At 36.5% G+C, this 62,412-nt stretch overlaps 1 protein-coding gene and 1 non-coding gene across 2 annotated transcripts; one reads left to right on the top strand and one right to left on the bottom strand.

The window, feature by feature from the left end:
• Positions 1 to 17,376: 17,376 nt before the first annotated feature.
• On the top strand, positions 17,377 to 17,448 carry TRNAD-GUC (transfer RNA aspartic acid (anticodon GUC)). The gene has a single exon. It is a non-coding gene; the product is annotated as a tRNA-Asp (tRNA).
• A 15,200-nt stretch (positions 17,449 to 32,648) lies between these two features.
• Positions 32,649 to 58,341, bottom strand: LOC131050074 (glycosyltransferase BC10). Its single transcript, XM_057984209.2, has 2 exons — positions 57,868 to 58,341; positions 32,649 to 33,311 (listed from the first exon to the last, which is right to left on the bottom strand). Exons 1-2 carry the CDS (start codon positions 58,285 to 58,287, stop codon positions 32,658 to 32,660), a joined length of 1,074 nt encoding a protein of 357 aa, XP_057840192.2. The 5' UTR covers positions 58,288 to 58,341; the 3' UTR covers positions 32,649 to 32,657.
• Positions 58,342 to 62,412: the final 4,071 nt, after the last annotated feature.

The raw sequence follows: 62,412 nt of genomic DNA on the forward strand, positions 1-62,412 counted from the left end.
CAAGTGCTCAAAATGCTCAAAGTTGTCAATATTCCGCATCACGTTTCTCCGTTCTCGTTAATCATAAGAATGATCCATCTAATCCTACGGGGTCGTGTTATGGCACTCTAAAAAAGCCTCTCTCGGTTTGGGTAGACTCAGATCCAGTTGCTCATGGTGACTCTTTCTCGGTCGCAACAAAAAGCGACAGATGAGTTCAATGAAAAGTTGCACAATGCCCCATCTTTCAATCCGCTCGTCGCGGCACCAAACCGTCAGCTCGTACGCGTCGGGGTGGCCAGGTTTACACTAGGAATGCCTTCTTTTTGCTCTCCAACTCGCCCGATCGTTGTGGGCCACACCCTAACAGCCAAATCGCCTAAGTGCTCAAATTGCTCAAAGTTGTCAATATTTGGCACCGCGTTTCTCTGTGCCCGTTAATTATAAGAATGATTTGTTTGATCCTACGAGGTCGTGTTGTGGCACCGAACCATCAGCTCGTACACGTCGGTGTGGCTTGTGTCTTGGATTACAAACACATATTTAGGTTCAAAGCTTAAGTAATAATAAACTTTGTGCAATTATTCATGTAATCATTTGTACTGCAATTATGGATAACCATGATAAATGATTGCATTAACCAAAAAGCTACAAATCCATGCAACATTGTATACCGTTAAAACTATCAAATATATCCAATACAAACAAATCGGCTTGCCAAAAGCCATATGGACTTAGAATTTCACATATTCATAAAACAAAACATATGTTCAAAATTGCTATAAAGGCATACAACATGATATCCAATAAAGTCAAATAGGGGCTTGCCAAAAGCCATATGGACATAGAATGTCACATATTCGTAATACAAAACATATGTTCGAATTTGCCATATAGGCATACAACATGGTATCCAATAAAGTCAAATAGGAGCTTGCCAAAAGCCATATGGCGATAGAATGTCACATATTCGTAATACAAAACATATGTTCAAAATTGCCATATAGGCATACAACATAGGACCCTATTCTATTCCTTTCCCTCTAGGGGAAGGAAACAGATCATGAGATATCTTTTCCTGTCGAGGGGATGGAGATGTATATGATGCAGGTTTCTTTTGAGTAGGTCCACTCAACCTCCTCTCCAGACTTTTTTGTAACTCCACCTAATACAATGAAAAGAATGATGTTAGCATATACAAAAATTGAATTTTAGAATGACATATAATAGAATAGTCACTTACTGCATACAAATAATCATGATGTTCATCCACAACAGGTGCACGTTCATGATCTGGAGTGACAAGCCCCTTTTGTAAGCATCACAATATAAATTAAACTAAATACAAGTGTCGTTAAAATTTTCAATACTATATTATTAAGATAGCAAATGTAATGCTAAATTTACTAAATTTACAAATATGTCTCATACTTCTGTTAAAGCAGTTGAATTTGCTACTGTTGCAGCAACACTGCGCTCCATTGACGCACAGACAGAAGGAGGAGTCTCTAAATTCAACATCTGAAAATTAAACAAAGTATATTGATTAATCACCAAAACTATCTATATTATTTAATAACAACATTAAAGATAAATTGTTTACCTGGGTGAAAGATTGTCGATGAAATACACTATGAGGTGTTGATGTTGAAGCTCTACCATCAAACTATTTGACATCCAAAATGAGTAATTAGAAAATCATTCACATAAGGTTGAACTATCTACATATAATAATTATATTTTTTCACTCGTTGTTTACCTGTGAAGTCAACGAAGTAGTGAAAAAGGGTGCTGCAGGAATGTTGCTAGTATTGTAAACACTTTGACCCTGATTTTTTATCATAATAATTTACTAATTTAGATATATTCTCAAATTTACAGATAAGATTTAATAAAAAGAATGAAATGAACTTGTAATGAAATTCACCTAGGTATCAATGCCAAATGTTTCGTTCAGCAAGGACTCTATCATGACAATGTTCTCTGTAGAAAACTCCGCTCGTGCACGTGCATTCTCATAACTATTAGGATCATAAGTGCAAAGAGAACCACAAGATCGACAAAAATGAGCTAGAACTCAATGCCTAGAAGAATCAACATCATCACTTGCATCACCCTCTACTAGAGGAACTAGCATACTGTATAAGGGTCTGAGTGAGTGAGCTAATCGAGTCTAGAGTTTCGACCTCAATACTCGCCTTCACAACTTAAGGAATAATAACATGCTCCACCATAGGTCTGGCAAAGGGTCTTGGTGGGAGATTTGTATCACACTATGCACCCTCTCTATCATGCGAGGAACCCCCACCTCTACCTTGGAAATCTAGAAAATCAAAATAGTTTGGGATCTCATTAAGGACAAACTCACAGTACAGTTTTCTCAAAAAGTATTGGGGTACCTCATGATTATTGCATGGGGGCTGATCAAATACCATCCACCACCTATCCCAAAAATTGTTCTTAATCCCTTCATGATGACACCAATGAATAGGGAATCTCTTATATCCAGGGTGTAAAGGTTGATTCGTTCGGGGGTCCGTAAAAAGAGCACACAAGTCAAATTTATTAATTTTATTTTTCTTCACTGCTGCATATGATAATTTGTCAGCATAAAATTGCTTTTGTTCTTCCTTCTTACGGGACCAAAAATTTATTTGCCCACTCACAGATTGTATGTGAGATACAATAGATTGCAAAGAACTGGCAAGGTTTGTCCTATGGGAGTTTGTTCCAGTGGGATCTTTTAGCCTTGTGATTAAACCTTCAAGCTCTTTTTGGCTATTTTCTATTTGACCTAATAGGTTTTCTTGTGTACCTATGGGGTGTCTAGGGATTGTAGGAGGTTCTTGATGTGCTTCTTCTTCAATATGGTCTTCATGAGGAGCTGATTGATGTGCTTCTTCTTCAATATGGTCTTCATGAGGAGGTGATTGAGTGTTTTCAATATTTTCTTGTCTAATCTCATTTTCTGATAATGAAAATAAATTTAAATCAATAAACCTAGTTTAATCTTCAAATTAATAAAAAAAATGACAGTAAGAAAATAAAAATACATACCTCTTCGAGCTCTTTGATGGCATGGTGGCATTTTGATGAGAGATGGACAACTTAGTGCCCAATTTCAAGCTTTTACAAAGGGCAAGCGCAAGAAAATAGCACCCAAAAATGCCAAAACGCAGGTTTGGAATGTAGAAATGCGGAGCAAGGTTTTTTTGTTGTTTACAATGCACATACGCCTTATAAGGTGCACGCCTTATAAGGCGTGTGCACTATAGGGCGCACGCCTTATAGGCTTGGTGTGCCAAGCCTAACACCAAGCCTATAGGGTGCGTGCCCTATAGTGCGTGCACCTTATGGGCTTTTTAAAATTTTTTTTAAGTGTGGCACCTTTTTGGTACCACAACTTCGTGCATATACCCCCCAGCAGTAGCTGCTATAGACTCCATAGATACTGTAAAAAACACACCACCAATGCAGACCATATCATCATCCCAAGAGAAAACAAACTATTTAGATAAGGAGGGATTAAAACCCTTCATGCCCTCAACATAGGAGACAAGATATCCCCTCTCTATCATAGTCCAAAGTACCTCATTCTACTTAAAATTGTAACAATTATCTAGCTCAACATGTAGAATATCTTCCCCCCATGGTAGGCCAACTCTAAAAAAAAAACAGTGACAATGATCGGGAAAGGGTAAAACAAAACTAAATTAGGAAAAGGATAGACAATAGTAGTTTTTGGAAAGGTGGTCCTTTTTCCAAATATAATAGACCATCTCCCCGTTATGTAATGATTATAGGAAATGACAAAAAAAGCCATAATTAATATGGCAATCCTTAGATCTTTACACTGCATTGGAGCTTATGTCATCCTGGACTGCTGCACGAACCTCCTGATTTAGCTTGTGCAAAGTAATCCACATTTGCAAGGACTTAGTGAAGGGACCAAAATTGGCTAGCCTACTAGCAGATTTATTCCCCTCTTTTAGAGCATGGGTGAGTCTGAAGTGTTCAAAAGTTGAAAGGATGCACCCACATTTCTCAATGAGGTCTTTCACTGTCCATCTTGGGGTAGCTTCAACACGCACTATCATAATTACATGTTACATCATATTTGTTATTAAGAAATTAGTAATAATAGAGAACTTATAAACTTACCTTTCCATTCAACTAACTCATATCTAGATTAGTTAATAAGATCTACCCAAAGTAAGGAGAAGGCTTTTCTATGAAACAAAATAAGAACTATCATTAAAGAGGAGCTTTATTAGACCTTTCATGCTTCACATAATTGATGTTGCCTTTATAGATCCGCATAAAAATACGAACATTGATTTATTGTTCTCACATGTTATATATTCTTAAAGTACCTCAAAGTCATCTTGAAACTTAGATCTTTCTAAATTATATATTCATTAACCAAAAATGTGTCACTAGAAAATCTAGATGACAAAAACATATAATAATATATATCTTAATTTACAATTTTACTAATATACAATTCTTTAATAAAACAAAATATCTAACATTCATTCATAATATATGTAGACACCTAAAATTGTCATGTCTAATTAAATAAATATCTTTGTTTATTTAATTAATTCATTTATCCTCTTCTAGCCTTATTTCTCCTTTAAATAAATACATTTATTTATTTAAATTATCATTTTCCTAAATTAAATAAATATCTTATTTATTTAATTGATCCCACTTAATCTATTAATTAAATAAATCTTTATTTATTTAATTAATTCATTAACCTTTTCTACCCATGACACATGTCATTCATCTCTTAATTCCTACACTACCTACCCTCTCATTATTTTATTATTTCCTTTATCTACCCTCTAATCCTAGCTGACCTTTTATCTTTTACACCTCTCAATCTTATCCCTCCATTTCTTATAGTCTTCTATATAAGGAGATGCTTCCTTCATTATCAACCCCCTGATGACTATCTGACTACTCTACGCTTTCAAAACTTTCATATGTGATCTAGCCTACTTACAACCACATTTATGTTCTTTGTTGAGCTCTTGTGCACACATAAAATCTGAGAGCAAATACATCAAGCAAGATCAATGGAAATAGGAAGAATGGAGATCCAAACCCTAGTGGACATGTGATGGTATTATCTTTGTGATTTCATTTGATTTGCATTGTCTTAGGTAATCTTCATATGTTATGGTGGATCTTTGTTGTTGTTAGGCTAGGGTTTTTGTGGTTGAATTCATTTAGTCTTTCAATATTATTGTTGTTTTATCCATTTTCACCATAAACATTTTGGCATGCCCCGTGAACATGGATTTTTGTTAGATCTGTGGTTTTTGCAGGTTTTTATAACTCTATATTATTGTTTTGTAAAACAATTTGGAGAATAACCTTGTGCAACTATTGTTTTGGACACAAAATCAAGATCTTGGAGAGATTTGATCCGATCTCACAAACGGATTGAAATTTTTGCACAGATTTTTGTTGGCAGTTTTAAAACAGTATCAAGAGATCTCAATAAAAAATTAAGAATTTTTGGAGCACATTTTCATTTTTTATGAATTTTTTATGATTTTTCATAAAAAAATAATTTTGAGAGAAAATGAGCGATTTTTTTGGATTTTCTTACATTTTTGGAAACCTCTCATAATTATACACATGATCTGTTCTTTGTGATTTTAATTTTGATGTAAAATATTTCGTTAAAAAATCAGATTTTTAAAAATTAAGGTTTTTCATTATTTTGATCAGATCTCACAAACGGCTTCGAATTGTGGCATCAAATTTTTTTGCAAGTCAATAACATAATCAAAGGTGCTCAGTAAATATTTCAGATTTTTTGGAGCATATTTGAAGTTTCTATGGATTTTTTATGTATTTTCATAGAAAATTAATTTTGAGAGAATTTACCAAATTTTTCGGATTTGCTTACATTTTTGGAAATCTATCAGAATTATATACAGGATCTATTGTTTGTGATTTTAAATTTGATGCAAAATCATTCCTTAAAAATCAGATCTTTGAAAATTAGGGTTTTACATTATTTTGCTCATATCTCACAAACTGCTTGGATTTGTTGCAGACATTTTTTTATGCAGGTTTGGAAGACCATCAGGAGTGTCCAGTAAAAATTTCATATTTTTTGGATCAATTTTGCATTTTATATGATTTTTTTATGATTTTTCATTAAAAAAAAATTTTTTGGAGCAAATTAGCAAATTTTTGGGATTTTCTTACATATCTGAAAATTTCTTGAAATTTTACAGGTGATCTTTTTTTATGATGAATCAGATCTTTGAATTGGTCAAAAAAACACATTGTTGAAGGCCCCTATTTCACAAAGTCTTTTTTGGATCTAAAATCTACCTAACTTGTGTGCTTGCAGGACGGGGTAATCATTTGAAACAACTCAAAATACTAACAAATATTTGTTGCAGGACCTTGGCAAGGGTTTTTTTTTATCTTCATTTGTGTGCCTTGTTTTCATAGACTAGCAAACACTTCAATTGGTGCACTAAAATTGAACTAGTGTCTTTTGTGTCTTGAGCAATAGGTTCTTTTTGTTTAATCTCTAGAGGGTCTGTCTCCCCGTGTGGTCATTAGGACTACTAGTGAGAAGAGAATGATCCAAGTGGTAGCAAGGAAAATCCATCCTCTTCCTAACCACTATAAACAACTATATCCATGGTGAAAGCTATGGGTAACGTGTGTTGATTAGTTCATACCGACACTATGTCTCCCCATAAACCCATTTGATCAAATTTATTTGATTATTTGTAAGGCATAACCCCTATCGACTGGGAGCCTTCTGTATTTATAGAGCTGAAAGTGCCACATGTATGGCCACATGAGTGGATGCCCTTACTAGCACCCTTTTGTTTTAGAAGCCAAAATCCTTCTAGTTGTTGGGGCAGGAGGTCAAACCTCTAGAGCGACCCACACACATACGGTTCTTAGTAGAGATACAAAGTTCGCTACGAGGATTTTTCGTGGGGACTGATGCTTGGCTGCCCTGAGAAGTGAGTGCCGAGGGTGGAGCTAGTGGGGTCAAGCATCTAAGTATCCGCTCTGAATAGCGTAGCCTCGGGGGAAACCCCATGTGGGATCAACAACTATTGTCCTGGCCAACCATAAGAATTGTGCTTGTCTTATTTTGAACTATCAAACATTCAAGATCAAACATCAAAACATTGTGTCTTTTGTGTCTTCAAGTGTATGCAAAACATTTTTACATCAAACAACACAATTTTTTTTGAGTCATTTTGAGTCTAAACACTTGCAAACATTGAGTCTTCATCAACATTGTGTCCTCTTGTCACGGAAAAAATAGTCAAAAATTCAGATTTGGTCACAACAAACTACTTCACAAATTGGAAAAATTTACAATCCAACAAACAAGAGCAATCAGTTTCAGAATTCTTGAGCTTCCTAAGCTCTCTTCAGGTTTTCATCTAGAATTCAACCTGTCTTTGGGTCTCACAAAGTCCATTATTGCTTTACACCTTGCATTACATTCACATTTGTCTAAACTTGAGTCAAAAGGTCACTTGCTTGTCCTCGTCATACTTTGTCAACACATTACATACAACAACATTTTGCTAAGTGGTCCCTCATCAAGGTCTATCACCTTTGGGTCTCATTTGGTCTTACTTAGAGTCAAGGTCAACTTACCTCATCAAGAGAAACTATAATCTCTTTGGAAGCCACACCTACTCTACTACATACATACTTGGTCTTACACTTTGGACATTGCAAGTACACCTCAGATTCATTTACATTCCATCCAACTCTTGGTCTTTCATATCTTTCCATTTTCATCTAGTATCACACATCTTGGTCAATACCTAGTTCATGGCTGAAACTCGTTCCCAAAAATTTAGGAGAGAAGCTAAAGAGGCTCAAGAGTCCGCAAACATGAGTGCCTATGAGTATGACAATGATGTCTTTTTCAATTCTGATCATACTACATTACCTGACATGGATGCCTATAAAAACATTCCAAATGTTGAGTACATGGACACTACAAACAACAATGATACACACAATGACAATATGGACAATATTTCAGTACATTCAGCAGAAGTGGAAGACTCCATTATGGATCCCCATTTCAATCGATTGGTTGAGGAAATAATGAGGAGAGATAGACAATATTTCTTACAAGTGATGACACAAAGTGGAGACAAGATATCTCATGATTTTGACATGTCTCAAATAATGGAAAATCGACCTTTGCAACAACATCACCTCAACATGGATCAAAAGAGGCCTAATAGTGGAGGCAATAGAGGACCACATTTTGTGCCTGAATCACCATCATCTTTGTTTCAAAAACTAGAGGTCCCATACACACATGGTCAAGCATATGATACTCACCTTCGCAGACCATTGTGGAAGTCTTATGCAGAAAAATATACTCAATCACATAAAAATGCTAAGGATCAACCACCAAAGTATTTGGATATCCAAAGGCATGCTCAAAATTTGGACACAAGGAAACCCCACGTCAAATTTGGGGGCAACACATTAGAACAAACTCATGACATGCCTATAGAGTATGGTATACATGGACAAAACAGATATTCCGTTCCTCATCGTGATGTTATACCAAGTGGTCCTTATACACAACATCATTATAGACCTCCTCCATATGAACATGTGTATGATCAATATCATCCATATATGCAACATGCTCCTCCTCCACCCAGTGGTTCAGGCATAGGGTATGGTCCAAGAAGTAGGTCTCCACCTGAGAATAATTTGGAACAACAAATTAAGGACTTACAAAAGAAAATGGATGACATAACTACACCGAAGCCAACTTACACAATGAGAGACATATGTCCCTATCCATTTGACAAAAACATTCCAATGCCTCCCTTTCCTACACACTTTGTGCCACCTAAGTTTGATAAGTACAAAGGAAAAGGGGATCCTAAGGCACATATAAGACAGTTTTTCACAACTTGCATTGAGGTAGCAGCAGAAGAGACATATTTGATGAGATTATTCCCACGGAGCTTAGGTGATCAAGCTATGGAATGGTTATCCCAACTCCCACCTGGAATTAAGTCTTGAGGTGATCTAGCAGAGGCATTTATCCAACATTTCTCATACAACATAGAGACAGACATATCAGTCACTACTTTGTGCAACACCAAGCAAAAGGATGGAGAATCTTTTTCAGCATTTTTACAAAGATGGAGAAATCTAGCCAGTAGATGCTCTTGTGAAATTCCACAAAAACAAATGGTAGAGATGTTCACCTAATATGTTAGTAAAGACACTGGTTATGATCTAAGAAAAGATTGTTTGTCCACCTTCAAGGATGCCATTGAAAAAGGCTTAGCAATAGAGAAGGTCCTAATTGAGCAAGGCATCATCAAAATATTCAAAGAAAACAAAGAGGACTATAAAGGAAAAGACAAGCCAAGATTTTTGGAATAAAAACAAGAACACAGTTAATGATGGTGTTGCGGATGCCAATACAGTACGACCTAAAATCATTTTTTTCTAGATCAAGCCCTACAAACAATTAGGTGAATACTCAAACAACTTCAAAGTCACGAAGGAAGTATACCCCATTGGGAGAACCACCAGAATCAGTTTTCAAAAAGCTAGTGGCAAACAAAATAATAACAATTCTAGATTTGCCTCCATATGAGCCAAAGGTTAAACCAAATTGGTGGACTGATGATGAATATTGTGAATTTCATAAGAGCAAAGGTCATAAAATAGGAAATTGTCACTGACTGAAGAACATCATACAAGATCTCATTGATAGAGGTGACATTGAGATTGAAGGACACTCATCCAATCAAGAACATGAAATGTTTAAGGAACCATTCCCAAAACATGACAAGGGAAAAGATAAAGCCACAAATGAGAAAACCAACTATACCAGAGCATCATATAACTATGATTCAACTGTTAATCACATTTCAATAGACAATTATGTCTCTACCATTATCATTAAGGACAAAACACCTGAGAATTCTACCCAAAGACCTAAGATTGTCCTAAAAGGCATTGGATCTTCTTCCGAACCAACCTCTGAATGTAATGTCATAACTCATTGAGGTAAATTCACCTTGCAAGGTGATCCAGCTAAAAACACTACTTCCTCATCAACCAAACCTGAGTATGACCTTGTAGAATAGTTAGGGAAGACACTCGTGCTTATCTCAATCCTTGAGCTCTTACGCATATCCCCTGCACATAAAGCCATTCTTGACAAAACTTTGAGAGACACTTCCGTCCCTACTAATCTAAATGTGGACCAGTTTCAAGCCATGGTGGGATACCTTTCCATTCCACATTCTCTTACATTCACCAAAGATGACAATGCCTCTGTAAGCCAACCACATAATGCACCTAAAACACATTGAAGCCTTCCTACACAAACATCGAATAAAATGAGTCCTGATAGATGGAGGAGTTGGTCTCAATATATGTAGTTTGAACACAATAATACAATTGGGATATTCAGATAAAGATGTGAATGCTACAAACAAAATTACCATCAAGGCATATGATGACGAAGAGCGCTCATCCAAGGGCACAATCACCTTACCTCTCAGAGTTGGGCCAATTATAAAAGATGTGGTTTGTCAAGTCCTAGACCTGGATCTCACATACAACATATTGCTAGGACGTCCATGGATTCATGAGATGAGTGCAATCCCATCTACATATCATCGATGTATCAAGTTTCCACATAATGGAGTTGAAGTGACCGTCAAAGAGGATCCAAATCCATTCATATATTGCAACAATTTGCGACCTCGATCAGAAATAAAAATCCCAGTCAATCGAGAAGCTATTCCTTCATTAGCATATGTGGATCCAGAATAATTGAAAGCTTCTACATCAAAACAAGCAGAGATTAAAGAAAAGTTCAAGTTTAAAGACATGGGATGTGGTGAGTATATCTTTCATGTTGATCAACTCCCACTATCTCCTAACACATTTTGTCGACAAGAACAACCTACAAGCAATTTGCAATGCCAAGGAATTGGGTGTGAACCACCTAGTGTTGTGGCTACTAAGTCTGAATGCAAATCTCCTCTAGTGGTGCAAGCATCTCTTGATATCAATAATCCTAAGAGTGGTTCCAGTGAAGAATCTATTGAGTGTATCGCCAACCCTCTTGAGAACTCACATAGCCTTACTATTTCATCCACTCCTTCCATTTCCACTCTTTTTCTACACTTGGATCAACAAGAATTAAAAAAGCCCTTACTCATTGGGGATAAAAAATCAAGCTTTGAAAAGAAAAATCTAAAAGTAAAAAATAAAGAAAAGTCCTTTAGTCCAAATCAAAACCAAAAGCTATTGGACTTTGCAAAAATCAAAGTCAAGGATAAAAATCTTATGAAAGAAACAGAACAAGAGTTGATCTCCCCTAATATCAAAATAACTGGGGGCAAAAGTTCTACAATTTTAAGTCAAAAAACATACTTGTTGATCCGAAGTCTCCATCATGCTATCCTACTTTCACTTCTTTTCACAATCATAAGCCTTCATAACTCATCCACTTGTTCCACACATCCTTTCCGTTCTGGCGATACATCATGGACCTTTAATGGAGCTTCCTCAAAGGACTTTGTTATCAGGGATGCCCAAACTTCTTTAGGTGACAAGCATACGGGCCTGTGTAGTCCACACACTAGTAATTCTATCTCATTTCCTTTATCAAGAAAGACAGTCACTCAAGCTACACATCATTCAGTCAAGGAATGTTACAGTTATAATCATAAGGTACATTTGAGGTGGGTGCCTTGGTTCTTATAGAAATTCCTAAAAACAACAAGACAGAGAGAAGGGCAAGTTCGAACCAAATTGGCTTGGTCCTTACATCATTACAACAAACTATGGATCCGGTGCATATCAACTCTCAACCACAGAGGGCGAACCTTTGGAGGATCATATTAAAAACATGCACCTTCGCAGGTTTTACACATAGCTCTTTAGAGTATCCTAATTCAAAAATACAAAAAAAAAATAAAAATGATCAAAAATACAAAAAAATCATAAAAAAATAAAAAATCGTTACTTGGTGAAAACCTGGCAAACAGGCGCCTTGTGACACAAAAAAATTGGAAAAAAAAAAAAAGCATCTCATCCAAAGGTGAAAACCACTTCGGTGGCGCCCTGGGAAAGTACCATGGTGAAAACCGGGTCACCGACGCTATGTGTAGAGACATTTCTCCTCCCTCCTTCAGGATTCAACCTCATCCTTTCACTTTGCACACACTCACAACCTATCTATCCATAATAAACATACCCATTCCCATCATGGCTTGTCATTGATCTACCTAAGATTGGTTAGCCATCCATAATAATCCCTCCTTTTCACCCCTTTCCATCCATAATAAATCAGCTCCTATCTGTGGCTAAGGCAAATCCTACGTCTAGTGATGGGTGTGGAACCGAGAAAATCACACATTTCGAGGAGTACAGTTTCTTCCAGTTTTCTTCAGTCTATCCGCGCACAACCCACAATAAAGAAGCACTTGCATCGTCAATCCACAATAAAGTTTTGTCTTCTCCGCAATAAAGTGTCAGTTTCATGGATTCAGTCAGTTTCAGAGGAGACACAATAGCAACAATGGGCTTCAACAAATCAAATCTTTCAACAGACTTAGACAACATTATGGTTCAGTGCTATCTACCCTTTTGTGAAAGTGAACATCGTGACCACAATCAAATAAGACTTATACAAGTGACAAGAGACACTAAACTTGAGGACTACAGTGGATTTTGGTGTTGAGTCTTGGTTTTCTTTTGATTTTATCTTTTGGTGACATGTCTTTTAGCTTTTCCGGGATATCTCTGACTAGAGATTTTGTCTCCAGGATGTCTTTGACTAGAAAGGCGAGGATGGGGTATCATCACCTATTTTTTCTTTTGTTGTCTATGGATTGTCTCTTAGTAATGCTATGACTTGTCCAAGGATATGAGGACACTGTGAGTCTAGTATGAACTGGGGCATTCCTTGTTTGCAACTGTCTTATCTCCATGCAAACAGGTACAATGACTTTCTAGGTCGAACATATGCCTGGATTGTCATAACCTACTTGCCATAATAAAGCTCAATGATGATAACACACAAAAAGCTCTTTCACTTCCATATCTTCTATCTTCCATCCCCTTTCTTGGTTGACTTCCATCATCCTTCTTAAGTCCGTGTAGCCTGCTATCACACGTCTGAGTATAATGACACGCCAAAAATATTTGCATTTCATGTAGTTGCACCTACATTATCACATATTAAGCATTTCATACATACATATAAACATCACAATTGCATCACATCCTGCACACAATATATATTAGAACATTTTACATTTCATCATGTAAATAATCATTTGCATTTCATACATTCACATTGGCATAACACATAAAACATAAAAGAACAAAAATATTGCATTGTATCATGTACATATTTGCATCCATATCATAACCATCACATCGAAACATACATCATGAAACATCTCATCACATAGGTACACATGCATATAGCTGCCACAAAGATGACTCATCTCATATATATATATATATATATAAAATTATAAGTGTCATGGTACAATGATGTCAAAATCATATGGCTACAAAATCACCCAAAGGTGTCTACATCATCATACAAAATGGTACAAAACTGATACATAGGGAGCCCTCTAAGGCTATGATGAACTCCCTCCCTCAGAGCCGGCTGGCCCCGACGAAGTCTGAGCCTTGAAAGGACCCACCCTAGGATAATCTTTCCTGCCCCCTCTATCTGGTGGTGGAGGACTCATAACCCTACCGCTAGACGTTTGTCTCCTATCTCTCCCCCTAGAGGTCATCGTAGTTCGTGATGGTCTCTGGAAGCTCCTATCTCGTTTCTCTAGTGGCACTGCTCCATAGTAAAGGTCTCTCTAGTAGGCTATCTCCTCCCCCATCCCACAGCCAATCCTTGTGTCACCATGTTCGGACATAGGAAGTCACTGATCACTCTTGCCAATACCGTCGGTAGCGCCAATCCTGTTCATGTCATAGTATCCCAGGCTACATGTCTATCCCTCGTCTCGAGTCCTGGATCCTGAAACACTCGTCTCAGTGCATCCCTATCTCTATCTCGATTGTAAGGAACCAACTCCCCATCAATCGGTATCCTTAGAATCCTGTAAACATCCTCTAAGGTGACTGTCATCTCACCCATTGACAAATGAAAACTACAAGTCTCTGAGTGCCATCTCTCAGCCAATGCAATCAGCAACCCCATGTTCGTCTGAAACTCAAGCACATACAAAATATGTCACAGGCCCATAGCCTGAACTGCTGCTCTCTCCTCGACTATTAGCTCTGCTCGCAAACTCTGAGTTGATGAGAATCTCTCTCATGACTCTAGCATAGATAGGTCCTCCTGCAGTCAAGAAAATCAAATGTGTCAATCATAGTGGCATTCCCTGCTCATCATAAAATGTTATTTTTTATCCTAGTGCTTATGGTACTCTATCCTAGTGGCACTCCTTGTTCATCACAAAGTGTTGTCGTTTATCATAGTGGCACTCCCTGTTTATCACAAAGTGTTGTTGTTTATCATAGTGGTACTCCATGTTCATCACAAAGTACTGCGTTTTTTTTTTGCACTCCCTGTTCATCACAAAGTGTTGCTCTTTTTAGTACTCCTTGTTCATCACAAAGTACTATGTCTTGGTAGTCCCTGTTCATCACAAAGTGCCTTGATCTATCCTATCCTAGGGCCTCTGCTTGAGTGTATCCTCTTGAGTAGTTTCCTAATTGGCAACGTATGTTCTATCACAAAATTGTCAATCCTAGCCCTATCTGCTATTCTAGTCTTCCCTAGAGGACTTGCTTGAATGTATCCTCTCAGCAGCTTATCTAATCGATAGCGTATGTTTATTACATAACTGTCTATTCGACCTTGAAGACATAAACGCACCTAGCCTACGCAGACGTGCCTTGACGTTTTTACCCCGCTTGACATTTTTTTCTAGACATACCTAGAGCGCATTTATTGCACTACCTAGCATGCATTTATGACAATAATTAATGCACTAAAGTACAAGGAGGTTTTGTAGTACTTACCGGCTCTCCTGCATCAGCTGGCCTCTGATATCGGCGAACGCGATCAAATTTGTGCACCAATGTCATCACTGCTGACTGCTCTCTACTCTCTCTGCACTCTGATCTCTTGGATGTGTGGATGACAATAAGGATGTTTTCCCTCGTAGTCTATCTTATAGACTTTCCTAGCCCTAGTCTCCCGAGTTAGTCTTCTTTATCCTGTGACTTTGTCACTCTATCTTGTCTTGTCAGTCATTTCTAGCCTTTCTTTCTTATCGAGAGATTGTCTGTGATCTTTTCAGACATTTTCATCCAATCTCTCGAGGGGGCATATCATTCCCATCTTGGGGCAACTTTGTATCAGTTTATCTAATCTTCTTTGAAACAACGCAACAAGCTGCATTGTCTCAAAGAGGGGCAAAATGTAGACACCTAAAATTGTCATGTCTAATTAAATAAATATCTTTATTTATTTAATTATTTTAAGCCTAATTCTTCTATTAATTAAATAAATCTTTATTTATTTAATTTATTTATTTATCCTCTTCTAGCCTTATTTCTCATTTAAATAAATACATTTATTTATTTAAATTATCCTTTTCCTAAATTAAATAAATATCTTATTTATTTAATTGATCTCACTTCTTCTATTAATTAAATAAATCTTTATTTATTTAATTAATTCATTAACCTTTTCTACCCATGACACATGTCATTCATCTTTTAATTCCTACAATACCTACCCTCTCATTATTTTATTATTTCCTTTACCTACCCTCTAATCCTAGCCGACCATTTATCTTTTACACCTCTCAATCTTATCCCTCCATTTCTTATAGAGTCTTCTATATAAGGAGATGCTTCCTTCATTATCAACCCCCCGATGACTATCCGACTACTTTACGCTTTCGAATTTTCATATGCAATCTAGCCTACTTACAACCACATTTCCGTTCTTTGTTGAACTCTTGTGCACACATAAAATCTAAGAGCAAATATATCAAGCAAGATCAATGGAGATAGGAAGAATGGAGATCCAAACCCTAGTGGACATGTGATGGTATAATCTTTGTAATTTCATTTGATTTTGCATTGCCTTAGGTAATCTTCATATGTTATGGTGGACCTTTGTTGTTGTTAGGCTAGGGTTTTTGTGGTTATGGTGGATCTTCATATGTATTTTTGATAATTTTTTTAATTTTTTTTGTATTTTTGAATTAGGATACTCTGAAGAGCTATGTGTAAAACCTGCGAAGGTGCATGTTTTTTATAAGATCCTTGACTTTGATTTTTGCAGAGTCCAATAGCTTTTGATTTTGATTTGGACTAAAAGACTTTTCTTTATTTTTTACTTTTAGATTTTTCTTTTCAAAGCTTGATTTTTTATCCCCAATGAGTAAGGGCTTTTGTAATTCTTGTTGATCCAAGTGTAGAAAAAGAGTGGAAATGGAAGGAGTGGATGAAATAGTAAGGCTATGTGAGTTCTCAAGAGGGTTGGTGATACACTCAATAGATTCTTCACTGGAACCACTCTTAGGATTATTGATATCAAGAGATGCTTGCACCACTAGAGGAGAGTTGCATTCAGACTTAGTAGCCACAACACTAGGTGGTTCACACCCAATTCCTTGGCATTGCAAATTGCTTGTAGGTTGTTCTTGTAGACAAAATATGTTAGGAGATAGTGGGAGTTGATCAACATGAAAGATATACTCACCACATCTCATGTCTTTAAACTTGAACTATTCTTTGATCTCTACTTGTTTTGATGTAGAAGCTTTCAATGATTCAAAGTCATCTTGAAACTTAGATCTTTCTAAATTATATATTCATTAACCAAAAATATGTCATTAGAAAATCTAGATGACAAAAACATATAATAATATATACCTTAATTTACAATTTTACTAATATACAATTCTTTAATAAAACAAAATATCTAACATTCATTCATAATATATCCATAATGTGTAATCTAATTGTAAGGTTAAATGACAACATCTAGCTTGATTAGCATGTACTTCACAACGAATGAAACAATTAATCATGATTTAATATAATACCATTTAAGATCATGTTGCTAAATAATAGTAGTAAATATCACCTTACCCTATATAAACCTTTATATTCATGATATATTAATGATGGGGCTGAAAGAGAATGGTGCAAATACATCACCCGTTGTGTTTAAAATTGTAGTCTTCTTCAGCATAAGACAAGTGCACAATAAATGGCAATTTGTGCACACATTCAAACTGCTAGTTAACAGCAATCAAAAAGAGTCCGTTTATTAAATGTAAAATTAATGTGAAATTTTCAAATTATGTGGTTGTCGTTGTAGTATAGTTGTGAGTATTCCCGCCTGTCACGCGGGTGACCCGGGTTCGATCCCCGGCAACGGCGTTAAATTTCCCTGCTTGGCATCTACAGCCTTTTATGTATACGCATAAAGATTACACATTCAGAGCAGTCAACAGGCTGGCAATAAAATAATAAATCTTATTTATCAGGTCACATGTTGCTGTTTAGATTATTTTCAAGTTGAGAGAAGCCAGCAAAACATTCTGACAAACAACTTTGAGGGACACCATATCATCTCATTTCCAAATCAAATCAAAATAATCGAAAATTCCCGCCAATCTGCGCTTTGATCTCCTTGTGGTCGATTTTCATTGTATGCGTCTGAAATTCCACGCCGATTGTTGCTTTCCAATTTGGATAGAACTCATTTCTGCTGTACCTTGCTAGCAATTTCGAATTCCCCAACTGCTGAGTCGCCCGTCAATACTATTTTCAAAGGTAACTTTCACTTCGATCATAATCGTAGGCTATTTCGACATTCAAATCAAAGGCAGGAGAGGATAAGCAACAGGAGATTCAAAGGGACATAACAGTAACTAAAAACTTTCATTTAAACGCCATAGTTCAACTAGTCAGAACAGAGAAGCACAAAAGCAAAGGCAGTTTAAGCTGACTGCTATATTTGAATCAAGCTTAAGAATACTTCTACATAGAAATAAGATTAACCATTTAATTTAATGGATAACAAGAAACGAAAATCGTAGCAGGAATTCAGGCACAAATTTTGGCTTCAATTGTGAACCAGGGTATGGACATCCATCAAAGCTTAATAGAAGGGGGAATTTTGTTTGATACTGCAATTGGAATGGCTCTGGTAGACGTATCCAAAATTTGGAAGCATAGACAAGGCCCGTCAACTGTTTAACAGGATGCCTCAAAGAGATGTGTTCTCATTGACTGCAATGATTGCAGGATATGCACATAATGGATTTGCTGAAAAAGCTTTAGAGAATTTCAAGCAAATGAAATTGGCAGGTAAAGTCAACTTCCACTATCTTTGTCAGCGTCTTCCCTGCCTATGCCCAAATGGGATCCTTGGCACAGGGCATGGACATCCACCAAAGCATAAAGAATAGAAGAATTTTGTGCTGTAGTTGCAGCAGCCCTGATAAAGATGTACTCAAAATGTGAAAGTATTATTAAGGCACGTGAACAGTTTGACAAAATGCCTCAAAGAAATTCCCGTCCTATAAGACTTCAAAATCATACAACTTTGAGTCAGATCTAGCCTTCATATGAACATTGGGACTGTTGATTTGGGACAAGTATTCATCCTTTGTTTTCCTTTTTTATTAGGTTGATACACCGCCAACTCTGATAAGAGATAAGGACAGAGATTAAAAGATTGCCTTTGACATTCTGTTTCTTGGTGCGGTGGTTGGTAGCTCCAAATCCATAAATGGGTTTACTCCCCATTTTATTTCCTCATAGACATTTAAACTTCCAGTACCCAACTTAAGTTTCATACCGTTACAGACTAAGAGCGTTGTTTTCTGCATTTTCCCTGGTTGCAAACTTTTCCAATAATACTGAGTCCCTGATTTGGGAGTCCTTCAAAGACTGCAACTTGATTTGGTTGTGCCTACAACGCTTCATTTTCAAATCCTTGCTATAAGGTTTATTCATTATCCATCAAAATTCTTTGTTTTCTGCACTCTGCCTGCTTGCAAATTTTGGAAAATCCTAAGTTCTTGATTTGGTGTACCCTTGTAAAGCTTCAATTGCAATCCCCCCTCTTTGATTTCTTATGGTTATCATATTGCATCAATAGAACATTGCTCTCTGCACTTTGCCTGCTTACAGATCTTCAGTAACACCAAGTTTTTGATGTGACGTCCTTAGAAAAACTTCTTTCAATTCAGGATCCTTATTGAATTTAGGCCTGTGATGTTTCAGCTGTGACAATTTTTAAGCATGTTGGGCTCTAATGTTTGGTGGCTCAGCATCTGTTAAATTTAATTGAGGAGTTGTTTTGAAGATCTCAAACAGTTTGGAGCTTGTTTTTGCATATACAAGCATTTACATCGAAGATCAAGTTCCATTCTGAGGTAGTTGTGAAGTGGGAGGGACGAGTATTTGCAAATGCCCTGGTAGACATGCTAGACATGCTTGCAAAATGTCAGATATTGTAGTTGCAAATGCCCTGGTAGACATGCTTGCAAAATGTGGAAGCAATGACAAGGCAAGTGAACTGTTTCAAAGAATGCCTCAAAGAAATGTGATCCCATGGAATGCCATGATTGCAGAATAGACACAAAATGGATATGTTGAAAAGGCTTTAGAAACTTTCAAGCAAATGCAATTGGCAGCTGTGAAGTCAAATTCTACAACCTTTGCCAGCATCCTTCCTGCCTGTGCCAAAATGGGAGCTTTGAAACAGGGTATGAAAATCCACCAAAGCATAAAGGATAGAGAAATATTGCGAGGTGTTGTAGTTACATCTGTCGTGGTAGGTGTGTATGCAAAATGTGGAAGCATACACAAAGAATGTGAAGTGTTTGACAGAATACCTCAAAGAAGTGTGATCTCATGGAATGCCATGATTGCAGGATATGCTCAAACTGAATTTGTTGAAAAGGCATTACAAAATTTCAAGAAAATGCAATTGGAAGATGTAAAGCCAAATTCTACAACCTTTTATAGTATCCTTCCTGCCTGTGCGAAAATGGGAGCTTTGGAACAGGGTATGGACATCCATCAAAACATAAAAACATAAAGGATAGAGGAACTTTGTCAGATGTTGTAGTTGCCACTGCCCTTGTTGACATGTACGCAGAATGTGGAAGCATAGACAAAGCAAACGACCTGTTTGAGAAAATGCCTCAAAGAAATATGGTTTCATGGAATGCCATGATCGAAGGATATGTACAATATGGATTTAAAAACTTTCAAGAAAATGTAATTGGCAGGTGTAAAGCCGAATTCCACAACCTTTGCAAGCATCCTCCATGCCTGTGCCAAAATGGGAGCTTTGAAACACGACATGGACATGCGTAACTTTAGTTAGATGAGTGAGTTTACTTGAGAGACCAGAAAATATGCCTCAAACAGAACTTTTAATACAATGAAGTTAAAGTCAAAATAAATGTAAAGAGCCCGACAGGAAATGGAAAATATGATTTGAGACCGGGTCTCATAGTCAGTCAGATCAAAATAAATCAATCCAAATTTAACCCGATTTATGATATAGTATGAAGTGCAGATACTATAGGAAGCTTTTAATGATAGTTACGAGGGTTCTGGGTTCAGGTGTGTCGCTTTTTGAATTTAGGTACAAGAAGTGTTTGATATTATTACACATCCAAATTGAAAGTTTAAAAAGTTAATTTGAATTTACATTTTGAGATTCTGGAAGTCAAAATTTAGCATTCCTTAAGATTGAATCAAAGACAAATTGTTCCTCTCTGTTGGCACCTGCTCTGTAACCAATTCTCTTACAAAGCCATGTTACCTCAACTTGGAATTGCTTTTTAATAGTATTCTGTCTTCCTTTTCATTGCAGTCATGCAGACCTGTCTCCACACTCTCCAAAGTCCAAACTTCTTGCTAATTTCCTATTTGAGTGAGTGAGAAACTGATCGTGTGTGGCATTTTGAATTTTAAATTTTCAATCCTTCAGAGTAATCATTTAGTCTTTTTTGTACTAGGAGACTTTTCTGTAGTAGGAGACTCAGGCATCTGTAGATGTCAAGGTATATCCCTTGCCTTCTAGATATGCCTTCCATCTGCAGTGTACATCTGTTACTGGGTCCAAGTTGTGCGCTGGTCTCTGAAGTGTTACATGATGGAAGGCTACACACAACTCCCTTAATTAATTCCTGGCTTAAGGGACTTCAAAATTGTGTGCGAGTCGTGGCAACCCAGATGTCCTGAAAGGCAAACTCAAGGAATGATGCCTGTTGCAAATATTGGGAAATTTAATGTTGATTGTTCAAATTAAATCCTGGAGCCAACTTTATGTTAGCAATATCAAAATTTTAATCAGATGACATGCTCAGGTGGTAAGTTCTCATGGTATGTTTTGACAATATAAATTTTAAATTGACTTAACGGCTGTCATGTTGATTATCCATGTATGTATTGTTTTGAAGAGAATAGTTATTGAATTTGAGAAGGATTAGGCTGAACGTGAATCTTCTTGTGAAAAATGGTTTCATATAAAATCAGGTCCTATATTTTTTTGGTTCCAAAAAGTGTTAGGTATTTATTAACCTAGAACATAGGTTTGGAAGTACAGATATTGATTCATATATATGAGCTAACAAAAAGCAAATTCCCCATCATAACTTAAATAGTCCCGAAACCATATTTGATGTAGCCTAGAAGTTATAGACACCAAACCATTTAGCTGAACTGGAAAACTAATATTGTTCATTATAACTTATACTACTCTTTAGAACACTTTTTGGTATGGTCTACAAATTATTCATACCAAATCAACACCTTATATGCAAAAACTCTATTTGATATAGGCTAAACAGTATAGCAGCTGAACTAGTCTATTGTTGCTAATAATTAAATATCAGAAATAAAATATTATTTCTTTTAGGTGAAATCTATGTAATTGTCAATTTAATTTTGTAGTATAAGTTCTTGAGATTTTCATAATCAAGAGAACATAGTAAAGATGCTTTAAGATGTTCAACAATTGATTTGGCTTAAGTCTAGTTAGATAACGTCATGGTAGCAAATATAAATAACATGTTTGATACAAATTTCTATTGAAAAATCCATATATCAAATACATTAGTAATTTCAAATATGAATTGTAATTGCAAATTAATAAATAAATTATTATTTTTAACGATAAAATAAAACATTATATCGATGTCAAAATGTAAAATATGAGTATGATTGCTATTCTCAACAATCTTCTTCATGCACATCATTTAAAATAGTTTTCTTCCATCAATAATTTGTTTTATTTTAAATGCAAATATGATGCCTTGTTTCTAAATAATATTTGATCAATGCAGTTTGGAATGAAAATTTAAAAAATAAAGTGTAAATATATTACCCACATAGTGGTTGGTTTGTGCACACTTATCTTCACAACAAAGCCATAGTGGTTGTAGGAATTCTAACTTGCAATTTGACTCTCAGTTATCAATTTGATTCACTATATAGCAATAAAATTAAAATTTATTAACTTATATTAAATAGCAATAAGCTATTTATTATATCTTAGTATGATGTATTAAGGTATTGTAATAATCAACCTCAAATAACATTTCATATTAGTTGTTGTTACTTTGCTATACTTTGTTAGTCCCAACTAGTGCTGAGAGGGGAGAGGTGAATCATCACTTTACCTGTTTTAACCAATTTAAACTTTTACTTTAAGTTTGAACTAATTTACCATTCATCAATATAAACATTTACTACAAAAGATTAAGCATACATGAAAAGATACACAATGACACACAGATTTATCACGTGGAAACCCAATAGGAAGAAAACCACGGTGTGAGTAGGAACTCACAAAGTTTGTACTCTTCTGAAGTACGCTCAGTAAAGAGCCATCCCTGTTAGGAGATTACAAAGACACTATTAGGTGCCACTGGGTTAAGGGATTTTGATCAAGGTCGGTTAGTGCCTTTACCTTGTTAAAGGTAGCTTGGTTAAAGGACTTATAACATCAATAAAGATGTTACCTAGTTAAGGGATTTATACAATGGGACTTGTTAAAGTCCACCTAGTTAAGGGATTTATGTTGTATTTGTTAGAAAGCAACAAATGGATGATCTGCAAAACTGCTACTCATTAGCCTGATCAGATCATATTGAAGAATCACACTAGATCTTCATCGGTTGTGTCTGTTCTACACAACTCTAATTTCCAGAAATCACTTTCAACTTTGCCTTCTGTCGATTTGTTGATCCTTGAATGTCACACTATCGGTCCTCTATCACTTGAGTCACCACTCTGAAACTTCCACTCTATCGGTCCTCTGTCATTCGGCTCTGCAATCTCTTAAACTCCCCCTATGTCCACTTTCACATTATCTTCATTCACCTTAACAACAACCATCACAAGAATGAGATATGTGTATTTATAGACCCTTTAGTCTGTCGCCAACTTTTCCCTCCAAAACATACCTTTCAAAATTCCATTGTCAGGGCTTAAATTATGCCTTTGAAATCATGCAGGAATCTTTGTCAATATAGTCGAACATGTCGATAAGTTCATTAGTTGGTTGGAGAAGACTCCTGATTTAGCTAGATGTAAGTGAACGTTACCAGTCTGTCAGTTACCGACTCTTCCAGTTAACCGATCAAAATTTTTCTAGCCGGTTTCCTCCCGAATATCGCTCTATTCTTTGCTTAGCCAATGGACCTCTACTATGCCGATCTACTTACCACTTGCCGGTCTACTCACTGCTTGTCGATCTGCTCACTGCTTGTCAGTTTAGTTACTACTTGCCAGTCTACTCACTACTTATCTTGTTTACTTATTGCTTAGTCGGTTGACCTCAGTATCCTAGTCTGCTTTCTACCAATGGATAGTGAGGACTTAAGAGATGATGTTGCCAACAATGACAACCATATCATTAACCAGTCATACAAAACTGCATCTCAATGCCCACAAACTTCCCCTTTGGCATTGGTGGCAAATACTACAAACTGCTACAAAACTTTGCCAATTCTGGCCCCTATTCCTGACAAGATTCCAAAATTTCCAAAAATCCCCCTTTTGCCATCGATGGCAAAGACTATGCAAAAATATTTGTCAAAATAAAGCAAAAATCTCTTTAAAGTTTTCTTGAGCCACTTTCAAGGAAGATTCCCATGAAGATTGAATTTGTTTCATGGTGGTGAAGTAGCCATGTAAGACTGCAATGAAAATCTCCATGTCATCAAATGTCTTACAGTCAGGTTCATTTATTAGGCGGTCTGCTTCATTGATATTCGGTTGCATGAAATCAATAATTGGTGCTAAATAGCACTGGAGCTCTAATAAACTAAGACTTCTTTTGTATTCTTCATCTTTCAACCTTCTGATTTTATGATTGAGCATTTTGACTTTTCCAGTAAAGGTTGATGTTGAACTAATAAGAGGATCAAAAGAGCTTGCCAGATCTTGAATCTCCTTGTGAGTCTGATTTCTTTTATCTTCTAAGTCTTGGATTAAAGTAGGAAAATTTGAAGATTTCACTAGTAGTTGACCAACTTGCTACAATATATTTTTAACTTCTTTTGTTCTAGTGGAAAGAGCAACTTTTCCAACTGTTATCTGCTCCATTAGGTTATCTCCTCGCTTTGTTTCATATTGCCTTACTGCAACCTTCTCTAGATCGGTTGCCTTTGAACTAATTGCTTTAACCAGAGTATCCAACTGATCAATAATGGGTGCAGTATCATCAACTGCAATGTCCGGGATGAGATCAAAGATAATTGTTTTGGCAGAAGTGAGGATTCTTGCCTTCTTTTTCTTTTCTCTCAATTTTACCTTTTTAGCTTGGATTCTCAATTTTTCTGAGACTTTCATCAATTGCTTGGGGGTCATTTTCTTTATGTCAATGACTGAGTCACCTTCTTCTTCCTCCTCTGTTTCACCTTCCTTTTCCACAATCTCAACTTCTGAACTAGTTGCTATAATTATTCTTACCTTTTTCTCTTCACTTTCCTTGTCTAAGTCTAACTTCCTCTTTATCGGAGGAGTATTCATCACTACTGTGTTACCCTTTATTTTATTCTCTTCCTCTTTTCGTTCCTCTGCTTTCTTCTCTTCCTCTTTTCCTTCCTCTACTTTCTTCTCTTCCTTTGTCTTCTTTTCTTCCTCTTTTCCTTCTTGAGAGAGAATAGGATTTGGTGACAATAAGGGTCTATGAGGAGTATCCTTATAAGGAACGTCTTAAATTAACACTTCATCTTGACCGAAAAGCTTAGTTTTATCAGCTTCCTTCACTGGTGAAGTATGAACCAGTTGTTCATTTCCTTTGTCAGATTGGGGTATATCTGACACAACATTTCCTATGATGGCTTCAACTGTGAAAGTATCAAAGTCGTCAGTGGAGTCTTTTTCCTTAGCTTTTCCTTTGTCAAGGGTAGCTCGACCTTGGTCCTGTTTTGATTCTTTTTTAATTTCTTCTTCAACTTCCTTTTGTTGGTTCATAATTTCCTTCCACAAGGCAACACCTTCACCATCTCCTCCACCTCCTTCGTTTGCCTCAACCATCCTCATCATCATCCTCATTGTAGATCCCTGGTGTTGGCTCCTTTGGTGTTGTAAGTCATGGAAATGTATGTGCAAGGAAATAAGTCTCGTAATCAAGCATCATACCCACATCTACCACATCCCTCAGAAGATCCCATGGCATCAGTACAAGGGATTGGAACTCTATAATTACAATATCATATGACAAAATCAAGCCCCAGCGTACCTACTCTTGAACTATCCGAGAAAACTCTCCAGACCCCCAAGGCATCTGCTGCACTCTCCTAGACTACCTGAATATCCTATCTACTAGCTTCTTGTCCAAATGGTAGGGCATCTTCCCAATTAGATATCTAGCCCTGAAGCAAAATGGTAGCTGAGTCTCATCCTTCGGCCATACCTCGCAGTCCAAGTATGGTCTCCATATCATAGTATCAATATCGTCTATAACTCATTGGTAGTACTCTAAATTCCCTATTCGTAGCTGAGAAGTGATCATACCATGCATATGCACATCAGACTGCCCATGTCCTCTAAAAAGGAAGTGCATTGACCTAGTCACTTTGATACGCTCATAAGCCCAAACCTATAGTAGAGTCACCCCACAACCAATCCCACAACCACCGAGGTACACAAACTAATGCAGCTCATGATATAGGTGAGCTAATACACATGGTCCCTATGAGAACCACATCCTCTGAGTCATGAGCATCTCTAGTGCTCTCCACCACCTAGTAGCCAATCCATGTGTCACCCTATCTGGACACAAGAATGCACCGATAATCCTTCCTATCACTATAGTTAGTGCATGCCCGCTAGTGTACATAGCCTCCCAACTCAAGTGTCCTCCCTTGATCTCTAGCTCTAGATCTACGAACACTTGTCACAAAGCATCTTCTTCCCCCTCACAATCATAGATGACCATCTCCCCTGTGATAGGTATCCTCAATATCTTGTATACATCCTCAAGAGTGACTGACATCTCGCCAATCAGCAAATGGAAAGAGAACGTCTTCGAGTACCATCCCTTCACAAGAGTAGTAAGCAGTCTTGTGTTCACCCAAATCTCAGGCATGAACATAATATGTGGCAACCTCATGGCCTCTATGGTTGCGTGGTCATCCAGTGTCATCTTCGGTCATAACCTCTGCATCATAGGGAGTCTCTCCCATGACTCTAACTGAGCTAGATACTCCTGCAACCATACCAAATCAATCCTATCAATCCTTGTAGTACTCATGTCTATCGCATAGTGTTTCTTATCTTATCCTAGCCTAGTGGTGCTTATGTTTATCACATGGTATTGCTCATCAGGCTCTATCCCCATTGTGCTTATGTCTATCACATGGCGTTGCATCTTATCAGTGTATATGTTTATCACATTGCACTTAGTCTTTATCCTATCTTGCTAGAGCACTCCCCATATTTTATCAATTCGACAGCTTATTCTAAATTTGCTTAGCATCTTGCATCCACTTAGGGGCACCTGTCTGATTTTATCATCTCAACAATTTATCTAATTGGCCATATATGTTTATAACATTGTTGCTAATTCTTTCTCTAATTTTACCCTATCCTAGTTGAAGCACTTGTCTGGGTGTATCCTCTTGACATTTTATCCAATCTACGGCATATGTCTATCACAAAACTATTGATTTCAACCTTCTTAGAAACAGGCGTGTTAAGGCCAGACCTATATGCACTATAACTACACATACACATTTTTACCTCACATACACACACACAATTTTGCACATATACGTGGTGCTACTCTACCCAGACAAGACAGAATATCCTATATGTGACTTAAAATTACAAATGTGGAAATACTAGATGCAAACGTGATTACAATCACATATGTGGACATACTATACTTATACGTGTTGTCGTGTCACAAACGCACCCTAAACAGACATAGACGCATTCAAAACCCTAAGCACCAATTTCGTGTTTTTGTCTAAAGCTACATTCTAGTCTCATAAATGTGCATTAAATTCTAAATCACTAAGCAAGTTTGAGGTACATATCGAGTCGCCCATGTCTGCAGGCCGCTCGAACCGTCAGACTCGATCAAAGCAATGTAGTCTAATTGTCATTGCTCCTCTAAGCTCTTTAGATGCTCTACTTTGATCTTTCAAGTGATGTGGATGCAAATGAGAATGTTTCTCCCCATGGACGCTATATATATGTTGTGGAACCCTAATTGGTTGTGCTCACCTCCTAGTGCCTTTGCCTTGGCAGTTGATCCTTTTCGAGTCTAGTTTTCAGCCGTTTGAACCTGTCGTCTTATCCTTATCCCTTCTAGCCTTTCTTTCTTTTAGAGAGATTGTTTGCAAGTTTTTGAAAAAATTTCACCCAATCTCTCGAGGGGGCATGTCGTCTTCCTTACCTAGGGCAAATGTTGTATCAATTAATCTTATCTTCTTTGAGCCAATGTGACAAGCTACATTGTCTTAAAGAGGGGCAAAATGTAGACACCTAAAATTGTCCTAGCCTAATTAAATAAATTATTTTATCTCAAGCCTTCTATTAATTAAATAGATTTTTATTTATTTATTTAATTCATTTATCCTCTTCTAGCCTTTCCCCATTTAAATAAATTTATTTATTTATTTAAATTATCCTTTCCCTAAATTAAATAAATATTTTATTTATTTAATTGGTCCCACTTCTTCTATTAATTAAATAGATCTTTATTTATTTAATTAATTCATTAGTTTTTTCCCTCCATGACACTTGTCATTCATTTCTTGATTTTATCATAACCACCTCTCTAATATTTTATTATTGACCATTTCTCCTTTCACCTGTTAATCTTATCCCTCCATTTTCTAAGGTGTTCTTTATATAAGAGGATTCCTTTATCCTTATCAACCCTAACTAACAAGCGAATTAATCTTCATGTGATCTTTCAAGCAACCAAGCATCTACACAACCACAATCCATTCTTTGTTGAGCTCTTGTGCACAATACAAAATTTAAGAGCAGTCATATCAAGCAAGATCAATGGAGATCAAACCCTACTAAGCATGTGAATGGTATAATCTTTCATGTTTTTTATATTTTGCATGTTTTAGGTTCTTCATTGGTGTATGGTGGATTCTTAATTATAGAACTGGGTTTTTATGTGGTTGGATCTTTGTTGCTTTTACAATAGTTTAATCTTCCAAATTTCACCGCACACATTTTTATTTTTATTCTTTTATATTTTAATTTTATTATTATTATTTATTATTAAATTATATTTCAAGGTGCGGACATTACAATTGCAAGGACTATCATTGGATATTGATGCATTTAGGGGGATGGTATAGGAGCTTCCCTTTGTTATGATATCTCTTTTCAATGGAATTTTGTCTACATGAAAATATGGGTGGTATTATTCGATAGGATTATGTGACCAACATCTTTCTCTTACAACTACTATTTTTCATCCTAATGATGGATCATAGAGAGTGATCCAAAACATCAATGCAAAACAATCTACATAATTGAATCCAAAAATCCCTTACAATATACATTATGGACTATGGAAAACTAACAATTTTAATTTGATGTTTTTAAAATAGTATCCTATGACACAAAAGGAGATTATTGATTTATATTTCATGCTTAAATATATTTTATTGAAAATCCTATGTATGTCATGGATTGTACCATGTCAAAAAATTCTCACATAATGGACATTTTGAGTGTATATGTGTCACCCGTAGGGAAGGAACAATGGACTAGTATAAACATGATCTTCACATATATACTGGTACTTTAGGTTATATAATTGATGATGAGCATGTTAAAGAGATCTTGATTGTTGAAGATGTACTAGTGTTAAATGTTTATCTTATTTGGTTGATAAACCAATTAGATGATCAAGAGATAGGAAGTTGTTGCATTGTCAACTACATAAGCTAAATGCATGTAAATTACTCATGGATTCAAAGAAGTTGTATGTTTATAGAGATTATTTTTAGATGCTAGTTTACAATGGTGCAAGTACAAAATGATTGATAAAGAAGCCTACTTATCATGGGGAATAATTGTATATGCCTACCCTTAGCAACTAATTTTATGTATGTGTGGCCCTCATATGCAAACTATTAAATGAATGGTAGAATGTTGAATATGTTTTGCATATATTTCATGTTAAACATCCCTTATATATTATTTATCATGTCATGTTTGGGGGGGTTCTATAGTAAATGGAGGTCCTATGACTCCCATGAGGGGATTCGTAAGAAAGAGCTCCCAATAATTTTTTGGGTCTTTATGATTTGTTTCTATGAGTATTATTTAATAACAAGTATCTTGTTTAACACCACTTACAGTTTATAATTTTTACATCTTGTTTATTAAATTATATATCTTAAATTTCTATCATCTATCATTTAAAATAGTAATTTCTTGTAAATTTCTTCAAATAAAAATAATTAATTAATATTTTTTGAGTTAAAATTAATTATTTTATAAAATAAAAAAATTGTGAATGTCTTACCAAAACCCATAGCCATAATAAGTATTTTTGTTTTTTATTAAGGTAAAAACAGGTTTTGAAGGAACTTGAAACCCTTTAACAACATAACATAGAGTAGTCCAGACTTAACAAGGCATTAAGCCAAAAAGTGACCACAAAAGACCAAACTGGCCCATAAGATATACATAAAGCTTCATAACAGAGAGGAGGCAAACAGAAAAACAAACAAAAACAACAGAAGCCTAAACACAATAGATAAAATTAGAAAACAAAAACACCAGCAGAAACAAAACCAATGAAGAGGCAACAAAACACCAACACTAGTCCAATAGCTTCATTGCCTGTGCCATTTCCTTTTTAATCTCAATCATTGTGTTGGTGATCTTCTTTAGCTTCTGAAAATCTAGAGGTGGTCCCACTGCCTTTCTCTTCAAAGTGTCTCTCGTTCTTTTGTTGGGGCCCGAGGAGATATCCTTATCATTATTGGTGTCCACATCCACAATGTCTTTCAACTAAATTGTTCTTCAAGACTACTAATCATATTCTTAAAGCTCTTGACCGTGGCACCAATCACACCATGAGTAGTTTTAACAACAACTTTGATGAAATCCTTTATTTTCCCTATCTGTTCTTCCTAGGTTGCCATCCTAGCTTCATAATCTTTTTTGAAATTATCGAAGGCCTCCATAGATGTCTTTAGGCAATTGATAACAAAAGTCTTCTCTTTCTCAGACCAGGGACTATTCTCATCAGAAACATGCACATTACCCACATCCTTAACTTTTTCTTTCATTACCTTCAAGTTACTGTTATCTGCTCTCTATTTAAGATGGATATCTTTGATCTCATGGAAGATCCATTTGAAAATTTTGAAAGTATCCACCACCCATCTCTAGCTAAGGCAAGGACATCAGATACAAACTCTTTCTCAGCACCGAGCAGAGGCGAAGAGGGGTCAAGGGTATTCGAAAAAGAAGGTCACCTCTCATTGTTAAGGTTAGGTTGAGAATCAATCGAAGTCGAAGGAGAGGGATGCTTGCCCTGACCCAAAGTATAGTTAGCCAAAACACCAGCAGTCTTAGAGCCTGGGTGAAGATTTCAGACAAGGAGAGGGGAGCTAGAGCTACAAGGTTTTCTAGATTTGGGGCTTTTAACAACAAGGGCTTTACCCTTGGTCTAAGGAGGGGATGCTCTGGGAGAGAAGTCATCATCATCAATGTTAGTATGGTAGTCATCCCTCAAAGACTGAGAATCAACCGAATCAATACTAACCTCAGGGGGGGAGGAGGACATAGGCGGTAGAGACTTAGCATGTTCAAAAATTAGAAGGATTAAACCTTCATGCAAGATAGGGTTTTTAACATGATCCTTCTTATGTTCTATAATGTTGGTATTCAACGAGGATGCAAGGAAGAAGGGGAAAGAGATTCTAACCTTATGTTGAAAGTGATTAAGGAGCACAAAGTGATAGGCAAAATCTCTTGTGTACTGCCCGTCAAGGGTAATGTACTTCATGAGCACTTTCAGGGCATCACCCTAGATAGTCTTTATCTTCGTTGTGTTGTAGCTTTTGGTCTCGTCTCTCACCAAGTCTTTCTTCTCCTTCTCCTCTTTCGGAAAAAGATTGACTATCTTATCAGAGAATTTTTCGATCTTTATAAAACTTCACCTCATTAGTTGAAGGACCAGTAACCTTTGCAATAAGGTCTTCATTAACGACAATTTCCCTTCCAAAAAGGGTGATCGTCCCCTTGTTGTAATTTTTTATGAACCCTCTCATCACCTTGGCTTGGACACCATGCAATTTTTTAATATAGGCAGTAAAACCGCCCTTCTCCAGAATATGCTATATGGTTTTGTTATTTTTCAACTCAGTGCAGTCCATCGGCTCCACCCATTTCAAATCCCCACCCATATTGTGATAACCACTGTGCATAGGAAGAGGGAATATTTTATATTTGATAGAAGCATTGGAGTTCTTCTAACAGGAAATGACCCCAAACTGAAGATGAACACAAAATAACCCCAATCGCACCCAAAAAATGTGCGAGGAGAAGCCTCTAGAATGGAAATTAATGCGAGGATCTCGTGACGTGTTCCTTGCACAACAAACTCGACATACACTCATGGAAAAATTAATCATGGCAAGTTAAGTTCTCTATTGGTTAGGCTATCCAACCTTAATAATCCCCTCACTTCATCATCCAATTGGTCCCCTTCTCGCCATATTCTTTTATCATAAACTTGAACTCCAAAGTTGGCAAAATAATCCGCGACTTTATTACTTTCCCTAAATATGTGAGAAAAGTGACAATTTTCAAAAGAGTCAATAATTTTATGGGATAAACCAATCCAACTAGCAATGTTCCATGAAAGATAATAAACCATTTTTGTTATTTTAATAGATGTTGAGAAATACAAATATTCTATTTATATCTAAATAATTAACAAGTAATGTACTTCATCATAACATAATAAATCAAATAACGAAACACAAATTTACATCCATAATATATAAATTAAATAGTAAATGATCACATAAAAATGTAAGTATAATAATCAATTAATTGGCAAAGATTTATACAATTAATCAAAATCAAATTTCAAAGTGTTTGAAAATGAATTAAAATCCCATTACTCTTGAGGAGATAGCCAACAAAGGTTCTAATGAACTTGGATGAAACTTTCGAGCAAAAAGAAAGTATATGGAAGTTGCTGGTTGAGATTCATTAGTACAATTGCTACTTATCCCATCATCATGTATTTTCTGAAGAAATTGTTGTGTGATCTGATTCTTTTTGAACTGTGCAGGATGAGGAGAGAGCTTAGTCCAATCGACCCAAGTGAGACTTCTATTTGAATTAAGAGAGCCTTGATCAAATATATTCAGCAACGTAGGAAGATAGTGTTCATCAGGGTAACATGTAGGCTTGCAGAAGCGTTTGAACACCAAATAATATTTATTATCTGCAATAAAAATTTGTGCTAATGGGCGTTGAATCTCAAACCACTGAGATCCTTTCCTCCAATGAGATAATGTGATTTGAGGTGCCATGAATTTGTTGTAACGTCCCCTTGATCGACGCCCAGGATTGTCATATGACTCCACATGGCTAAGATTTGAGGAGATAAGATAATTGTATACTGTGGTGAAATTGTAGAGGGGAATGCAACTCTCTGAAAGGAGAACAAAATGTTTGTTGGAAACATCAAGTAGAGCATTTGCCACAAGTCGCTTCTCTGCATCCACCATACTAATTCTTCCCCATTCCACCACCTGCAAACACAAACAAGGATGACTTAGATGTCAAAGTATATGTATTAAGGAGGACTCGTTAGTTCTTTTTGACGATGTCTATTCAGACATCAGGATGTATATTTTTGATAAAGTATATTCGATTGCAAAATAATATTTTTAGGTTGAATAAATTGGTTTTTTGTTGAGAATTTACTCATGTTGTTAAGTAATATCAATTAGATTATAGTTTTATTGTATGGATGTGAACATGGATTTCATGCATGTTATTGGGGGTGAATAGAATTATATGTCACTTATAAAGCATTCAACTTAGAAAAGTAACAAAAACAAAAACAAATTAGTTGAATAAATTTATGTATGGTCTTAAATGTTAAAATAGGTTTTAATACGGTCAAAAATTTCATTCATAGATCAAATATGTCTAAACTTTATCATTCTGTTTATACAAATGAGATGGTGATCGTTTCATTGTTATCATTTTATATGTTGATGGTATGAACTTTTATTTGGTAGTAATAATGGTATGATCAGAGACTTGAAACCTCAACTTTCATTATAGTTTGAAATGAAATACTTGGTAATATCCAATCCTACCTTAGTGAAGAGATTCAATGGGATAGAGATTAAAAAATTGGTTGGGTTAGAGTAGTACAATTTTCTAGCTTCCTTTTTTGTAAAATGTAATGGTAAAGATTGAGTACCCTACACTTTTCTCTTTCTTGGACTCAATTTGCCTAGGAGATTCTTAGTGCAATGATTATTATAAAAGTGGCATGTTTCAATATAGAAGTTTTCATATAAGTTCCTAAACCTCACTTAATTTCATCTACACAAAACCTCAAGGATGGTCCTAATTCTCATTACATATATTCATTATCTCAAGTCAAATTGTGAGAATAAAACTAACCCATGTTAGTTCCATAAGTTGGGAATGACCCTATATTAAATTTAGAATCTAGTCACAAGACAACTCCCCCCAATGATATATTATGGGTTTAATTTAAAAAATGGAACATGTTAATTTATGTGATAAATTATTGTATTTAGAAACAAACCTTAACTTATTTTAAACCACTAAAGGGATATTTGGGAATCACAAAGAAAGCATAATAAGTAATAAAAATATTTTATCATTAGATTAAACATCATATTAGACATCAATACATGTTTTTTATATTATATTTGATCATTTGTTTTAATCCACTAACTACATAACAAGGGTTTGACCAAAAGAGAACACTCATAGACAAGCAAAATCCTAATCGACGTATTTTGACACTACATGTTTGCAAACACAAGCTCTAAGCATCAAGGTGTAGATTCTACGAATCATATTCAATAGAGATGAGTTTTATTTTCAAGGTTTAGATCTAACAAATCTACAAGTGTCAATATCAATTAGATTGTTGACAATATAAATGAACTAGAACAATAGATATATTTTTCTAGTACATATGTGTTTGTCCAATTATTTCTAAAATATTAATAAATTAATAAAACAATTGATAACATACTTTAAAAGGAAAATTCTTGTCTCGAATTAAACATCATTTATTTATTTAAATTTTAAAAATTTATTTTAATATATTATCAAATTTTTATTCATTAAATAATTTATAAGAATAAAAATTATTTAATAATTATGTATACTAAATTTTATTAGAAAGAATAAGATTTTATTTTTCTCTTCAAACATATAATGTAATATTATTTAGTTTATTATAATTCAATATATACATGTTATAACTAGTATAAGATAATGTTGATTATAATTTTATCTACAAAATTTCAATCAAATTAGAATTAACATATTAATATTGGCATCATAATAAAAATAATTTCTATTATAATTATACTTATTATAATGAAAAAGTTACATTGTTCAATTGTAAGGTTAATCAAAGAAATATAGGTTTTAAGAAAACTATTGAGCTATTTTTAAATATATCAATTTGCGCTTATCATATATTTGACTATTTAGTTTTATTTTTTTAAAATAAATTTGATGTATAAGGTAGAAAAATGTTCTAACAAGAATGAGATGTTTTAAGAAAAAAGTTGTTGTTACATGTGAAATAGTTTTTTATTGATTTTAGATTATAGATTCATTTAAAATCAAAATCAATTTTTAAAAGTTTTGTAATTAATTTTTATTATTTTATAATTTATTGATATTATAGAATAAATTAATATTATACAATAATGAAAAAATTCAATTAAAATTTAAAAATTAATGAGTATTAATTTAACATAAATTGTTTAAGGTACAGTTCTAATCTTATTTAAAGCATTATGAGAGTTTGTTGGATAAGATTTTATTTTTAGCAAATTATTTTTCTATTATTCAACTTCTCGAATAAATCAAAAACCACTTAACTCTAGTCCAATTTATTACATTGAAAGGTGTATTAATACATACATAATGGATTGATAGATATGCGAGATTAAAAACCCACTGTGATTAAAATTGACACCCATCATATTGCATGACACCCATCATAATTACAATTATTTTACTATCTTAAAATAAGAAATTTAAATAACTTTAAATAACCTAAATTAAAATAAATGCATGAAAAACCAAAAAATATTTTATTTAATAGAAATATTAAAATATAGTAATATCTTAATAATAATATAATATTGATTACAATATCATAATATAATAATAAATGGAGACTTATCGGGAAAAAAGCTTTGCAACTTGCTCGTGCTAGGTTTATTGCACGTGTGCAAGCCCCTCATTGTCACGAGGGCTAGACGAGGCTCATTTATTGAAGCCTGTACGGTCCCTCGTTGTTATGCCCGGTATTGTTGTAGGTTTTTTCTATCTTTTATTTCTTATAGATGACGCATCATTCTCCGGTCAGCGAAGTTTCTCTGCCTTCAGACAAGTCCTTCAGAGATGCCCTAATTGATCGTCCTAGTGTGCACACGAATGCGGCCTTCCTCCTACAACCTGAGGCTCCCCTCAACCCTGACAGAGATAGAGAAGGTAAGGGGTTTGTTCATGTTAAACTCGCAGTTAGACCTAATTGTCTTATGGCCCAGGCTATTGATTTGGAAAAAAATAGACTTAAAACTTTTGCTATTTTTTTTTGTGGCGTTGGATTTGAATGCTCTTCCCTCTCGTAATTTCATTAATAATTGGTTCCAAAATATTTGGCGGAAGAAACTAGGGTTCTTTGTATCTTTCTGCAGAATGATTCAAAGGGGGCTTTTTATTATTTTCTTCAATTCTCCTAAACACCAGTATGAAGTAGTTAGAAAGCAATTTTGGAATGTGGGTAAGTGTTGCTTTAGGGCGCTAAGTTGGTCTCTCAAGACCAAAAAAGAAGATGTCATGCCCTCGATGGGTCCTAGTTCAAAATGTTCCTACTTTCTTGTGGAACCTTCTGCCTCAAGCAATGGCTAGCATGGGTGATGTGTTGAGAGTTGATACTTTTGCTACCCTTCTGCCTCATCTAGACGCTAGGATGCTTATTGCCATTCACCCTGGTATCACCCTACCTACTGAATTGGTTGTCGATCTCGCAAAGGAGTCTTTCTCCTACCTTGTTAAATTTTTAGGGGGTTTCAATGCTTGTTTTGTCTATAAGATGGATGGGCACCTCCGCAAAGATTGCCCGCTCCTTGTGAAACCCAAACGCCCTGCAGGTCTTCATGCGGACTCGCCTCCTTCAGTTACTAATGTCTAGGTTGTCATGGGCCCTACCTCCCCCCCATCGCCCTCATTGCCCACTTCCATTTCAGCCTCTAGATGTGCTTCACCTTCCGACTCAGCTTCTCCCTTTGTCCTTCCCTCTCCACCTACCTCGCTCGCCACCCCCCCCCACCCCCCCTCCGCCCCCCTCCAATCTCTCTATTCTTCTTGATTGACTCGACACCCCCTCCCCTCCCTCTGAATTCTCAACAGCTGGTTTTACAAAAATCAAGGAGTATAACGACCACTAGAAACAGAATTGAGAAACTTTTCTCAAAAGATAACAAACACACAGTTGCTAATGTTATTGATATCAACAAAACTTCTTTTATGGCTAGGGGTGAGGATACATGTGCCCTAGCTCGCACTCCTAGCAGTGCTAATGAGGTTCCTGAAGAGAGGAGCATTAGGGACAAACAAGTTGTATTTGAGGTCTCCTTGAAGGCTAAACCGCAGGACCCAGATGAAGCTATCTTTGAGATCACGAGGGCCTATAGTCCTAAAGTCCCAGTTATTGATATCTTGGTTTCTGTCGAGCCCTCAAACACTCCTCCATTTAGATTCCCTAGTAACCCTAAATAGGAGTGAGGACTCGGACCCTATGAACAACCCCTCTTGCACCATTAGGAGTGTTGTTGTTGACAATGGAATTGAAACGAGAGCCTCCACGACAGACAGGGGATTCAACAAAGAAGGTTTGGAGTGGAAGAATTGGGCTATAGTGCCTTATGCCCCCTTTTCTGCTCAAAGGATGTTGGATAAATTCATGTCTGATATTGGACTTCAGAGTTGTCTAAAGAGGACTCACAAGCCCCACACGAGATCCAAGAAGAAGATCGCTTCTCCTTTAAGGACTGATCAATCAGCCGACCTTAAAAAACATAGAGGTAGACCATTAGGGTCAACCAATAAAAAAATCATTTTGGCCTCCCTAAGAAGCACATCCCAAAATGTTATAAGTCCTTCAAGACCCCAATGGACACTGCCCACTAAAAGTGCCTCTATGACCTTACATCTCATCTCTTGGAATGTTAGGGGATTGGAGTCCCTTGGCAGAAAATATGTCATTAAAAGATTTCTCAGACTAAGGAAAGAGGTAGACTTTTTGATGCTGCAGGAGTTGAAAGCAGTCAATTTTTCTCTAGACATCAATTTGAAATGTATTTGGAAGGAGGCCACACAATTTAGCACTAAGCATATCAAAGGTAAGGGGGGTACAACCATTCTGGTGTCTGGCAAATGGGCCAAGTTTGTAGATTCCCGAGGTATTTCTCCTTGCAATAGAGTTGTTTGGCTCAAGATCAATTTCAATAGTACCTATTTCGGTATCATCTCACTATATGCCTTCAATGATCACAGAGAACGCATTTCATTATGGAAGTGGTTGGTTGAATCAAAAGATATCCCATGGATTGTTGGGGGAGATTTTAACGTGATTGAGAATGTGCAAGACAAAAGTGGAGGAGAAAAATTTGAATGGAAGCCAAATGAGAAATTTTATTGGAATAGGATGATTAACAAGCAGAGCCTAGTGGATCCTCTAGCTGGTAGGAAATATGAGTATGGGGGCATTTGACTTACTTGGTGTAACTATCAGTAGGGATCTAAAAGGATCTATAGCAGATTGGATAGGTTCTACTTTAACAAGAGTGCCTTCAATGAGATATTTGGGCCAGATAATGTCAGTGTCAAGACCATCCCCTAAACCCTGTCTGACCACCATCCCATTGCCATCTTTATTCATCCACTTTTATCCCCCATCATAGACCATCACCCCTCATATTGATTTTCTCTCAATGTTCACCTGCTCAAGGATGAATGTGTTACTCATGCGGCCTTCCTCATTAGAGAATAGAATATTTGGTTCCCAACCTTTGAGAGTGCTATTGGTAAATGGAATCAAAATGTGGATAGCTGGAGAGCCCTGTTCCAAATTGTAGGAAAGAAAAAGCTATGGATGGCAGGAAGATGGAACTGAACCTGCACAACCAACTATTGGAAGAAGACTATTTGCAAAGACACCCTAGCTGATGACTCTGAGGTAGCCTTTCGCATCAGGGTGTATTGCATGAAGATTGCATTGATCAAGTATAGTGTTCATTGATGTCAATAGTAATTGGTAATGAAGTTGTATTGCAACAGGTAATGATGCAGCAAAGCAACTGGTAGTAGAGAAGTGAAGGAAACCGGTACTGTTATTCAAGAAGAGTGATCAACCGGTAACCCTAACCAGTTGATATGCAAAACCCTAACCGATGGAGCTTGTTGAATCAGTTGTGATGATCTATGATCGAATGATGATAGGAGATGGAGATGCCACGTATGCATGATGCACGTGATGAGTTTCAAAGTGGTTTTGGCGTGTGAAGACAACTGTTTATCTTGGGAATGAGAAAATGCCTAGCATGAAGTGGAAAACATGTGATGAGCTATAGGATCTAATGTACGATGATCCAAAAGCGGTTCATGTTGTCTAGAACAATGTGTAGTTGATTGCTATGTAATCCAACGGTTATGATTGAACCAATATGTTTATAATCTCTATGAGATTTGTAGGTTTTGTGATGTGTTACCGACCTATTGTATTTGTATTTAAGGTCGATGAATTGTTTGTAATTGTGTTGGTAGTGTGGTAGTGTGATTGTTGTCGAACCAGAAGGAGTGTCTGTAGAATGTTGTGAAGAAAGATAGGAGCAGAAAAGGATCTGACTAAGAAAGATAGTGCTATTACCAGATCAACAAAGACCATGTTGTTCTCTAACCATTACATCATATTAAATCCCTTAACCAAGTAAGATTTAACAAGATTAGTGTTGTTTAAATCCTCTAACCAAGTGATCCATTAGCTTGGATTTGAAATCGTCTACCGAGGTTACTCCTAATAGGGTATTGCCTTTAACATGGTATTGTAGTCAATTCCTTAACCGGGTGGTCCCTAATCGGATCTATTCTTAACAGGACATTATGGTATAAACTTCTAACAAGGCTTGGCTCCTAACAGGGCGAACTTCAAAAGAGTTCAAAATACTCGTGGGTATTAATCCCCACCGTGGTTTTTCCCATTTGGGTTTCTACGTGAAAAATCATTGTGTCAAGTGGTGTGACTTTGTGGATGTGTTTTGATATGGTTGATATGATTAACTGGTAAAGCCATTTAGATATGTTTAGATGACAGGAAGTGATCTAAAATGAGCTATTACTGATGTTAGTAAAGTGGTTTAATGTTTTGGTTAAATGGTATGTGAGTTTCAGATCTGTTACATTGTATCATTGATGTTTTGGTCAACCGGTAAAGTTTGACAGTGCAGTTGCATTTTTTGGTACAGTGTCTAAACCAGTTTAGATTAGCAAGTTGTTTCTGAGTTGGGATTAAGTTTGGTGAAAGTTTAGTTTGTTTTCTATCTACTGATTCACCCCCCATCTCAGTAGTTGGTCGGATCATTATAGTTTCATCATATTATCAATTGGTATCCAAGTGTTTTAGGTCCTCTTGTGTTTAAACCTAATAGCTTGAGGAAAAGATCTAGGAGAACATGATGAAGAAAGAAGGTCCGAAGTTCAATAGGGAAAACTATAGAATCTAGAATGATAGGATGAAGATCTATATCAAGAGCTTAGGAAGTCAATATTGGGAACATGTGGTTACTAAATATAACTTACCTAGTGGGATTTTATCAGATGATCAAAAGAAGGAGCAACGGGAGAAAAATCAAGCATTGGAGGCCATTATCAATTCCTTGTCTGATTCAAAGTATGTTGATTTTCATGAATTTGAGACTGCATATGAAGTGTGGAAGAAATTGGAAGATATCTATAGTGGTGATGAGCATGTTAAGATTTCCAAAGAAGAGAGTCAGAGGTAAATTTGATGATATGCGGATGGTTGAAGGAGAAAACATTCAATAGTATGGTCAGAGGATCAAGGAGATAGTTGGAGAGATCAAAAGTGTTGGAGGTACAATGGAGGGTACCATAGTGGTTAGCAAGGTGTTGAGAACCCTTCTACCGATCTACGCTATCTAAGTTGTAGCCATTTAGGAACTCAAATCTATTGATAAATCAAAGGTAACTCTTGACTCCATCATTGGTAAATTAACTACATTTGAATTAAATGGTTTTGATGGAAGTGTTCAGAGAACAAAATCTGCATTTAGAACCTCAGTTTTAAACCCACCGGTAAGGAAAAGCAAAGAAGTGAGCTACAGTCATGAGTCTAGATCGAACAGAGAGGTAGATGATGAAGATAGTTTGATTGAGCTTGAAGCATTGTTGGCCAAGTAGTTACCTAGAGGTACCAGTAAGTACATAAGTAAATTACCTTTGAAGTGTTTTACATGTAACCAAATTGGACATATTACTGCTAACTGTCCTAATGGAGATAATGAGCAAAAATGAGAGAAGTATAAGAAGTATAAAGGCAAAGGTAAAAGAGATTGTCCCATTGCAGTGGATGGAGGAACTACAGATGAGGAATCTGAAGAAGATGCAAATGAGGACATTGTCTTTGTTTCTATTAAAGAAGATACATCATATCAGAAGGCATTAGTCTCTCACATGGATAGTGTTGATGACTAGATTATAGACAGTGGTTGTTCACACCACATGACCGGTGACTGGAGTAAGTTTCTTACTTTGAGAGAGTTTAATGGAGGTGTTATGAGATTTTGAAATGACTCACCTTGCATAGTGAAAGGAAAAGGATCCATCTCTTTGAATGGAAAAAGCAATTCAGACGATGTCTACTAGGTTGAAGGACTGAAACACAATATTTTGAGTGTTGTGTTAGGTCTCAAATCAACAGATTGGATTGGTTCTAAGGAAATGCCAACTCCTATGATCAAACCCTCCAATTGACTTGGCCAACTTATAGAGTGAACCTATTTGGTTACTAACTCTCTTACTTTAGGCTCTGCAGGACCTAGGCGGGTATACCTACTCACTAATTGTTCCTTCAACTAATGCTTTTTATAGCAGATTTAGTGTCTTGATCTAACTTCCTCCTATCTCAGAATGGCATAAGCTCCTAGGATGGAGATATGGCAGATGAGTTCAAGATTGTTGTTGTAGAAGCCATTTGATCTTTGTGCTTGAAATATATATGTATATGATGAGGAGGTAGAGAGAGAAGTTAGCCTTCTTCTGAGGTTGGTGGGCTTTGTTCTCAATGTGCAATCAATCCCTAGGCACAAATGGGATTCTTCCAAACCTTTCTCCTATCTCCTCCTCTCTATTCAACACTGTTTGCACCCTATTGTATTGGACATCACTCCTCCTAACCTTCCATGCTAAGGCATTCAAGTCTGAAATGAGGTCCTCTTGTGTGTCACCAAAAATGAACAAGTTTGGTTGTCCAACTGGCTGAATCTCCTCTCTTCCAGGAATGGGCAACTGTTGGAGAACCATGGTTTACCTAACCTTGTTTGCACCTTTAAGGATTTCAATCATATTAATGTGTTGACTGAGTATCTAAACAGGTCTGCAAAGTATGATGATTGTCCTTTACCCTTCAATAGTGAAGATATCCAAATTGGATGCAAAGAACGTAAGGTTACTCAAAGCAACTTTCTAGGTTCAAGTGGTCATTTTGGTCAAATGACTTAATGCAATGATATGGAGCTTGTAGTAGGGTGTCTCAGGTCTTAACTGATTAGTTTTGATGATTTGAAACAATCATTTACTTTTCCTTCCTTACCGATTTCATGAAATTGTCAAATTTGCTCCAAAAAGGCTACTAGAATTAGCCCTACTTTTTAATGAAATTTGTTCACCCTGTTCAACCTGCTAAACTTCATGACAAGCCCTTGGAGAGGTGGTCATTTTATGTTGAAAGCTCAAGGATTTTTTCTATGGCAAGTACTATACAGACTGTTTTAGTGCTGTCCCACAAAATGTGCAATTTTCAAGGGTTTTTGAGGTTTCTAGTGAGGGTTTGCAATTTACAAGTCTTCCTCATGATAATAGACCAATTTAAATGCTTCAAACCTTGCTTCCACATATACCAAACACTCCCAAGGACTTAAACCTCATCTTCTAATATTGACATTTTATCAAATAGTTATCATACTGCTGCATTTTCTCAGAAATAACAGTCCAAAAACAGGGACAGCGATGTTTTCAAGGTTTTGTATGCTTTGTTTAACTTTAATAACATAAGTACAATGAAAATATATCACATCTGAATGCAATAATGCCTTGACAACAGTTGGAGTAACCTGCAAGCAAGTATGAAAGGGTTTTTTTATGACTGTTGGTCTCTTATCCGCTTTACTGCACTTTCACAGTCTTAGAAACTGTGACAACTTTAATCTCTCTGTTTGACCTGTTTATTCATGCTGTCCTTGGCTTGCAAGAAGGTATAAATGGCATGATAGAATAGTGCACATAACCTCTTCAAAGATCTTAATGAGTTGAGTACTTAAAGGATGACATAAATCATAAAAACATTATGTGACTGTGACAAAGAATACACTGTTTTTAGGATCCTTATTTAGGTCCTTTACAATCAAAATGTGTAATCTGTCTTCTTCACATTGAAACTATTTTCAAACACATTTCCATTTTGCATAAAAGAGGAATCCCTCATTTCACACTAACCATTTGGGAGGTTGGCAATGAGGTTTTATCCAATGAAACAGTGACTCACTGTTTTTACAATCTGATTACACCTTTGTTCCTTGCCACCAACCAAGTCATGAGAGAGACAAGGATGGTAAAGTACAATGAAGACTCTTATCAACTTGATTCTTCTTCAACACTTCAAAGTATAGTGCTATGAACAACAAAGTACCATTCAAACAAATTTAAGAATACCCAAGCCAAGTTGCTCACTTCACACACTTGCCATGGGCTTATAAACACTTGTGCATTGCTAGAAAAAGAAAATAGATGTATGGTACAGTATGTACAGAGGATCCAACAAATTTCCTCAAAGCCATGGATGAAGAGACTTTGAAGAAATCAGTTGGACCAGGAATGTTCTTCCATTGGAACCACAAAACAATGCTTTACTCAAAAATACTTCAACTAAAACTTGTTCCAATCACTACTAAAACATCAAATAAGATCACATCAACCAAAAATAGGAGCAATACGGACTCATGGACCCATGGTACGGACTGTACTCTCAAAAGTGCAGAAAATTAGTTAAAAACTCACAAAAATGAGAGCAAAGTAAGTATTTCCCTTAATTTTCCAAAATGAACAACCCATACAATGATTGGAACATGGTTTATATACATGTGCCAACTTTTTGAAGCCCTTGTACGGACAGGTACAGGCTGGAACTAACCAAAACCACCAAAAATCATTTTTTTCACTTTTTGACAGCTTTTTGACAACTTTTGACAACTTTTGTTGCTCAAAAAGTTGCATTTTGACTCCCGGTGACTTGGCACTCAAACCAATGACTCAAAATCATCTAGAAACACTAAATAAACATGCTCCAATGCCTTTCAAGGCTTTCCAACATCAAAAATTCAAAAATGCTCATTTGGACCCAAAATTGACAATTTTTAGCCTGCGAAGCAAAAAAACAAAAATCTTGGAAACTCTTAAACACAAATGAGTTCCAAGCCTTATTACACCCCAAAACAAACCTATTAAACCTATAAGAAGCATAAAATAAACACAAATGCTTAATTTGCAATAAAATGTTATACCTGCTAGGATTTGAGCATTCAGGTGCTCAAGTGCTCCTGCACCAGTATACACTATTGCTAATTTATTCTAGAATTCCTACTCAGCTACTCCTATCACTTTTAATGTGAAAGTATGAACTGATGAGTTGTATTTTATAGATGACCAGTGCCTTTCTTTGTTGTTTGGGATACAGAGTCTTTAGATTTCTTTAGGACTTATTGTGTAAACTTATAAGACAATTTTTAAACCCACCCCCTCTTGATTAGTCTGTTAGTTACTATTTCTTATCAGCTCTACTTCAATGTCTATATTGTAAACTGTCTGAATGAATTTAACTCTAACCTTAAGAGACCATCCAAGGAAGAAATACGAGGAACAATTACAATTCGCAAGTAAATCTTTTTTATCCAAATCTACAATATGAAACACATAATTTTACTGGAAGAACACAAATAACCTTATATCCTTTAGATAATATCATAAGCAATTGCCTACAAAAAAATGCAGTAATCCGCAACACATATGCAAAGGAAAAGCAACTGATTATATTATATATATTCACCAAAATAGTCCAGTGGTAAGCCTGAGGCTATAATCTACTTCTTCTCTCCTAATGATTCTCCCTATTACAAAAGTTCCCTCCTTTATATGAGAGTATATATTATCACCAAGGGTTGTGACTTTTCAACACATAACTATTAACTAACACTTTTGTTAACAAACTAGAAGATAAACAAATTCAGCACCCCTATGTGTTCGATGTACTTGTCATCTTTATACATTACAATATCATTGTTTAGCATTCTCATGTCCTTTTCCGTTAGGAAATAGTTGGACAGAATATGATTCACATAATGTGACAAGTCTTTGTCCCGATCCAACTTTGCCACTGCTTGATTCTTCTCATCAACGAACTCTTGTTTCCACTGTTCCAACGATGCCAACTCACCATCATTGTAAAAAGAGGGCACCCTAGGGGTATTCCTATCATCCAAACTCTGAAGCTCTTTCCTCAATTGATTTGCAAATTCATCATGGGATTTCAAGTAAGCCTCAGCTTCAACTCTCTCACCTGGATTCATCAAACTGTTATCATTCATCATGTCCTGCAACTGTGACCTGAGCCTTTCGTGCTCTTTCAAAGGTCTAGTTGTTCCAATGTATGTCTTCCAGTAGTTCTCTGCAACCTGCAGCATACTTCTGAATCTATGTTCAATGATCTCAAGAATTAACTTGTCCATCTTTTGCTGTATTTTTTCTACTTGCCGAGATGTCTTTTCGGCCATGTTCCTCCAATATATTGCATCTGTCAAAGCATCCATGGCATCTCTGTCAACACCGTATGTCATCCCTATTTGATTAGTGCCTGTATCAATCTGAAGTAGTCTTGCTTGCAGCCTTTGTTTTTCTTCATCAGCCTTTTCATACAGACTTTTGTACGTAGAATTCTCTCTGACAAGAAACTCTATTTGATCCTGGTTCAGTTTAGCCACATCCAAATTCAGTTTGGCAGTGATCCTAGGGTCAGTCTTCCCAACTTGTTGTACCATCAGATGCCCAAAAGCTTCTTCTGCGTCAACCAATGTAGGTCTTTATCTTTGGGATAAATAGCCCACTGTAGAAGAGCTTTCTAATCTGGATCATATCCTAACCCCCTGAAAAGCTTATCAATCTCATCTGGCATCATCTGCTTATTTGGGTCCTATTTCTTAAGGAATCCATCAAACAATAGGGTAGATTTCATGTCCCATCTAGAGTACAACAATACACCAGCCTCCTTAAGCAATTTTCTCCCCTTTTCAGGTGTCATTTCCATCATCACAAGATCCATCTCCTCTTGTAACTTCTGAACTTGTTGCTCTTCATTACTATCTTTCATGTTGTTTCTGATCTGCGATCCTTTATGTTGATAGAGGAATGCAGTAAACTCTTTAGAAGCGATAAAGTCACTATCAGCAATGAAATCCTCATGTTCCAGGAATCTGATATCAGCAACTTCTCGGACATTCAATTGTCCTGTTGTCAAATCTATCTGTGTATCCTCTCCATAATTAGGAGGATAATCCTCTTGAGGAGTGAATGGAACAATGCCAGATGTAGAAGCAGGAGACACATGAGCTAAAGTCTCTATATTTCTAATAGCATCAATATACTCCCCAAAGACATGAGGTGGAAATCCTTCAAGTATTTCCAATTCATGCTCCATGAGTTTGATGGCCAACTCCAAGGGGTCTTTAATCTTCTGTAATACATTCTTATCCATTTTCCTCTGAAAAGCTTCCATTTATAAGCCTGCATTACTTTCTCAAACTTTATTCTCTTTGCTCTGGCCTCTTCTCTGCCAATGTTCTTGATGAGATCATCCGGCAAGTAAGATTTATGTTCTCCAGCCTTCAACTTTTGTGATGACCGAGATGTCCTTATGTATCCTTTAGGATCAAAATTGGGCCTTGGATCCCCCATAGCCATGCCATAATAATCTAACTTTGTCTGTATCAAGCTATAGCTCTTGGAACTTTTCACAATGAAATCTGAAAAGACTAACAACCTAGGTACAATTGATTATTTCCCATGGCTTGTCAAATGTTCTATACTCACTATTGATAGTTGCCTCACAATCTCCAGACAAGCCACTTTGTTAGGGATTGTAAGTGGCAATAGGTATGGTCTCCCTTCAAACCCGTATACCCTTACTTGTGTGCAATCTGAAAAACAATACCAATCTCCCCAATTGTGTTCAATTGAAGGATCTTTAGCAAAATCTTTTGGTCTCAAGAATCTTTGAATCTCTGGTGCAAGGGCATGATCACACAGGCAACCCAACAGTTTATATAATGGCTTGACAAAGAACTCCTCAAAGTACTTGTGTGCAATCTGAAAAACAATACCAATCTCCCCAATTGTGTTCAATTGAAGGATCTTCAGCAAAATCTTTTGGTCTCAAGAATCTTTCAATCTCTGGTGCAAGGGCATGATCACACGAGCAACCCAACAGTTTATATAATGGCTTGACAAAGAACTCCTCAAAGTGCCAATATTGATTATTCACATACCTCTGGTCCCATGAAGAAACCCATAGCTGCACGGGTTTCCTCATCCTAGCATTGTCATATGTCCTGACACATAACTCTTCTGGCCATAATCCTTCATCTTGGTCCATATATAATAGCATATGCATAAGCAAGGAATAATGCTTGAAATGCACATTAACAACATCCCCTTTTAACTTTTCTAACCCATGATTCAAAACTTCAACCAAATAAGTAGCAAAATCAAAAAAGCGGGGTCCTTAGACTGCAAATCGGCACAAATGACCATGGCTGCAATATCCATCAAAGGATGGGCTTTTATCCCTAGAACTTGAGCGACACAGTAATAAGTATATTTGAAATATGGATGGAAAGAATTGACATCATAGGGGGGCTTGTCATCCTGACCTAATGGCACTAAGGACCCTACATTTCTAGGCCTATGTATGGGGAGTCTCCATGTTTTGTAAATGTGCTCTAGGTTAAAATACTCATTTGTCAATTTCTTAAGGTCAATCAATTCTTCGAACCCCCAATCCAATTCAAACACAGCATCGATAACTTCTTTTGTAATTGCGAGAATTGGTTTACCCATATAGTTATATATGGTTTTAGTTTTAGGATCATAGTTGTTTGCCAATGCCTTCATGAGCTCCACATTTACAAAGACATTAGCCACAAATAACCTGCCTAAGTTCAATCGCCATAGATTATTTATAGGCTAAGGGGAAACTCTTCTGTTGTATCCATATATGAATAATTCATACCCTCTCAACTTGGTCCATGTGTCTCCAAGGTCCTCAAACCGGTCCTCCAGGCCTTCCTTGTCAGCTCTAATCTTCTTGGACCTTAAACTGGATGATGGCCATTGGTCAATCAGGTCTTGGGCCAAAGAACGCCCTTCCTTTTTCTGTCTCTTGGGTTTTTCCTCTGCAGCAGGAGGTTCCTTTCCCTTTCTGGTTTTACTAGCCTTAGATGATGATTCCATTTGAATTTACAAAGGGGCTCTGTGTATGAATAACTTACTTGGAATCACTAAGCTTTATCTGTGAAACTGCCCAATTTCCGCTTCTAGTTCATCACCTGCAAATTCCTTAATGTTGTGTCCTTTGGTATCGTTTCATCACTTATGGCGAATTCAATCAGTTAGTAATGGCAGTTTTAACAACGGTTACTTGGGCACACGTTTGAATTTAATGATGATGTGACCTCCCTAGGATTCATCTCTGATCTTCGTGGAAATCGATAATTATTTTGATGAGAATATGTCTTTCAATCATTTATTTTTCAGTCCATCGAACTCTTTGTTTCTATCGACAACACTTTTGTTTCGAACATTACTTCGATTAGGTATTTTCCTCTTTCATCGAAATACTGCATTCAGTCATCATATCCATCTCCTCATCAACATATATCTGATGTCCATTAGGTCTTATATCGAAGAAACCTTGGCTTCGGTGACTTCCTTTATCTTTCCATCGAATCAACTTTTCCATCGACATCACTAGACTCCGTCGACAAATGGGTCTATCGTTTCATCGAAGCCTTCCTTACTTTGATGACTTGCTTCCACTATCATCTTTCATCGATGAGCTCATTAGTAATTTTCATCGATAAAGTTGCATCGGCAAAATCATGCGTATCGGTAGCATGCCTTTTAGCTTCCTCGAAGCTCATATCCTTATCGATATCTTTTATCGATGTAGCTTCCTTTTGTCTGATCGATATCTTTCTTTCGATAAGGACGTTTCTTTTGATAAGTCTCCTTCAGGTTGCACTGATGGTACTGTTTCCTAGAAAACATTTCCCATCGATGAAAACCATCTCTGCTTTCTTCGATATCCTCTGTTGATGGAATCATTGCTTTCGATGAGTCCTTTCTAGAGTTCATCGGTGTTCCCTTTTCTTCGATACCCTTTTTATATCGATGAGACATCGCTGGGTCTCATCGATACTATTTGAATTTTGGATATTTTGATAGAATGCTATTAAACTTGTCCGATAACTTATGGGTTATTACGGTATCAATGAAAATGATGATTTCTTCCAAAGATATATGGCTTCTATGATTTAATTTCACAAATCAAGATATTTTACTTAATTTAGATTCGATGCTCAACATGTTGCTCAACTCAATGACAAAGGTTACCCACTGGAATTCAAGAATGGAGTCTGCAAGATTTATGGAAGCAAAGGTGAACTAATTGCAACCGAAAAACAGACTAGAGGTAACTTGTTTCATTTAAGTTCTAAAGTCAACAATTGTTTAAATGCAAAAGTAGAAGATACTTGGCTTTGGCATCGAAGATTGTGTCATGTAAATTTTGATAACATTGTAAAAGTCAATAAATCCAAATCAGTAAGAGGTTTGCCACAGTTGGACAAACCAGTGACTGCTTTGTGCAAGGAATGTCAGTTAGGGAAGATGACATCCTCAAGCTTCAAGAGCAAATCTTTCTCAGTAGAACATTTGCTAGATATGGTTCATACCGACCTTTGTGGACCAATGAGCACTAGTAGTATTCAAGGTGATTGGTATTTCATGATTTTTACTAATGATTGCTCAAGGATGATGTGGGTCACATTCTTGAAATACAAGACAGAAGCATTTAGAAAGTTTAAGGCATTTAGAGCCTTAGTTGAAAATGAAAGTGGAAAGAAGATAAAATTCTTAAGAACTGATCAAGGTGGCGAATTTACTTCAGAGGAATTCACTAGATACTGTGAAGACATTGGAATTAAGAGGCAACTTTCTGCACCTAGGACACCACAGCAAAATGGTATTGTAGAAAGGAACAACCAGTTAGTTGTTGAGGCTGCTAGGACTATGCTAATACAAGGAGGTGTAGCTAATACATTCTGGAGAGAAGTTGTCAGCACAGTTGTTTACACTATGAACCGGATACTGGTTAAAAGAGGTAAGGATAAAACTCTCTATGAGTACTGGTATGGTAAATTACCTAATGTCAGTTACTTTAAGATTTTTGGTAGCAGATGTTTTATCAAGAGAGGTGATTATGTTGTTAAGTTTGATGACAAGAGTGATGAAGGCATATTTCTTGGTTACTCCACCAAGAGCAAAGCTTACAAGTGTTACAACAACCGGACCAAGAAGACCATTGAAAGTGTTAATGTTCGAGTTGATGAGTTTCCTGAGAAATCAGGAGAAACTAGTAAAGGGAAGGAGGAAGAAGAACCTTACAAAGTGTTTTTGGAACTAGAACCAGTGAAGCCAGAAGTTGGTGAACATAACAGAGAAGCCCCAGTTCAACCGGAACAAGAAGGTCTAGCAGAAGAAGAAGAAGAATAACTTGGAAATCAAGATCATGTTATTCCAAGGTATGTTAGACTCAATCATAGCCCCAATCAGATTATTGGAGACATGAATGCAGGTGTGCTAACTAGAACAAGGCTTAGAGAGAACTCTTGTATGATTTCCACCATTGAGCCTAGAACTGCAAAAGAAGCATTTGCAGATGAAGACTAGATCAAGGAAATGGAAGAAGAACTTGACTAGATAGAGAAGAACAATACTTGGTCATTGGTACCCAGACCAGAGAACAAGAATATAATAGGTACAAAATGGGTATTTAGGAATAAACTAAATGAAGACCAAGTAGTGGTCAAAAATAAAGTCAGACTGGTATGCAAAGGATATGCACAAGAAGAAGGTGAAGACTATGGTGAGACATTTGCACCAGTTGCTAGATTGGAAGGAGCAAGGACTCTACTTGCAATTGTAGCATACAGAGGATTCAAAGTATATTAGATGGATGTGAAGTCAACATTCCTAAATGGAATATTGGAAGAGGAAGTCTACATTGAATAGACAGGTGGTTATACTTTAACTGTAGAAAAGGACATGGTGTGCAAATTACATAAGGCATTATATGGACTGAAGCAAACACCTAGAGCATGGTATGAAAGATTGCACTCTCACTTGGTGAAGATAGGTTTTCAAAGAACCCGTGAAGACAGTAACATATATCTCAAGTCAGAAGGAGATAAGATACTGGTAAGTGAGGTATTTGTGGATGATATCATTTTTGGAGGAAATGATTATATGTGTCATGAATTTGTTGATGAAATGAAGAATGAGTTTGAGATGTCACTAGTAGGTGAAATAAAAAAATTCATAGGTCTACAAATCCAACAGATGAAGGATGGTATTTTCATCACACAGTCCAAATATGTGAAAGAAGTATTGAAGACTTTTGGAATGGGAGACTGTAAACCAGTTGGAACACCAATGGTTACAGGCTGTAAATTGTCGAAGGAGGATGATTCTGCATCAGTGGATGAAAAGGAGTACAGATTAATGATAGGTAAACTACATTATGTTGTCCACAGCAGACTGGACATTGCTCATGCAGAAGGATTGGTTGTCAGATTTCAGAAAATCCCGAAGGAGACACACAGGGTAGCAACTAAAAGAACTTTTAGATATCTGAAAGGTACAATTGATTATGGATTATGGTATCCATATACAGGAGACTTTGATTTAAAAGTCTATACAGATGCAAAATGGGCAGGCAATGTTGACGACATGAAGAGTACAACTGGAGGAGCATTCTTTCTTGGAGGAAGACTAGTGTCTTGGAGCAGAAAGAAACAAAGTTGTATCTCACAATCAACTACAAAAGATAAACATGTTGCAGCATATATCAATTGTATGCAAACAATATGGATGAAACACATTTTGGAAGGTTTCAAGTTGAAGCTATCAGAACCGGTAAGGATTTTCTATGATAACACTAGTGCAATAAAGATTTCTAAGAACTCAGTGTTGCATGCTAGGACAAAGCATATTGAACTGAAGTATCATTTCTTGAGAGAGAAAGTGCAAAGTAAAGATGTGTCACTAGAGTATGTATCTAGTAAGGAACAACTAGTGGATATCTTTACTAAACTTTTGCCTAAGGCTACATTTGAATATCTTAGAGGTAAGCTAGGGGTTGTACCCCTACATGAAGTCAATTAAGCAGATGTGGAAGACATCAGTCTTGGAGCTTATTGAAAATATTGAAGCAGGATTGGTGTAGAGTGGAGCTACTCCATAGGGGGAGCAACTAGTTGTAGATTGGTGAAGCATGAAATGGTTAACCTTCACTTTTGTATTGATGTCAAAGGGGGAGAGGAACTGTATATGATTGGTATCTAGTTACTAGCTGAAGACATGGAGATACAGTTGAAGAAGAGTACATGATTCCTATACGTCTGTATGTGCATTACTCTCAATCATCACAATCAAAGGGTATTGATATTTGTATTGCCATCAATGCCAAGGGGGAGAATGTTGGCATTGCATGAAGATTGCATTGATGAAGTATAGTGTTGCCATTGATGTCAATAGTAACCAGTAATGAAGTTGTATTGCAACCGGTAATGATGCATCAAAGCAATCGGTAGTAGAGCAGTGAAGGAAACCGGTATTGTTATTCAAGCAGAGTGATCAACCGATAACCCTAACCAATTGATATGCAGAACCCTAATCAATGGAGCTTGGTGAATCGGTTGTGATGATCTATGATCGAATGATGATCAGAGATGGAGATACCATGTATGCATGATGCACGTGATGAGTTTCAAAGTGGTTTTGGTGCGTGAAGATAATTATTTATCTTGAGAATGAGAAAATTCATAGCATGAAGTGGAAAACGTGTGATGAGCTATAGGATCCAATGTGCAGTGATCCAAGAGCAGTTGATGTTGTCTAGAACAATGTGTAGTTGATTGCTATGTAATCCAACGGTTATGATTGAACTGATATGTTTGTAATCTCTATGAGATTTGTAGGTTTTTTGATGTGTCATCGACCTATTGTATTTGTATTTAAGTTCAATGAATTGTTTGTAATTGTGTTGGCAATTTGGTTAAGTGTGGTAGTGTGACTGTCGTCGAACCAAAAGGAGTGTCTATAGAATGTTGTGAAGGAAGACAGGAGCAGAAAAGGATCTGACTAAGCAAGATAGTGTTATTACCAAATCAGCAAAAACCATGTTGTTCTCTAACCATTACATCATATTAAATCCCTTAACTAGGTAAGCTTTAACAAGCTTAGTGTTGTTTAAATCCTCTAACCAAGTGATCCATTAGCTTGGATTTGAAATCATCTACGGAGGTTACTCCTAATAGGGTATTGCCTTTAACAGGGTATTGTAGTCAATTCCTCAACTGGGTGGTCCCTAACCAAATCTATTATTAACAGGACATTATGTTATAAGCTTCTAACAAGGCTTGGCTCCTAACAGGGTGAACTTCAAAAGAGTTCAAAATACTCATGGGTATTAATCCCCACCGTGGTTTTTCCCATTTGGGTTTCCACGTGAAAAATCATTGTGTCAAGTGGTGAATGATTTTGTGGATGTGTTTTGATATGGTTGATATGATTAACTGGTAAAGCCACTTAGCTATGTTTAGATGACCGGAAGTGATCTGAAATGAGCTATTACTGATGTTAGTAAAGTGGTTTAATGTTTTGGTTAAATGGTATATGAGTTTCAGATCTGTTACATTGTATCATTGATGTTTTGGTCAACCGGTAAAGTTTGACAGTGCAGTTGCAGTTTTTGGTATAGTGTCTAAACCAGTTTAGTTTAGCAAGTTGTTTCTGAGTTGGGATTAAGTTTGGTGAAAGTTTAGTTCATTTTCTTCTTTAATTTCCTCAAGAAAAAGAGGGTAAGGATTCAGTGGGCTCGATCAAGGAAGGGGATAAGTTGATTACTGAACAGGAAGATATCCTATCAGCCTTTTTCGCACTACTATAAGACCCTGTTCACTTCAGAGGATTTGGGATTGAATATAGATTCTCATAATGTTTGTGCTCTTATACCCATGAGGATTGAGGAGGAATATGCAAAGATTCTTGACAAGGGTGTCACATTAGGAGAGATTTCTATGGCCATTAGAGCCCTGAAGAAAGACAAAGCCCTTGGGCCTGATGGACTGTCAGCATAATTCTATCAAGTGAACTGTGATTGGATCTGTGAAGACCTATTGCAACTGTATCAGGCAGCTATAGACCAGGGATCCCTAGGCTACAAGATTAATAGTGGCACTATCAAGATAATTCCTAAAGAAGGAGATAAAACCTTGATCAAGAATTGGAGACCCATAACCCTTCCAAATGTCTCCTACAAAATAATGGCCAAAATTCGCAAACAGGCTAGGCAAGGTCCTTCCTAAAATTATCAATTCCACCCAAACTAGATTCATTAGAGGGAGATACATTTTGGAAAACCTAATAACTTGTTGGGAATCCCTCCACTGAGAAAAATAATCTAATCAAAATGGAGAAATGTTGCTAATTGATTTTGGAAAGGCTTACGACAAGATAGAATGGAATTTCGTCTTGAGGATGCTAGAAAGTCTTGGCCTCCCTCCTTTTTTTTTGCAAGATGGTGCAAACACTACTAAGGGATGCCTCAGCTTGTGTAGGTAGGAAATCCGATATCTTCACCTTGTCTAGATCAATTAGGCAAAGGTGTCCTCTTGCACCTGCCCTATTTGTCATAGTTGCAGATGCCCTATATTACCTCCTCCGAGATTGTTCCCTTTCCACTAGGGTAATGGGGATAAAGTTGCCTAATAATTCGGAACTCCTGAATGTTCAATTTTTTGATGACATGGCCATTCTTCTGAACTTATTAGAGAACAATTTAGAAGCACTAATGATGAAGCTCTCTACCTTCTATAAGGCTTCCAAGAGCAAAATCTCTCTCCCCAAGTATATAATGTTGAGCTAGCAAGCCCATCCTCCTCCTTGGTCTTCTAAATACTCTATCTCCCAGGGTGGCCCAAATCACCAACTGAGGTACCTTGGCATCCCTTTTGTTGTTAGCCCCAACCTTGAAGGAGATGTGGGAGTGGGTTAAGAGTAAGATTGATAAGAAGCTTAGGAAATGGAACACGAATTATCTATCCATGGCAAGTAGATTTCATATATGCCAAAAGGTTTTATCCTCATACAATATTTAATATTCATCAGCATGGCTATTCAATAACTATCAGTTTGCTTTCATTCAAAAATTAATTAGAAATTTTCTATGGTCAGATGGAAAGGGTGCAAGGAAAAGGCATGTTGTCAAATGGAATTGGTGTATTATGAGAAAACTCAAGGGGGGCATTGGACTAAAGGACTTAAAAAACCAAGACACTGCTTTAGCTTGTAAATGGATCTTCAAATCCCTAAAGGGCAATGAACCTTGGAAAGTCCTCATAAGGCATTGCATTCAAAAATTTATCCCCAAACGTGCCCCTACATGGAAAGGACTTCCATTTTGTGACTTGGTTGCAAGGAACTTTGCAGTGAAACCAATGGGCTCTCCTATCTTTAACTCTCTCTGGAAAGCTTGGGAATGGGCTAGAAGTTTCATTAGTAACAATGGTATATTCAACAACTACAGTATTATCTGGGGGCAGAAATCTGTTTGGTGGAATCTACTACATAAGGATAGGTCGCTATCTCTGCTTCAAGGGTGCTCAGCCAGAGCTTGGGCGAAGAAAGGGATTTGTGTGTTTGATGACATTTTTAAAGATGGAAGATTTCTCTCTTGGCAGGAGTTGATGAGTAAATTTAGCATCCCTTCCTCCCAGTACCGCACCTATACAATGATATGCTCTTCTCTTGACCCTCTCCTAAGCCCCCTCTTGACCCACATAGACTCAAACCCTATCAATTCGTGCCCTTGGCCCTCTGATCTTCCTTTGTCTAAAGTCTCCTCTAAGATCATTTACCTCACCCTCTTTGATTCTCGGGAAATTCTTACTCACCTTTCGCATACTTGGTCCCCTCTTCCCATTGGCAGTTGGAGCAAGATCCTATCTCGTCTTTGGTCATCCCTAGTTGAACCTAAGTTGAAGTTCTTTGTGTGGAAATTGCTGCTTAATAGACTTCCAGTGTGTCAGGCTGATGGCAACGTCCCTTCTTGTTCCTGTTTTAGAACCCCTGATAATGTTTGTCACATCTTCTTTGATTGCTTACTGGCTAAAGAAATCTGGGCCATGTTTGGGTTTAAGTTGGGTAGTAATATTAATATTGTTGATGTCATCAGTGGCTCTATTGGTAATATCAGGAAATATAGCAATGGTTTTTGGCTTATTTTGTCTATCAATATCCTATGGGCCATTTGGAAGATTAGGAATGATTGTGTTTTTAATAGTAGATCTAGATCTCTTACTGAGTCTCTGAGGAGACTCGTCTCTTATGATGTTTCCTTGTAGGTCTCCATGGTGATTGAAGTCAACAAGAAGAAATTTGAAGACCTCATGATAGATGGAGTAGTTAGGTTATTCAAGTGGGAAGTGTCCCATGGGTTCACATGGTCTAGGAAGGACACAGCCAATTCTGAGTTTGAGACAACCCTCCATAACTTCATGAGAGATATGTCGGCTCGCAAAGGAGAAGCAGTAGGTCAGCAGCTAGTTGAACTCCATCTCGCCCAGCTGGTGGTTCACCCATACCTCGACCAGATTCATGAGGACAGAGTGTTGGTTTGGATGGAGGGGCAGGTCGGTTGGACAGCGTGGATCTAGTTGGAGGTCTCCTTTGTCCCCATTGATGGAGAATTCCAGTTTATTTAGATGGCATCAGTCGTTTTGTCTGCTTAGTTGTTTATAGCTACATATGTAGGAAGTTCTCAAAACCTCTCATTATGTAATTATGGTAGTCCTACTATACTTTTCCGACTTGATCCCTTTCTTTAGTATCTTTTTGTTGTAATTGTTTCAGGGTACCTTCTGAGACAATATTTTTGTGACTCAGATGTATGGTTTTCATGATTATCAATAAAAAGATAATATAATAATAAATTAATTTTAATTATAATATAATAGTATAATTATTTTTTTAAGTGAAATAATAAACAAATATGATATCTTTCAGCATACTTTACCTATATTCCTTTAAAAATAAGTATACTAGTTTTAAAAATATACAAATAATAGAATGATACTCAATCCCCTCATAATAAACCCACTAATGATCTCCTCATACTTTTGGATCCATTATTATTCTATTTTTCATAAATAAATTGTTTAAAACTTATCTTACCTAATCCTTAAAATATGACTTTTTCTACAAACATTTTTTATAAATAAAATATACTATAAAATTGAACACAAATAATGTCAATTTATTAAAAAAAATTACAGGATATGGAAAGAGAGAACGTTGAGATGCAAAATCCAAAGAGATTGAACTTACCCGGCTGGGAATGGTGCGAGCATAGAAAACAGAAGATGCGTTCAGATTCCAAGAGCGCGCATGAATGGAATGAACATAAATGGAGTAAAGCCCCTGGTGCCCACTGAAGAACTTCTCCCACAGAGGCAAAAGCGGGAGATTATCATTTACCAGGAATAAAAACGAAATCTTGGGCTCAGACACAATTTCTTCACCAGACGAAACCGCCAAAGCCCGGCAAAATAACTCTGTATCCGTCATATTGTGTTGCAGAGAAGTCCCTGTCTTTGCCCTTGTTAACATGGATTCACATGAATCCCAACTCTCCTGTTGTGATTGCAGAAGAGAAGTATTAATATTATATGTGAGAAGGCCGTAAGCATTGAGGCCGGCTATCAATCCTACGAAAAGTCCAGCCCCAAATACCATCCAAGTTAACATGATGAGTGGTGTGGGAATTCAAAGGTCTCTGGTCTGGTGTGGAATAAATGGTTCCTTGGGCGAAGAAGCAGGCGGGTTTTTGGTTATAATTGGCCCACTGCCTGATTCCTGGAAGCAACCACGTGAGAGTGACCGTTAATGTCATCGACATCAAATTGTAAAAAAACTGTCAATTTGTAATGTGAACATTAAGTTAGTAGTTATGTAACTGATGATTATAAGTGTAAAGGTGAATTGTTTTGTTGTATTAGTTTTAAGTGGGCCTAATGTGATATATTGTATTGTTGTATTAGTTTTAAGTGGGCCTAATGTGATATATTGTATTGTTTTCAAATCCAGGAGATACATGGTATTTGAATTCCTAGAAACAAACCTACGAGTACTTAAAGATTTGTTCAATTGTTTTATTTTATTAGTGGCATTAAACTTGTCCATCATCTCATGGACCATGTGGTTTCAAAAAAATAAAATTATATATGAAATTAGTTTAAGATTTTTTTGTTTTTTTGTTTTAAATGATATATATGTCATAGTAGTGGATGACAAATCAAATCTAGAAATCTGATTGTGTAGTATGAAAGTGTAAATGTTGACAATCATGGTGATCTTTAATAGTATTGTTTCAACTCATTTCATAAAGTAGTCTATCACATAGTTTTTAATAGTTCTTGTTAACATACTTACACCATTACACTCCACCTCTTGCTGTCATTTGAAGACTTTCTCCCATATTAATTATTAATAATGTAATAATATTACAAAGGGGAAAAAGTACCAATGGAATCTTGAATTCACAAGATATTATAACTTATATACCATGAAGCAATGAATAAGATGTAAAATAAGTAGGAGTATGTATTATGGTACAATATGTTCATAACATTTTATTTTATTTTCAATACGTCAAGGGTATCCTCGCGACCCAGTCTCAACCCGCCTTACCTTGGGCTTACTTTTATTGCCAAGTTGAGGCCAGGAAGGTGCGAACTGAGGCGAGACTAGTCTCCTAGGGAGAGAATCCAAAGCCCGCAACCAGTCCTCCCTCTTAAATCCAAGAGGAAGTCGAACCCGAGACCGATGGGGAGCAAACCCACCGCCCAAGCCAACTCACCTACCCATACGGGGATATGTTCATAACATTTAGGAGCAAGTTAAATATACCAACTACTAAATTATTTAACAATTGTCTTTTTTAAGGATTTGTTAATTAATTTATTAAGGGCATCAACTTGCCCATTGCCTTATGAATAATGCGGTGTCAAAAATATTTATTTTATATGAAATTGTTCTAATGATTTCTTTACCTCTTTTCTTTAAATGGTGTACCATTACTCGTCACAATAGTAGATGGCAAATCAAAACTAGAAATATAATAGTCTATTATGAAATTGTAAATGTTGACCGTCATGGAGTGATTTAATAGTATTGTTTCAACTCATTTCATAAATTAGTTTGTCGCAATGATATTAAATGTGTCCTTGAAAAGAGGTTGGAGCAATCTTACCCACCAAATTGAACCTCATATGGAGAATAGCCATGGTAATGTATAGGAGTGAAAATCATACAAAGGTACATGTTTTAAATTACAACATTTTTGGCATGTACTACACTTTTGGACAAATTTATGTGGTGTATTTTCATTTAGCTCCATTAATGTCCCATTTATAAGATATTTTCTACTAAAAATTTTGCACTAACATGCCACTTGCATATGCCTCATGGACCTTTTGAAGGGCATTATCACTTCTCTATATCATTAAGGCATTGAAGCAATAAATCATTAAAGCTAAATTAGTAAAGTACCCTTACAATCAATAAATAGTAGCAACTTTTTTACTACAAACTTGAGAATTCTAAGAAAACTAGGGTGGAAGATGTCTCTAAGTCTAGATAAATTTAAATGACATGTAGCCAATTCTCAACCAGATGAGTTCATCAACCATTCAAGATAGGTATCAATTAAATAAGGCATCTTTGATTCCATTGTTAGTCCCAACCGATGCTGAGAAGGGAGGGGTGAATCGACACTTGATCAAATTTTCACAAATAAACTTTTAACTTAAATCTACATTCATCTAATATCCAACAATATACTTAATCACTGAAGTAAAATATGCAAGTATGAAAAGTTGACAGTGACACCAAGAAGTTATCTCGTGGAAACCCAAATGGGAGAAAACCACGGTGTGAGTAGGATCTCACAAAATTTGTACTCTTCTAAAGTATGCCTAGTGAGGAGCCATCCCTGTTAGGAGATTACAAAGACACTGTTAGGTGCCACCCAGTTAAGGGATTTTGTTCAAGGCCGGTTAGTGCCTTTACCCTGTTAAAGGTAGCCTGGTTAAAGTACTTAAGAACATCAATTAAGATGTCACCCGGTTAAGGCATTTTACAAAAGGGATCTGTTAAAGTTCACCCGGTTAAGGGATTTATGTTGCAATGGTTAGAAAGCAACAGATGGATGATGTGTTGAATTAGCTACTAATAGCTTGATTAGATCTCAATATGCATCACACTCAATCCACACCGGTTGTGTCTTCTCTACACAGCACCGGTTTTCTTCTTACACCTTCGGCTCTTCACTCAGTCGGTCGTCTGTCCCTCGGCACTGCACTATGTCGATCCTCTGACCTTCGACTCTCCACTCTGCCAATTCTTTGTCCTTGGCTCTGCACTCTATCGGTTCTTTGTCCTTCGGCTCTGCACTATGTCGATCTACCTCAAACACACTCTACTGTGCTAAAATCTCTTAGCACTTCCTCTCTCTCTTCTCTTCACTTTAGATCGCCTTTAACAAGATTTGCTTGTTGTAAATTTCATGATCAAAAACTTTTTGAATGAACTCAAGAACACTATATACATTTTCTGCTGACATTTTCGGGCATTCCCACAATCAAAGCAATCATGGATTTCGGAAGATTTCAAATTCAAAAATCTCCAACTCTTTCTCTGCACGCCTTACAACAATTCTGCTAAGTGTTCAACAAATTCTGCCACCGCATCTCCCAAAGATAGTAACTTTTGGGTCATGTTCAGTCAATTAAGTGCAAACCAGAAAATCTACCGATAATCATGCTTGACTGCATGATAACTGAAGTTGACCTTACCAACAAGTGATTTGGCATAGACATAAGCTCACCAACTCATCTTTCTCCATCGCAACTGAATAACCAATCACCGCTCCAAAATTTATGGTCATCACCCGTCTTCCTTCTGTCATACTGGTGTATCGGTATGCCACTGCACTTTTCTATTACCGGTTCATCCTTTGATTGCTGGTTTGTTGTGCTAGCATCAATTCTCTTCCCCTGTTTTCCACTGTGATTCCGATTTGCATACAACTTCAAGTTTTCTTGCCTGAGTCACCTTTTGTGACTTCATCATCATCAAAGTGACTGATCTTCCTGAATGACAGACCGGTTGACTTAGTCTATCTTTCCTTGAGCTGATTAAACCTTTGATCATTCGTTACCAATGTTGTTTCCATGTGTTTGTAAGTCATCACTTTTGCTTACTGAAAAAACACCACTCTACCTATACCACTTCACCGGTTAATGTCTTCACCGGTAAGTGTTGGACATCAATGACAAATCTTAGCACATATATCGGTTCTCTAGATTGACCGGTTTTGTCAATGCCAACAATCCAACATCCATAACTCTCAATACACACCACTCCCAAGTCTAGTGCTGCAACATGAAGTCACTATCTCAGATGAACTATACATATTATAAGATGCTTCTTCATGCTCGCAAATGTAACTCCTTTGTGACTATGTGAAGCAGTCACCGGTGAGGAGGGACCTCAAAGAGATCAATTCGGACCGGTCAGCAAGAGTAAATACAACGGAAACGCACAAGTATGATGGAGGCAATGCAAAACAGATACTTTTATTGCATGAAACTTGATTACATCCAACCGATAACAACCGGGTTACAACATACCGGCACACAGGCCTGGTAGAATAGGTCACAACCGGGACCTTGAATCAAAAGATCTATCTTCTAGGCACAGTCTATCTATCTGATACTCCAATTGATTCTAATTGTTTACATTCTAAATAATGATCACAAATATATATATATATATATATATATATATATATATATATATATATATATATAT

The sequence above is a fragment of the Cryptomeria japonica genome, chromosome 3 (genome assembly GCF_030272615.1).
Source record: "Cryptomeria japonica chromosome 3, Sugi_1.0, whole genome shotgun sequence".
Taxonomy (NCBI): Eukaryota; Viridiplantae; Streptophyta; class Pinopsida; order Cupressales; family Cupressaceae; genus Cryptomeria; species Cryptomeria japonica.

Bases quoted from the DNA above. Each gene is read 5' to 3' on its own strand.
- LOC131050074 (XM_057984209.2), bottom strand. From the start codon at position 58,287: ATGTTAACTTGGATGGTATTTGGGGCTGGACTTTTCGTAGGATTGATA. The intron at 33,312-57,867 runs GTAAGTTCAATC...TTGTGTTTGCAG, and splicing joins CTCGCACCATTCCCAGCCGG to GTGGTGGAATGGGGAAGAAT.